Raw genomic sequence first — 53,423 nt, 5'->3', positions numbered from 1 at the left:
AGAAAAGAAGAAGAAGAAGGCCAAGAAACCAAAAATTGTTAAAGAGAAGAAGCCGAGAAAAAAAAAAGCAGAGGTAACAAAGTGGGAAAGCGAAATACATCGCTATAAATGCCTCGTATACATTTCCCGTTTCTGGTCAGTCACATGGTCGTCTATCGCTGTACCATGGGCTCTCCTGAGAACTTCATCTGACCAGGCACTGGCTCCTCAGGCACTGACACAAAAGTAAAAATGTGAAGGAAAATGTCATCTTTCCACAGATCTTCAAAGGAACACTCCAGCCGACTCATTGAATAACAGGGCCTGAGGGGGAGGAGCAGGACTCCAGGTTCTAGGGATACAATGAGTCCTGCTCCACCCCTCCTGCACCACGTATAGTGCTGACCTCCGTGTCCCTTTAACCCATTAATAACTGGACCCTTTTTGTTTTTGCATTTGTTATTTCGCTTCCCACCTTCAAAAATAGGTGCAATAGTACGGTGCACATTGGGAAGGGTTTAAAACAATGACCAATTTTGTTTTTGTTTTTTTTTGTAGGGTAAAAAAGGCAAAGACCCTGCTGCACCCAAACGCCCAATGTCTGCCTACATGTTGTGGTTGAATGCCAGCCGTGAAAAGATAAAGAGTGAGAATCCTGGCATCAGCATCACCGACCTGTCCAAAAAAGCCGGAGAGATCTGGAAAAGCATGAACAAGGAGAAAAAGGAGGTGAGAAAGGAAGATTTGGTGGTCTCCACGCGTGCTCTGGATGCACTGTGTCCTCTACAATGTGATTTGTGTTAACAGGAATGGGATCGTAAAGCAGAGGAAGCCAAGCGCGATTACGAGCGAGCCATGAAGGAGTATAACGAGAACGCTCCGGCTGATTCCTCCAAAAAGTGAGCGCGCGGGTCCGGCACTGGTCAGATGCCACCATCGTTCTCGTTTTCTATTGGTTTGTTTGTTTCGTTCAAGGGAGAAGAAGGGAAAACCGGAGAAGAAGAAGGCAGGAAAGTCTGAGAAGGGGAAACCGGGGAAATCCGCTTCTCCTGCAAGAACTCCAGTCAAAACCAACACCGTAAAGAGCAAGGAGTTTGTGACTAGCGATGAAAGTTCTTCCGACGAAAGCGCACGGAAGAAGGTAAGCGGGAAAGCAGCCTGATACTTGCCTCCATCCTCTGAACGTCCTTTACCATCCTTATTTTTTGTTTTCTATCTTTGTTTAGGGATCAGATGACGAGGAGATGGCCAGCACCCCTCCAAGCTCCAACGAGTCGGGTTCTGACTAACTGGATCCTGTATTTAACCTATTTGTATAGAATGACGATTCACTTGTCTGTACCAGTGTTATGTTAGAAGAGTCCTAGGGTTGTGTTAGGGGAAAAATAATTAAAGCCGCACTCAGATTATGTTCTTTTATTATGTGCCCATTCTCCATGTATATAATCCAGCTTGCAGTTATCTTATTCATGTTGTTTCTATGTTCTCCAGCTGTCATGTGATCACATTAAGACCCGCTGTAAATCTCCCTGCCCGTGTCTTGGGTTAGGGGTGATGCAATTACATGGACTGTAGACAGCCATCCACAGGGGGCAGCACATGGTCATAGTGATGTAGAAGATGACTGTCTAGCTGCATGAGTGAGGTCTCTTCACAATATTCCCCCAGCAGGCAGGGACAATACAGTTTCTAGCTGCCCGTGTGACGCTGTATTAAGGAATCGTAGACTACAGACAAGAAATGGAGAAATGTAACTGACGAGATAGAGAGGAGACGGCTCTACAGGGAATCATGTAAAGCCTGCAGGGATGAAATTAAATTTTGTTGGGAGTGGTTCTTAAAGGGAACCTCAAAGCTTCTTAATAAAATCTGTACCTGGTATCCTTGCTTGGCTCCAGTATGTTAATGCATCGTTCCAGAAATGACTTTTATCTCCTCCCTTTCCTTCCAGACATGGAGTCTAGGAGTGCTCTGCATTGTAAACCTGCCCCTCGCCTTCCATTGCACCTTGAAATTTCTCTGTGCATGCATGAGTGTTGTGCCCGGCTACAAGGCTGAGCTCATGCACGATACTCCCATAGGCAGCGGATGCTGAAATAACAGGCGCATCACACACTCAGATATTTCAAGGTGCATTGGCAGCCATGAGGAGGAGGCGGAGGAGCAGGACTCACACCTCCTGGATTTGGATAACTGAAAGAAAAATGGGGAATAAAAGTCACTTTTGGAGTGAGGCAGCAACATACTGGAGGAACACGAGAATCTTTGATGCACAGTTCCAGTGGTTTCTTAGGAAGCTTTGAGATGACTGGTTCCCTTTAAAGTTAGTGTATATTTTGAGAGTTTCCCCTCACAGCCTTAGGCGAGTGCTCAGAGTAAAATGACTTTTAAGTTTCTGATTTTGTGTGGGGATTTTTTTTTTTTTTTGTTGCTCATCGGTTTTGTAATAAAATATTGTCTTGGGTTTCTACCACCTTTCTTCGATGGACTATTTTGTGTGTATTTGAGAGCTAATGGCTAATTTCATTGCATCGCCCTCACATACCACCTTACCCTACAGCACTTAGGAGACGCCTCTCTCTTGGACGCTAAGTGTATGTAATCTAGTTAAGGAGCCTTAAGCAGAGTCTCTAGTGTGCATGGATCAATTTGAAAGCTCATGCATAAAAATAATCCTCCCTTCATCGCGCCCTTGACACGCCGCCTCTGTGCATTAACACGTATGGCGTTTGGAAGCTTATGGTGTGAAGTGGACGCCGCCGGCTTCCAGGAATGTGTACGGCGTGTGTTGCGCTTCCCCCCGACGTGGGAAGCAATTTGTCTCTCCTTTAAGAGCACTTGCAGTAAACAAATTTCCCAGAGAGTTCTGTTACTGGGAGATGAGGCGAGAAAAATGCTGATGTGTTAATAATTACGAGTGGATTAGACGGAGGCAAAGTATTGATGTGTTAATGATAGCGCCGGGGTTTCCTCCGGGCAGGAAACATTCTCGGCTAATTGAGTATTGAGAAGTAATGCAGGGAGTCGAGAGACGGCAAAGTGACTGTGAAAATGGATGTAGATCGCAGCTTTGTGTAGGACGCTACAATGAAAACTGTTACTACAACAGCATTTCTAGGGGTCTCCTGAAAACACAATCCTCTAACTGTTCTAGGTATACAAGCCCTGAGGGGTCATTAATCCTCTCCACAGAATGACTTACATTATAAGACAATGACAGGAACATAAAAGCTTAGATGCTTGTGTCATATTAAAACAGGTGATAACACTCCCTTACACCCAGGGTTACAAGCACTTGTAAAGGAGAAGAGGACAGTATCCGGCAGACATTTTTTATTTGGAATGCCTGTTGCAGATGCCGCACATCTAAACTTCTGTTTCCATTGCGTCCCCATGACAGCCCCACCTGGATGGTGCCCCTTGACCTCTGTAGGGACAGGAAGCAGAGAGGTTACATGTCCCCTCCCCCACATCCACACTCCAGTGTCGTCTTGTCCCTACACAGGACAGGGAGCAGTGAGATATACCCCGCTCCCTCCAGATAGGGCAGTATGGGGAGGCAAAATAAGTCGGTGCTGCAGGTCCTGTACCTAAAAGCCCACTGTTCTGGAGCCCTGCACGGTCTATTTATCTGTCTCCTTTGGTTCTAATTCTCATCTCTGTCTGGGAGCTCAACGACAGCCGACACTCCCTGTTACAGCACTTCCAGCCAGCTGACTCCCAGAGATTCTAGCGGCCGGATACCGGAGCTGCGCACACTGTTCGGGAATCAGGAACGATGGAGTGGTGAGTACAAATGTATGAGCTGGTCGGTCACGCTGCCTCTGAGGTTTCCATGCTCTTCTTAGGCCGCGACTCCCGCTAGCTTTCGAGATCATGCGCAGGTATTGATGTGCTGTGGAATGACTTTTTGGGAAAGTATGTTTTCAGAGTCTGTTATGTTAATATTTATAGGCTCTGCTGCTGCTCTGGCGATCTGTGCAAAAGATGCTGTCTCCATTCATGAAAATTCCCAATCTATAATCCCAGCCCTCTGCTTCCATAATTGGTTTAGGGGGTTCAAATTAAGGGGCTCTACACTGTGTAATCCCTTTTTAAGGCGGCCCTCTCTTTCTCTCTCATTGGCTTCTTTTAGGAACCTAAGCATAAAAATAAAGAGAAAGATAAGGATAAAGAGAGGGAAAAAGAGAAGGAACCTAAAAAGCAGTCCTCTAAGAGATGCAATATGTGCTTTAATATGCTGCCGTCCAGTCATCCCAAGCCAGTCGGTCAACCTTGCATTGATAACCTGCTGAGGGAAGAAAGGATTTCCTACCGTGATGAAACGAAAAGAGCCAGAGCTTCTATTGTCATTTCTGATGTTGAATATGAATCAGAGGACGTGTCATCGTCCATTCAAGATATTTTAGAAATGGACATACCTCACTCGGGGCAAACAAGATGCAATCAAAATATCTCTTCTCCTCAGAGCGCTTAGATCCCCTGCTAAAAGCCCTCCGGGACACTCTCCACATTCAGGAGGTAGTGGAAGAAAAAAACTATTCAGAATGAAATTTTTGGTGGATGAAGGAGCAAAAAAACAGAGTTTTCCCATCAATGATACTCTTAAAGAATGAATTCTGGATGAGTGGAAGGAACCAGAAAAATATATTGGGGCTAATCTTCAATGAGGAAGAAACAAAGTAACAAGTAACAAAGATTGCTAAGAGAACAGATCTCCCCTTTAAAGATGCGGTTCAGTTAAAAGACCCATTAGATAATCAGACGGCGTTCTCAAGAAAAACTGGGAGGTGCCAGAAATCATGAATCTGCGCTTCTCTGCACTGGTTCGACAGAATTCAACTTTTTTGTGGTGCACCTTTAACATAAGGTGTGCGACATGATTAGCATGCCAAATACGGTGCTCGGTCCGAATCAGTCAGACCGACCGCGGGCACAGCCCCTAATTTGTGTTGCAAGGAGGTCACCGCAGCTGTGCCACAAAAGGGTTGGGTGCAACACAATAGTGGCACAAACACTTTTTAAATACCGGTGAAAGCCGTTTTCCATTGCAAGAATGCAAAGTATAACAAAAGTGCGGTGCAAAGACCCTAGGAAAGCAGCCCTTTCCAACACCGCAAGACGCTACCTCTGGCGCAGACAGGAGATTTTCGATCTAAAGCTAATCTCTGTGGTGTTGCTTTCCAAGGTGAATTTGTTTTTCGGGCCTGAATTAGCGTTTTAGAAAAAGCAGGGGTCCAAAAAAAAACTATCCGGAAGCCAAGCAACATCGAAGAAAACGGTCCTTTCATGAATACACAGACAGAAGGTTCCCTTACAAAGGGAAAGGAAATCAAGGAAAGTGGATTCATCCAAAAGGGGCAGAGGCAGAGGATTCCTTCTCAGCTCCAACTCTACAAATTCTTCATAACAATGACGCCAGGGTAGGATGGAGACTGTTGAATTTCCAGTCCCAGTGGTGCAAAGTTACCCAGAACCCCTGAGTTTTGGATATCATTAAGAATGACTACAAGCTGGAATTAATCTCTCTCCCTCCAAAATGCTATTGTGTAACAAAGTCAACCATCAAGAGAATTATCCCTTCAGATGGGGGAATAGACATGAATGGGATTATGCCAGTTCCTCCACCGGAAGTAGGAAATTGCCACTATTTCGCTGCTCTTTCTAATAAAGAAACTAAACGGTCCTTTCAAACTTATTTTCAATCGAAAAGACTGAACAACCACATCGGCTGTCGGAGGTTCAAGATGGTGTCTATAAAAACTGCTACTCCATTAATCCACAAAGATGCATATTACCATGTACCCATTAATCCACCACCTCAAAAGTTCCTGAGGTTTGCCATACAAGATCCGGTAGGACAAATGCTATCTTTTCAGTTCAGCGTCCTCCCGTTTGGAATTTCCTCCGTTCCTAGAGTCTTCTCAGATAATGGTAGAAGTCATTGCATCCCTAAGATCCAAAAAAGACGACTATTGTACCTTAGGCTGCATTGACACACATGTATGGGAGACATGTATATACGGCCGATATACGTCCCCCATACACTTCTATGGGCTCACGGCGCCCTACGGGAGCGGTACGGTGCAGCACACGTGTCCTATCTTTTCCCATATTATGGCGCCGTGGCCATATATCGCTATGGAGAGGGGCGGGGGTGAGCGGTGCCCACTTCCTCTCCCCGCGCTGCCGTGTGCCCGCCGTGCTACGCTGCAGTGTGCATGTAGCCTTATTTGGACAATCTCTTGTTAGTTGCAAGTTCTTCAAGACCTGGATTGTGAATTGGGTAAAATCCAACCTCAATCCATCCTCCAAAATAATCTTCCTGGGGACCCTACTAGATTTTTGTCTTCAAGTCTCCTTCATGCCACCAAACAAAACAGACTTTTATTTTACAGGTGGAGAAATTTCACAGAAAACAGGTTTGCACCATCAAAGGCCAAGAGGTTACTGGGTCAGATAACTGCTTGTATTCAGATGGTACAGTGGTGCAAGAATCCTACTCGGATACTTCAAAATTTGGATTCATTCATATTGGGATCAAAATCCTCTTCATCTAGTGACAAAGTTGAAAATTCCTCTCACAGTTAAGATCTCTTTGGATAAGTGGAAGAAAACCGTCAATCGGAGAAAAGGAGTCCCGTGGCACCTCTGGCCAATCCTGTCTATCCAAATGGACGCAATCAGCACGGGACAACTACTTACAAGGAGTCTGGCCTCCATCAATAGCGATCAAATCCTCAAACTATTGTGAACAAAGAGCAATATGGGAAACCTTTAAAACAGTCCAATATCTCGGAGGCGTCAGAACATAAAGATTTACCCAGACAACACTACGGTTGTGTCTGGTAATGATGAAAAGGAAAATACGGTTTCCAGGATGGGAAAATGCAAACTGCTGCTAGTGATACATTTTAAGAAAGCAATTTTCTGAAGATCTATGCCTGATTTTCAAGAAGCCTTGTGACATGACTTGAGATAATAGCCAAACCAGAAAGGAAAACGCCCAACTAAAGACAGAGCTGTTTTGACTCTAAAATGCTGCCCAATAACCTGATAGCATGCACTTCGCTCTTCTATCCTAAACCACTTACCGACATGTGATGTAATAGTATATCACATGCCAGGTGCGGGTGCATGGAGAGGGCTCACGGGCTGAGCCCTCTCCATAGTCGGTAAGTCTTTGCAGCATATTGCAGCAAACACTTACCGGTAACACCCGCGGCCAGTGCTGGCAAAGCTGCCAGCGGCTTCAAAAAATGGCACGTCATCGGGGAGCTGCGATCCATTGCCATGACAGCCTCGGGTCTTCCGAAGACCCGAGGCTGTCTCGTTTTTAACCCTTTCATTACAATGTGCAATCAGTACAGTAATGAATGAGGAGGAAAATCCCCATATACTGCGATACTGTAGTATGGCAGTATATGTTAGTATCGATTAGACAACCTAGGGTTACAGTACCCTAGGGAGTCTGAAAAATAGCAATAATAAAAATAAAAAAAACTAAAAATTCAAATCGCCCCCCTTTCCCTAGAACTGATTTAAATATATACAGTAAAAATCATAAGCACATTAGGTATCGCCGCGTCCAAAAATGCCCGATCTATCAAAATATAATAACGGTTTTTCTCTGCGTTTAACCCTGTAATGGAAAATGGGGCCCAAATTCAAAAATGGTACTTTTTTGCCATTTTGAAAAATATAAAAAATTCAATAAAAAGTGATCAAAAGGTCGTACAGTCCTAAAAATGATAACACTCATCAAAAGTCACTCAAATGACACCACCCACAGCTCCGTACACCAAAGTATGAAAAAGTTATTAGCGCCAGAAGATGGCAAAATCTAAACAATTTTTTTTTTTTTTTTGTATGGGAGGTTTTAATTTTTGTAAATGTATGAAAACATTATAAAACCTATACAAATTTGTTATCTCCGTGATTGCTCCGACCCAAAGAATAAAGGAGATATGTAATTTGGGGCGCACAGTGAAAGCCGTATAATCCAAGCCCACAAGAAAACGGCGCAAATGCATTTTTCTCACCATTTTCACTGCATTTGGAATTTTTTTTCCCGCTTCCCAGTACACGGCCTGGAATATGCAATACAATCACTATGAAGTGCAATTTCTTACGCAAAAAATAAGCCTCAAAGCCACACAAAACCTTAACGTCAGTTTTCTCTCGTACAAGCTCTTAAATAGTTGCAATTCCTGGCAATTTTCCCCTTGCCCCACCTCTGCTCTATTTGGGCATGAAGGGGTCTGTGTCTGGCGGCTGGGTCAGGGCATGATTTCTCTGCCTACGCACTCCCTATAGCCTGTGCCAGAAAATACCCCACCACACGCTACCTGCCAAATATATCAGGAGGCCGGATCTGAGCAGTCAGGTGCTATGCTCGGCCATGATGATCTGCTGTACAACAGAAAATGTGCAGAACGTGCAGACCTGGATTACCTGGGAAGAGCAGTAAATGCCCTTTACTACCCCCAGCAATCAGAAGAATGGGATGAAAAGTCCCTGCGTGTCCTGTAACTCATACCGTGGTGCTTGTCTGACTATTGTTATATCCATTTATGTAGGGCTGCCGGAGATTGTGGTCTCCTAGTGATTGCCACTGATTAGGTTATGGATTGGGCACCAGTATAGGGTGTGATGTCCATTATCCCAATGACTACCCCTGTCTGGATGGTGTCACTTTGATTTTCAAGCCATAAATTACAAGAAAAAAAAAACTTCATTCGCAATCAAAATACTGACTGCTTATTGTTAGCACTGTCCATCGCCATCAATTTGGTGGTAGAGATGAGCGAAACTTCGACTAATTGTTTGGAAGATTCAACTTGGGTCCAATACTGTTCCAATTGTCCTGGAAATGTGTATATAACCCCCAGTAGTTCTCTAAAACGAAACGAAATGAACTTCTAAAGTTTCTAAACTAAAATTCCATTTTTGTTTTAGCCCATGTGAAACACTTAAAGGGTTAATAGACTTAATAGAAGTTTCTAAAGTGGGGTAATTTATGGGGTTTTACTATTATTTAGGCCTTTCAAAGTCACTTGAAAGTTGAGTTGTCCCTCAAAATGAGTTTTGGCGATTTTCATGAAAATTTTTAAAAAGTGGACCCAAAGTTCCGCACCTCATAACATCCTAGAGAAAGGAGAGGACATATAAAATATCATCTCAACATAAAGCAGACATTCCGGAAATGTTACTTCTCAAGATCTGACAATTATCTGCCTTGAAAGCAGAACATTTAAAACTTTGAAAATTTTTCCAAATTTATGCCTTTTTTTTTTTTTTTTACTGAAACGCAAAATTTATCACTTACATTTTACAACTGAGGCTACATTCACACTGCCTTATGGGGGACGTATATACGGCCAACATATATACCCCGTATATACATCTCCCATGCACGGCGCCCTACGTTGCGGCACCATACCGTTCCGTGGCCAGGAGAAAGATGAGGACATGTCCTCTCTTTACCTAGAATATGGCGCCGTGCGTCATATATCCCTATGGAGAGGCGCAGCGCTCACCCCCTCCTCCTCTCCCTGGCGCCGACGTGTGCCTGCCATGTTACACGTAGCCTAACATCAAGTACAATGTGAGAGAAAACATTCTCAAAATCACCAGCGTTCCAAAGTTATCACCAATTATTCTAACACATGTCATATTCGAAAAACCCTGTCTGGTCATTAAAGGAAATCAACCACCAGGATGAAGGATTGTAAACCAAGCACAATGACATACTGGTGTGTGCCCCCTCTGGCAGGAGCTGCTCTTCTTTTAGCTTCTTATTCCCTGGTTTTTAAAAAAAAAAAAAGCTTTTAAAATTATGCAAATGAATCTAAGGAGCTCCAGGCTCCATAGGTGTTAATGTAGCCTGGAGCCCCGAAGGCTCATTTGCATAATTTTGAAAGCCTTTTTTTCTTAAAAACCAGGGCATAAGAAAATAAAAGAAGAGCAGCTCCTTCCAGAGGGGGCACACACCCGTATGTCATTGTGCTTGGTTTACAATCCTTCATCCTGGTGGTAGATGTCCTTTAAACTAAAAATAAGCGTCGGTGATAAAGTGTTAAAATAGCTGAATAATGAAGGTGCCAATGTCTGGACCCTCAGAGTTTGCATTACAGAAACAGACGAAAAAAAGTTGAAATTTGTATATTTTTTTTGTATCATTACCAAGAAACATCGCATTCCATGAAATGATCAGGTTGTGTTAGAATTTTGCAGTAGAGTTTCGCTCATGCCCCTTGGCACCGTTACAACATGTAGTGTGGATGGGAGGTCTCTGATGTTACTTGCATTATTTTTGCCTTGTGTTGATGTTTCCTTCCCCTTCGTTAAGTGTATTTTCTTACCATAAGTATCTCGCTCACGGAGAGAGGTCCTTCTCCCGATGTTATTATATCCCGTCTGACTTCATCTGCAGTAATTGAGTTTTGCAAATTGAAACATTTTAACAGTCCGTTGAGAGTATCAGAAAGAAATCCTTTTACGTCGCTTCGAGATACGGAGAAATATCACTTACAGATCAGATAAGAGCCATATGGAGGAACATTTACTCCAAGCCAACACACTCCAGGACTGTCACTTAGGTAGGAGGTCTTAGAAGACGTGGAAGAAGAGACAAGACAATTCCGATCCTCGTGTTTGAGGTTGGGTTCAGTCATTACAGCTAAAAGGGTCTTCCTGAGTTAACGCTTTCATAATTTATGAGGGACTTCCCGGAGAGTAAAAGTGCTAAAGAACCCAACACTCTTAAGGTGCTTCCGAGATTAATACACCTTCACAGCTTCTACGGCGAAGGACTGGACAAAGAAGAACTATCGGAAGAAGCCTTCGCTCTCCATGATGATGGGTTGTGTCACTGACTTCTTCACCTACGAAACAACCAAGTCTGTGGTGGTAAAGAGCTGGACCATCGGAGTCATCAACCGGGCAGTGCAGCTCCTCATCATAACCTACTTTGTGTGGTGAGTAGATCTGGTGGCTCTTTGCCTTTGGACAATCTTGACATATTTCTGGTGTCTTCTGTAGACACGTCTCTGGGTTTCGTCCTGTAGGTATCCATAGGTTGTATATGTTCCTTCCTAGAAGTGTCTTTAGATGTTTGAGCTTCGAAGGTTTTTATAAAATGATGATGAAGATTTGTAGGTCAGATGTTTGAATACGATGCGTTGTGATCCAGGATTGTTACTATACTTAGAGTGGTGACAAGGACATTTCTATATGGTTTCATGTATCTATGGATTCTAAGGAGCTTTGTGTAATACTATAAGACGGTGATATTCCCTAAATATATGTAGATAATGGGAAATATAAAGGCAGAATGAAAATGAAGCCTCATTACAACTGATGGTTATGACCATGGCTACTTACCTGGTGCACCTCACATAGTATACTTACAGTGGTTATGACCATGGCTACTTACCTGGTGCACCTCACATAGTATACTTACAGAGGTTATGACCATGGCTACTTACCTGCTACACCTCACATAGTATACTTACAGTGTATATGACCATGGCTACTTACCTGACACACCACATATAGTATACTTACAGTGTATATGACCATGGCTACTTACCTGACACACCACATATAGTGTACTTACAGTGTATATGACCATGGCTACTAACCTGACACACCACATATAGTGTACTTACAGTGTATATGACCATGGCTACTTACCTGGTACACCTCACATAGTATACTTACAGTGGTCATGACCATGGCTACTTACCTGGTACACCTCACATAGTATACTTACAGTGGTCATGACCATGGCTACTTACCTGGTACACCTCACATAGTATACTTACAGTGGTTATGACCATGGCTACTTACCTGGTACATCTCACATAGTATACTTACAGTGGTCATGACCATGGCTACTTACCTGACACACCTCACATAGTATACTTACAGTGGTTATGACCATGGCTACTTACCTGCTACACCTCACATAGTATACTTACAGTGGTCATGACCATGGCTACTTACCTGCTACACCTCAAATAGTATACTTAGTGGTTATGACCATGGCTACTTACCTGGCACACCTCACATAGTATACTTACAGTGTATATGACCATGGCTACTTACCTGACACACCACATATAGTATACTTACAGTGGTCATGACCATGGCTACTTACCTGGTACACCTCACATAGTATACTTACAGTGGTTATGACCATGGCTACTTACCTGGTACATCTCACATAGTATACTTACAGTGGTCATGACCATGGCTACTTACCTGACACACCTCACATAGTATACTTACAGTGGTTATGACCATGGCTACTTACCTGCTACACCTCACATAGTATACTTACAGTGGTTATGACCATGGCTACTTACCTGACACACCTCACATAGTATACTTACAGTGGTCATGACCATGGCTACTTACCTGGTACATCTCACATAGTATACTTACAGTGGTTATGACCATGGCTACTTACCTGGTACATCTCACATAGTATACTTACAGTGGTCATGACCATGGCTACTTACCTGACACACCTCACATAGTATACTTACAGTGGTTATGACCATGGCTACTTACCTGGTACACCTCACATAGTATACTTACAGTGGTCATGACCATGGCTACTTACCTGACACACCTCACATAGTATACTTACAGTGGTTATGACCATGGCTACTTACCTGCTACACCTCAAATAGTATACTTAGTGGTTATGACCATGGCTACTTACCTGGTACACCTCACATAGTATACTTAGTGGTTATGACCATGGCTACTAACCTGACACTTCTCACATAGTTCCCTACAGTGGATGGTATAGAACAGTGGATCCTCATGTAGACTGACCCAATTTTATATAGAAATGTTGGTATTATCTTATAAATGATCTTAAAATGAACCCATCTTTATAGTTTATATTGTAAATCCTATGATAAGTCTGGGCCACTTATCGGAACGTTGCCTAAAGAATTTTGTCTTTGCTGCAATCAAATCATCAGGTATCGGTCTCTCAGAGTAGTCCCAGTCATGGCCACAGTGAGAGCATTCAGGAGCAGAGTCAAAGATATGAGCCACGATCAGGACAGACAAAGATCATGCACTGCCCATAATCCAGGTCAAGTATGGACATGTCCAAACCCGGGGAACCAACCAAGGTCCCACACAGCCAGAAGGTCCAGGAACATATCATACAGGTCCATGCATGGAAACCCTCAGCAGACAACATGAGTGACAGCAGAATATGAACCCAGAGAAGAGGGACAGAGAAACCCATAAGTTGTGACCACCAAGTGGAGCAAAATGGCCGACTTCCGTCCTGACTACAACGGACCCTACCAGATTTATAGCACTGGGGGGACATTGCCTTCTCTGATTCTATGAATACAATAGTTTAGTGACACAATAGTAACAATGTTTCTTAAGTTTGTAAAATGTGCTTTTAGGTTTATGTAGCCATTGTTCTACACTAGACACGATTGTTGGGTCCCTGCTCTTCCTTTATCCCTGTGGTTGACAACACAATGAGACAACATAAGAACCGATTTGATGGCTGTTCAATAAATGAATGCTATTCTTTGTATAATAAATAGTTATACAATTTCCCAATATACTTTCTGTATCAATTCCTCCTGGTTTTCTAGATCTCTGCTTGTTGTCATTCTATAGGAGCTTATATGTTTACTTCCAGTGGATAGAAATCTGACCATGGTCACACAGGTGCATGACTCGTTATATACATGGTCATGTGATGTCACACAGGTGCACGGCTTGTTATATCCCTGGTCATGTGATGTCACACAGGTGCACGGCTTGTTATATCCCTGGTCATGTGATGTTGCAGAGGTGCACGGCTCGTTATATCCCTGGTCATGTGATGTTGCACAGGTGCATGGTTTGTTACAGCCCTGGTCATGTGATGTCACACAGGTGCACAGCTCTTTATATCCCTGGTCATGTGATGTCATACAGGTACACTGCTCATATTATCCTTAGTCATGTGATGTCACACAGGTGCTTGGCTCATATTATCCCTGGTCATGTGAGGTTGCACAGGTGCACGGCTTGTTATATCCCTGGTCATGTGATGTCACACAGGTGCACGGCTCGTTATATCCCTGGTCATGTGATGTCACACAGGTGCACGGCTCGTTATATTCTCGCTCATGTGGTGTTGCAGAGCTGCATGGCTTGTGATGTCAAACAGGTGCATGGTCCATTATATATCCCTGGCTCCCAGCTTCGTATAGAATGACAGCAAGCAGAGATCTAGGAAAACAATGTGGAATTAATACATAAAGTATGTTGTAAAATTGTAGAACTTTTTATCAGAAAAAACATGAACATTAATTTGCTGAAATGAGAACACCCCTATATTTTATTAATATGTATCCACATTGTAGTAGTAGTTTCCATTTACAATGCGTTTCGAGGAGGAGCTGCCGTCTCTCCGAAATATTCATACTCCTCATATTTTCTTAGGACTGCCTTGTTCTGTTCCTCTGTTATTCCTCCTCCAAACATATTGCCAACTCTGCTGTGTCCATTGTGATAATGCCTAAGCGATATATACAATCGGTGTATAGATGTGTATGGCTTATCCTGTTGTGTAGTCTTCCCCTTGGGGCTATATTTTGGCTATGCCCTTGCAGTGGGGGCGGCTCTCCCCATATGACCTGTATTCCGCTCTACATGTAGATCTTATTCTGTGGACAGAAGCCTCCATATTGATCTCTCTTTTGCTTCTAGCTGGGTCTTTCTTCATGAAAAGGCTTACCAGATCCGGGACTCTTCCATTGAATCCTCCGTGATGACAAAAGTGAAGGGCGTCGGGCGCTACAGTAAGCGCGTGATGGATGTAGCAGACTATGTCATCCCCCCCCAGGTAAAGAGAAAACCGATACAAACTCCACCAATTGTGCAGCAAATAATGAACATTTTAATGATTCCTTGTGATTTTTTTGCCCACAACTCTCAGGAGGCGATGGACGCAGATTTCTCCCTGTGCCTATATTATTTGTTCTTTTTTTTTTCCTTTTAGTGGACCGGTACCCCTGCAGAGGTCACACAGCAGATCCTCACCACCTCTAGACATAAGAACCCCTTAAGTCCCGGGTACTAATAACTGTTGAGCGCCAGTTGTGTGTGATGGTTCTTAGATGATGGTTCTCTAGATGAGGGATATCTCTTTCCATGTGTGGAAGCTTCTCGCAGCCGGTGAGGGCTGGGAGTCCATCAATTGCTTATAAAAGGTGGATGTAGGTTTCCCAAGGTCTTTGTTTCTGGCAATGGTCTCCATGAGACTATGCTCAATCTTTAGTCCCTCCCTCCCAAACTGGACCCCCAGTGCATGGCGCGATTGCAGGTATCTATAGAAGGCCGTAGGAGCTAGATCGTGACTAAGGGATGCAGAGGTCTTAAAAACCTTGTTCTGGTACAACTGAACCAGGTATTTAATTCCCCTGCGTGCCCAGAACTCAAAGTCTGGCAGAGATTTCAACTTTGTTCCATATGTTACGGCTGCTACCATGTTAGATGTGTAATAAAGCCCATGAACCTTCGCTCCCCTGTAAACAAAGTTGGTCAACGCTTCATAAGTGCCGCCTCTAGGACTACAGTTGGACTGTTGGAGTCCGCCGTGATATTCCCACCCTCAATTGCTGTGCTACTATTAATTAGAGCAGACAGAGGCTCCAGCGCTAGAGCGAAGAGCAAGGGAGAGCGGGGGCAACCTTCCCTAGTCACCTTGCTTATACGCATTTTTTGTAATAATTGGGTATGTTAAAGCGGTGACCCGTAATAAATGATTGATCTCTGTGTGGATTAAAAAATACTAAATATTCTGCCAATCCACCACATGTAATGAACCAGCCGTCTATTTACACACATGGCCAAAAAAAGGCAGACATTGCTTTTCCTCCTGCTTCAGCAGAACTTAGAAAAATAAAACTCATGAAACGGCCTGGACATAAATGATGGATCCTTGAAAGAACTTTGAGTAAAGGGACATATTACATTGCGGCGTCCACTAATTGGCATCACAGGTGTCCACAATCTTGTAATCAAACTGTGCCTTCTGGTGACATGGTGTGTACCAAATTATAGACAAGCATGTTTAAGGTAAAGGTTATAACACCATCTCCAAGCAGCTTGATGTTCCTGTGACTACAGTTGCACATATTCAGAAATGTAAGATCTATGGGACTGTAACCTCCCTGGACGTGGCCGCAGGAGAGAAATTGATGACAAATCAAAGACATGAATAATAATACGAGTGGTGACAAAAGAGACCATTAAAACTTCTAAAGAGATTAAAGGTGAACTTCAAGCTCCAGAAACATGAGTCTCAGATTGCAAAATCTGTTGTTGTTTGAGTAGAAGTGGCCTTAATAGGAGACGACCAAGGAGGACACCATTGCTGAAAATGAATCACAAAGCTTCTGGGAGAATGTCCTATGGGCAGATCAGACTAAGGCGCATCGGCTCTATGTACAAAGACTGAAGAATGAAGCATTTCTAGAAAAGACACAGTCCATACTGTGACACATGGAGGAGGCTGTTATGTGCTGGGGCTCTGCTGCATCTGGCACAGGGGGTCTTGAATCTGTGCAGGGTACAATGACATCTGAAGGTATTATAGAGGTCATGGGTCCTGGAATAGGATAATCACCCAAAACGCCCAAGAATTAAAATACTGGACTATTGTGAAGTGGCTTCTATGACCTGGAACCTAAATCCTATTGAGCATCTTTGGAAGAACCTGAAACCCTTCACCCCCTGGACACCGGAGCAGCTCATGAGGAGCAGAAGTCTCACTGACAGTCACCGGAACCGTATGATCGCAGCCATTGCCCCAAAAGGTCCTGCAACTAAACATTAAGCCAAGGTCCAGGCCGGTCTCATAAGTTTTACTTTTTACAAAATCCTATTGAAGCAGAAGGAAATTTCTGGCTTTCATTTCTTCATTTTCATAGAAATATAATTTCTTATTAATTTTGTCAAATTCAAGTTATTTCGGTGACCATTGTGGGTTTTTCGATCATTCAACAAGCGGTGCGTGCGTATATGACATAACGGAATTGGAGATTGATGCTGATTTTGCTAATCTTGCTATGATGGGCGTTGTGGATCTTTTCAACTATTATTTTTGGCTTTCTCTTCACCTTCTAGGGCTCCTCTGTGTTTGTAGTCCTCACAAAACTTATAACAACTCCAGAGCAGGTGCAAGACCACTGTCCGGAGGTGAGTGAGACGCAAGATTTATGCTGGAACACTTTCAGGCAGCCGGGTAGTCTGAGGCTCCTGGTCCCACCTCTGGATGACTGGCTATGGATGGTCCATTTCTGTGTAGAGTGCCTTCAGTTAAAGCCTCTTAAGATATACCGTATTTTCCGGACTATAAGGCGCACTTAAAAGCCTTGGATTTCCTTGGAAATCCAAAGTGCGCCTTATAGTCCAGTGCGCCCTATATGAGGCAGCGGACCCTACTTACATAGGTCCCCGCTACCGGAGACAGCAGATCTCCAGCGGGAACTGCAGACCACGCGGCACGAACAACTTCTGCCGCGTGGTCTGCAGTTCCCGCTGGAGATCTGCTGTCTCCGGTAGCGGGGATCTATGTAAGTATTCTATTCTTTACCTCCCCCTCACCTTCCCCGCTCACCTTCCCCGCGTTCCGCGTCTCGTCTCGGTGTCGCGTCTCGTCCCATCGGGTCTCCGTTCCGCCCCCGGACCTCCGCCACGCCCCCGACCCTGCGCCTTATAGTCCAATGCGCCTTATATATGGAATTATTACATATATAAGGCGCATCGGACTAATGCGCCTTATATTCCGGTGCGCCTAATGGCCCGGAAAATACGGTAAATGGCGCGCCATAAAGTGACCCATGATCCTTCATACAACATAAACAGGCCATAAAACTCCATATCAGGAGTTGTGCACCACCATACTTTACCATCTTCACAATGTTCCGAGGTTTGAGTTCAATTCACACGACGTCTTCCCTTCTATCTCCGTCCACTAGACCCAGAAGAATAATTTTGCTTCCATCCATCTCCAACACGCTGCATCATTTGCCTTTGGGCCGTTCATAGTGTTTCCTGATACATTTAGGACATGAGGTTGTTGGTTTCTTCTTAATGGTAACTCCGTTACCCTCTGACTTGGGTCTGACAATCTCGCTTCGTAGTCTTGAAGGATTTGCTGGATGGAGCCTACAACTTCTGAAATGAACTCCGCAGGTTTATTCAGTTCATTTGTTGTTGGTCCAGTAAATTTCACAAGCCAATGAGCGAATTTGTCAGTAGTAGGCAACAAGCGTGTGTAAAGGACTGACTGGTGACTTGTGATCATTGGCTAAACCGGCTCCATATTGACCATAGACCTCCTCCGTTTGAACAGCAGTTTTCTGCTTTCTTCTGCATCTTTCAGCTCGTGGCTACCACTTTATCGCATTTGTGATCATTTCCGTAGAACTAACCCCAATCAAATTTTTAATTCTAATAAGTTTTTCATCAGATCAATGTCTGGAACAACCCATTTTACCGGTATTTTAGAAGGAAATGCATTACAACCACCACTTGTTACCCTCCATCTTAAAGGGAACCTGCCCCACATTTTTCACAAATTCAGCTAGATCAACTAAATGGCACCATTCTTTTAGCTAAAAATGGTTTCCTTCCTATCCCAATAAAATCAACTTTGTTCTCTTACCTGACGTACAGCAAAACCTAGCAGGAGTCAGAGGAGCGGCTCCTCCCCATTCCTCCTCACCATTCAGCACCGCATGTCATGTGACCAGGGTGAATGTCATCTAAGATCCTTTACCCACTAACATTTGCAAAATCTACCCCATGTATGTATCTGATCACATGAAATCACAACAGAATTCATGGAGGATGGGGAGGAGTAGAAGAAAATCATAGTGGTTAAAAGACCTTAGATGACATCACCATGATCACATGATATAAAGTGCTCAATGGTGAGAATGGTGCATGGGGTGGAGTAGAAGTGAGTGAAGACTGCAGGACACGCCCCCTCTGACTCACTCAGGATCTCCCGGTATGTCAGGTAAGATAACAGAGAGAAAATCATATGGGGATGTGAGGGAAACAATTTTTAGCTAAAAGAAGGATCAGTAAGTGACTAGGGCCGCATGGGAACCTTCCACTAGCTGTATATGTGAAAAATGGGGGGACAGGTTCCCTTTTAAATGAGGGCCCCTCACTGGCCCCCACTTCTTGCTGTTATTACCGTATTTTTCGGACTATAAGGCGCACTAATAATCCTTTGATTTTCAACAACAACAACTGCATTGAACTGTGCACAGGTCTGCCACCTGCTGGTCATTCATCCTTATAATCAGGTGCGCCTTATACTCCGGTGCGCCTTATAGTCCGAAAAATACTTCCAATTCCATTACAATTAGTGGTTTGTAAGAGTTAATGATTTGCTTAGTAGGAATATAACTTCTAGTTTTTCTGGGGGAATCCTTTTTAGCTGTTATTTTTGATCACTCTTATAATTTCTATACATATTCCTTTTTTTTTTTAGACTGATGACAAATATAAATGCAATAATGACAGCAACTGTACAAGAAACAAGCCCACGTCTAATGGTGAGGACATTCTGTCTTGATAAAATCATTTCATATTTCCTTTTTTTCAGCACATTTACGGTTCGAGTTGCATCAAGTCGATGTTATTTTGTCCACCGAGAGCCATAACTTTTTTTTTTTTTATTTCTCTCATCAATCTGGCTGCATGAGGACTTGTTTTTTGTTGGAACAGTTGAGTTTTTGTAATATCAAAATTCTAAATGTGTAGTTGCAAACCTTCAACAAATTATTATTACAGCCATTGCACAATAATTTAGTTTTTTTTGTGTATAAGTCATCTTTAAGTCTGTAAGTCAGTTTAATTACAGTAATATAAGTGTAGATTATATTAATTTGCGTCCTCTGGGCCATGTCGAGTGTTGTACACACCAGACAGCACAATAGAAACCCTTTAACATGTTGTTTTTTTTAATATTTCCCGAGAGCCATAACTTTTTATATGTTTTGTGTGAGGACTTGTATTTTGCAGAATGAGTTGCTGTTTTCATTGCTAGCCTATTGACACACTAGTGTACGGTAGATACACTTATGACTGGTATATAACCCTGCCCCTTGCACAGATGGTGAGGAAGTTGTACTTGTGTACTACAGGTTTTCTCACCGGCCGTTGCGTTCGATCATTCTGTCAGATTCAAGGTTGGTGCCCAACAGAGAATGACACTGTCCGTACGTAAGTAATACACTGTACAATACTAATAGGCTGTATTCACACGTCTTTGGATCTGTAGTATTGGTTGTAAAAAAAAATAATGTTCTATGTACTTGCCTCTTATGCAAACCTATGTGTTTCCGTGGTTACAGACTAAAAGCTTACCCTATGTAGTCTGATCTTGTTGTTATGTGTAATGCCTTTCTCTTTGCTTTTTATGGCTAAACTGTGGACCATAGTGGGAGCCTAAATGGAGTTTATTAGTTTTTTTTTTATTTTTTTTTAATCAGAAAATAGGAACAGACACAGGGAAAGAACCACAGGGAAAAAAGAACTGAAGTCAGGCCATTAGGCAAAATGTACCCCTGTGTACCCAGTCTGCTGCCCCAAAAGACTGCAAATATGTAACAAATTTTACCCCTCAGAAGAGGAGAGAGAGACAGAATGATACGTTGGAATGGAATAAAAATTATAGATCAAGCTTTATTAACATAAACGCCTATTCCACCTGTTACACATAGGGGGTCATTTACTGAGGGCCCGAATTGCGTTTTTCCGTCGGGTTACCTGAATTTTACAGTTTTGCGCCAATTTTCCCTGAATTGCCCCGGGTTTTTGGTGCACGCGATCGGATTGTGGCGCATCACGCGATGGAAGTGGGGGGGGGGGCGTGGCCGTAAGAAAACCCAACGAATTCGGAAAAACCGTGGTATTTAAAAAAAAAAAAAAAAAAAATATGTCGCTTGACATGCGCTTACCTGCACCCAGGATAGGACAGTGAACTCCAGTGAACTCCGACGGACTTCAGCGCAGCAGTGCAGCGGTGCGCTGGTGGACATCGGGAGCACTACCTTAGTGGATCGCCGGAAGACCCGAATCCTCGACGGAGACCACGCCGCTGGATCGCGACAGGACCGGGTAAGTAATTCTGCCCCATAGTGTTACAAAGATATAAAATTCAAATGACAGACAAGTGCAGTTCTGAAGTGTTAGAACACAGACAACAAGCAGTCATGCCCGGAGATATATTGGAGGCATAGGGTAATGATTCGTTGGAAAAAAAAAAGTGAAGGACTGGGAATATATAAAGTAACATGACCCACCAATTTGTACAATAATCTAGTGATTAGTATCATGCTGACTCAAACATGGAATAATGTAGTAGTGTAGTATAATGCACACTGACTGTCAGATACATTGATGGGCAAAAACTGCGCTCCTAAATATATAACTGTCACACAGTGTACCCCTGAGTATATGTGATGCACACTGACTGTCAGATACATTGATGGGCACACACTGCGCTCCTAAATATATAGCTGTCACACACTGAACCCCTGAGTATATGTGGTGCACACTGACTGTTAGATACATTGATGGGCACACACTGCGCTCCTAAATACATAACTGTCACAAACTGCGCCCCTGAGTATATGTGATGCACACTGACTGTCAGATACATTGATGGGCACACACTGTGCTCCTAAATATATAACTGTCACACACTGCGCCCCTGAGTATATGTGACCACACTGACTGTTAGATACATTGATGGGCATACACTGCGCTCCTAAATATATAACTGTCACACACTGCACCCCTGAGTACATGTGATGCACACTGACTGGCAGCTACATTGATGGGCACACACTGCGCTCCTAAATATAGAACTGTCACACACTGCGCCCCTGAGTATATGTGACGCACACTGACTGTTAGATACATTGATGGGCACACACTTTGGTCAGCTATTGTATGCACAGTATTGGTTCTGGTATTAGATTTCTGCAGCCATGGGCTATAGTCAGACGTAGCACAGAGATGACATTATCAGTGCTCCCTATTCTCCATTACCATGTAATGATCTTTTGTTTATTGTCATTGCGCCAAATATTAAAAGATTACTGAGATCTCTGGTAATGGATGACGGTGCTGAAAAGTTTCCTTCACAGTAATCAGTGTGCTGCGTGCCAGGTGGGCTTCAGAGTCCATGACTATTGATTCAGGTGGGATATTCCAATTAGGGCGTCTTTAAGACTGTGCTGTAGTCGGGTGCCAACACCTCCTCAACCTTACTTCCGTGTGCCGGGGTATAAATTGCTGAACAGTAAGAAGCACCATATGTTGGCACACAGAATGCCCGGGGCATCTTAGCATGGAGCCGCAGGTCACCGTGCACCCCCATATTCATGCTCTGTTACTAATTTGAAGGGAATGTCCAGAATGGTAGCACCACCCATGTCTATCAGTTGTTATAAAAGGTAATAATCACGAATTTGCATCTTTCTTAAGGCCCATCTTGATGGAAGCTGAAAACTTCACAATTTTTGTCAAGAACAGTGTGAGATTTCCAATTTTTGACTTTGAGAGGTAAGTAGCCTTGTAGACATTGTCCACATTGTTTGAATATTTCTCTCCCGCTCATTGCATATGTGACAGGACAGCCACTCTCCAGGAGCTACAATGGTTGGACAGTGACTTGTTCCCATCTCTATTGCCTCAGACCTATTATCAGATCCTCGTCCCCATGTAATTCTCTCTCTTTTATTTCTTTAGGGGAAATCTACCAGAAAGTCTGAACTGTCGCTTTCACCCCGACAAATCCCCGTTCTGCCCCATATTCAGACTCGGAGACATTGTCAAATTTGCCGGTCAGAACTTCACCAACCTGGCTGAAAAGGTTTGTACTCTACATTATTGGGATATTTTTAATACCCCACCTGGGAGTGAGACGCGCGCCTGACTCCTCATTGGTTCAGGTTGTTGCCCCACCCCCTGCAGTGCTGCTCCCTCTGCTGTATGTAAACACAACCAGTTGTAGCTGGACACAGCGAGACTCAGACGGTGGCTGTTGACTTACCCCTCCCTGATTTAAGGGTCATAAATGATGTAAAGGTCCATAAATGAAAGTGAGTTGTTGTTTCCTTGTCGTAGTCCTGTACTAAAAACATTCCTCATTGATAATTTACTATTCGCTTGTGACCACAAAGTAGCATTTTCTGCAGCAATTACTCCAGGATCCTGATGATAAATCCTCAATTATTTATCTACTAACTCTAATTGATATCTTTATTGAAATCTAATAGCTTTTTGATATTTAAAGGGCTTGAAGCACATGACCGCTCTCTTCCATAAAACGGCTCCGCAGGTTGTGTGTGAGATTGCTGCTCAGACCCATTCACTTCAATGTGGCTTTAAAGTGTGACCGTCATTTGAGATCATTTTCTTAGATCATGTGTAGGGGGATGTGGGAAACATTTTTCTAATATACTTCATTGGCAAATTCTGCTTAGTTTGTCAAAAGAATCAAGCTCCTCCCATAGAGATGTGTATTCCAGCCTGTACAGTGTGAGTCTATGGAGGCTGCATGAGCTCACAAATAATCTCCCTGTGTTTGGTTACACAGCTCTGAGAAGGGAGGATTCACTTTCAACTTGATAGGGCTTATATTGGGCTTATATTGTAGCATACTACAGCCAGGGAGAGAACAGAAAGGGTTAACACTCACAAATGTGTAACAAACAGGAGGGGAGAGAGAGAGCAGTCTTCAATCCTATAGACAGATTTCCCATAGCCATTTTTGTGACCATTAGCATAGTCTGTCATCTTTTGCTTTTACCTTAGAATTCCCATAACAACAGAGAAGTAACATTGTTACTAAGGTGCACATTGTAGTCTGTTTCTTTACAAACTAAGCAGAATTCCTAAATGAAGTCTATGAGAAAGATGTTCACAACATTCCCCTCCATAATATTGCATATCATCGGAAACAACAGTTTCTTCTTAGGGCAGAAGGATCAGGACATCTCGGCTGAACAGGGTAAGGCACAGGAGCAGATAGATATTGATTTTTCAATTCCCTCATAGACATTCGCACCGTGTTCGGCCAAACATGGAATAAGATTGTGATTGACTACTCTAGTGGGGATTTAGCTCCCTTGAGAGTATGAGAATTGGGCATGTACTAAGCCATTACCTTTAGTTTTATAGTATCTAGAAACATACTGGTGTCATATTAAAGACAAGAATTTCATCTTTCAGATCACATCAGGCTTGTGGTTCTATGAGCTACAGACAATAAAAGACACTGGGGCAGATTTACTTACCTGGTCCATTCGCGATCCTGCGGCGCGTTCTGTGCGGTGGATTCGGGTCCGGCCGGGATTTATTAAGGCAGTTCCTCCGCCATCCACCAGGTGGCGCTGCTGCGCTGAAAGTCCGCTGGAATGCCCTGAAATTCACCGGCCTATTCCTAGTGAAGGTAAGTGCAATTTTCGCGACACATTTTTTTTTTAAAATGCGGCGGTTTTTCCGAATAAGTCGGGTTTTCGTGCGGCCACGCCCCCCGATTTCCGTCGCCTGCATGCCAGCGCCGATGAGCCACAATCCGATCGCGTGCGCCAAAATCCAGGGGCAATTCAGGGAAAATCGGCGCAAATCGGAAATATTTGGGTAACGCGTCGGGAAGACGCGAATCGGGCCCTTAGTAAATGACCCCCACTGTTGGGAATGTGAGCTGCAGATAAATATCCAGTTCCTGCCTTTTTTTAACTGTCTGTATCTCTGGTTCTATAATTCACAGAACCAAAAGCCTGATGTGATCCAAAATGTTATATTTGTATCTTTAATACGGCACCATGTGTTTCTCAAGTGATTATCCCCCTTAAGCTTCTAACCTTGACCAAACTCTAGAAAGGACACTTGATACCTTACCTGAGGGGGTTGGGAGTTTAATGGAGAAACAAACTGATGACAGGTGTCATTTTAAAGAATAAAATAAAAATTGTAAAAAACAAAGTCCAAAAGAAATAGTGGGAAATTAATTTGCAAATAAGTTTTCCAGTAGGGGACAAGGAAAACCACGCCTCTTTTGTTACCTTATAACTTATTTGTATATATCCCAGAATCCCCCAGTGCAGCATCAATGGCTGTAAAACTTTACCCGCCTCTCAAGGCGGCCTAAATTGGCAAAGTCTCAGTAAGAAGAACAGTTACTTCCTGACCCTAGTCAAAAGCCTCAAACCTGTTACCTACACTGTACTAAAGAGATGCAACCACATGGAAACAGCACTGTCTACAGTTGGGAGTCTGTTCCTTCGGGAATAGATATACTGGTTTGGCTTTAATCCCATGTCATCATGTCATTAGGCTTCCTGAATGTCATGCTTGATGTCAAGGGGGCTGCCTCAAAAGGTAGCATAACAGGAGTAGGTTTCCTTATCCCATCCTGAAAAACTTATTTTCATATTTCCCAGAATCCCCTGGTGGAGCATCAATGGTTGTAAGTCTCCACACACCTACAAGGTGGCTTATAAGGAAAACTCTTACTCCTTGACCCCAAAGTAAATTGTTATTTCGAATGTAATATGGAATGGTGCCAATAGGAAGTTCAATTTATCCCACATAAAACAAGCCCTCTTATGGTTTTCAAACCCCTTTAAGATGTCCTCAGCACAACCTGTACATCTGCCTTATGTATTACACCTTGTCTTGCAGGGAGGGGTGCTGAGTATAAAGATTGGTTGGCTCTGTGACCTGGACCAGTCTTGGGATCTGTGCGTTCCCCGTTACAGCTTTACCAGACTGGACAGTGTTTCCGAGAAGAACAACGTTTCCCCTGGATATAACTTCAGGTATTTCTATGTTTCTTGGTTTGTAGAAGTGGACGTCCCGTCCCCAGTTGAGTACATGCTCATGGGTGGGGATCAGATGACACACTGTTATGCGCATTTCTATCTAGGAAATAAAATTTCGAAGGTTATTGTGCGTCTGAGGTCACAGGTATAATACCTGTATATACCTATATACAGACCCCATAGATAATATCAAAGAACAATAGACAACAATCACATATGTATAATCACCAAGACTTAAAAGCAACCCACAAAAACAGTCCATGGTTTTTATGGGTTTTTATGGGTTGTTTTTAAAGGGAACCTACCACCACAAATCTACCTATAAAGGTAGATTGGGTGGTAGGTGGATCAATGGGACGTGAGGATAGCCCTTTTTTGGGCTAATCCTCACGTCCCTGCACTTTTTTAATAACTTTTATTAGATATTTATTCAAATTTACTTATGCGGCTACTGGGGCGTGGAGTAGCCGCATATGAGATTACATGAGTCGGCTACTCCATGCCCCGGTACCCACTTTACCCCTCCTACTCACCCATCTTCGGTGCGCAGCTCCGCGTAGCTGCGCGCCCTCGTCCGGCGATCCTGCCGTCTGCGCATGTGCAGAAGAGCAGGCCCGCGCCTGCGCGGTCACTACTCCGAAACAGGCGCGGGCCTGCTCTTCTGCGCATGCGCAGACGGCAGGATCGCCGGACGAGGGGGCGCAGCTACGCGGAGCTGCGCGCCGAAGATGGGTGAGTAGGAGGGGTAAAGTGGCTACCGGGGCGTGGAGTAGCCGCCTCATGTAATCTCATATGCGGCTACTCCACGCCCCAGTAGCCGCATAAGTAATTTTGAATAAATATCTAATAAAAGTTATTAAAAAAGTGCGGGGACGTGAGGATTAGCCCTTAAAAGGGCTATCCTCACGTCCCATTGATCCACCTACCACCCAATCTACCTTTATAGGTAGATTTGTGGTGGTAGGTTCCCTTTAAGTCTTGGTGATTATACATATGTGATTGTTGTATATTGTTAATAAAATGTATCGATTGTGTACAAATTGTTGTCTATTGTTCTTTGATATTTACTATGGGGTCTGTATATAGGTATATATATCTTCTTTGTAGCAGGCCTTGTTTTTTATAATTTATCTGGATAATTGTTATTCTCAGTTATAATACCTGACCTGCTCCTGCCGAATCAGAGAACAGATCACAAATAAATATAAACAAAAAAAAATATAATACCAACCTATCATATACACTACAGGCGGTCCCCTACTAAAGGACACCCGACTTACAGACGACCCTTAGTTACAGACGGACCCCTCTGCCCCCTGTGACCTCTGGTGACCTCTCTGGATGTTACTATAGTCCCAGACTGCAATGATCAGCTGTAAGGTGTCTGTAATGAAGCTTTATTCATAATCCTTGGTCCCATTACAGCAAAAAATTTAAAACTCCAATTGTCACTGGGGCAAAAAAAAAATTGTCTGGATCTACAATTATAAAATATACAGTTTCGATTTACAAATAAATTCGACCTATGGACCTTATCTTGTACGTAACCCGGGGACTTCCTGTATAAGACATAAGAAAAAAACATGGTGGAATCAGGGCCAAGAGGTAAAACTTTGCAGAGTATCAGAAGTCCCTGGTACCTGAGGGGGTCATATATGAGAGAGCTGTGGAGGAGGGCGCCCTCTTACATTTTGCCTTGGGACCCACAACCTCCCAGTTACAATTTGGGCAGAATTGTTTTTCTTTTTGCTTGAATCTCTCTTCTACAATTTACATCAAGATTAAAATTTGACACTTTTTGACAATATTTTTGCCAAAAAAATGGAATTAAAGAAGACAAGTGCAATATATCCAAACTTTCGAGGCGCTCATCCGGTAAAAAAAACCCCATATATTTATTAAACTACCGTATATACTCGAGTATAAGCCGACCCAAGTATAAGCCGAGGCCCCTAATTTTACCACAAAAACCTGGTAAAACATATATTTTTTTACTCGAGTACAAGCCGAGTTTGGGGTTTCAGCACATCTTTTGTGCTGAAAAAATAGGCTTATACTCGAGTACTTAAAGATAGGTAGTCCGTGGCACATAGCACTACCAATCAATGACGTGTCCGCTTTCCATTCAAAGCGCGTCTCCCGACTAATTTTTTTTTATTGGAATTTTTCACAACAAATACAAAGCTTGGTATTAGATACAGATATATTACGTTACATTGGTACCTTGTTTACGTGTGATAATATATTTAAATCCGCATTGGAATAGATATCTTAAAGGTTTGTATATTGGATAAATACCAACAAGACAATTGAATAACGTAACTGTTAACGTAAATTCCCTACAGACCGCCCACTAACTTTAGACGTCTACGGGTGCAGGTCCCGAGTCTGCAGTAACACCTTTAGGGTGATGGCACATGTGTCGTTTTGAACGCGTTTTTGGGCCATTTTTAAGCAGTCCGTCAAAAAATGCATGCGTTTTTGAAAAATGCATGCGTTTTTTTTTAAAACGCATCCGTTTTTGACAGGTTTGATCAATTATCCTAATTGAAACTGGTCAAAAACGCACATGCGTTTTTTTATGGACTGCTTAAAAAGGGCCCAAAAACGCATTCAAAACGCCACGTGTGCCATCACCCTTAGATGTTGCTGCACTTTTCTACTTCTCCCGCGCCAGCTGTGGGAGTTGGACCGGGTCTCCGGATGTCAGAGATATCCGGAGACCCTAAGGAGAAGGGAGACGCAGTTCATTACCGATTCTCCCTTCTCCACTCCGCACAGCATCGCGCTGAAGTGTAATGCACGGAGGAGAAGAGCCTGCGCTGTCATGTGACCGCTGTGTCTAAAGGGGGTTAACCAGAGCTGCTGGGCCTAATTAGACCCAGTCCAGCCCTGATCAGAATCCCCGGTCACAGTTGTTGTTCCCACTGTAACTCAGGGTGCAGTCACACCCCCCCCCTTAAAAAAAAATCCCCAGTTACACTACAAAAAGCATCGCCATAGTTGCCTGGTTTGCCCGAGACTACACATATTGGGGCAGATTTACTTACCCGTCCATTCGCTATCCAGCGGCGCGTTCTCTGCGGAGGATTTGGGTCTTCCGGCGATTCAATAAGGTAGTACACCCGATGTCCACCAGTGTGCGCCAAAATCCCGGGGAAATATTCGGATAACCCGTCAGAAAAACGCGATTCGGGCCCTTAGTAAATGACCCCCATTATATTTCAAAATGACCAAAACAAAATAGGGAATTCATTAATACTGTTCATTTTGAGTTAATTTGAATATTAAAAAAAATGTACTGTAAATTATAAAAAAAAAAATCTTTAAACTTTTAATATGTTTTATGGCCCTGAAACCGCCACGTACGAAAATTTGCTAAAATACCCCGGTCACTAGAGCCTTTTCAGGCCGCGTCAGTATGGGGGGTTACTATTTGTATTATCTATAACTGGGTTAGGTTGTTCCTGACAATTTACTTTATGGGGGCCATTTACTAAGGGCCCGATTCGCGTTTTCCCGACGTTTTACCCGAATATTTCCGATTTGCGCCGATTGTACCTGAATTGCCCCGGGATTTTGGCGCACGCGATTGGATTGTGGCGCATCGGCGCCGGCATGCGCGCGACGGAAATCGGGGGGCGTGGCCGAACGAAAACCCGATGTATTCGGAAAAAACGCCGCTTTTAAGAACGGAAAATGTGTCGCTCGGGACGCGCTTACCTTCACTCAGCCCGAGCCGGTGAACTCCAGCGCGGTCAGATGCTTTTCAGCGCAGCAGCGCCACCTGGTGGACGGCGGAGGAACTACCTTATTAAATCCCTGCCGGACCCGGATCCAGCGCAGAGAACGCGCTGCTGGATCGCGAATGGACCGGGTAAGTAAATCTGCCCCTATATCTTAAGCCGAATCACCTACTGCTTCAAGGGGGAGGGAGGGAAACAATTCCATCCATGAGTCCCACATATAGCGGAAGGAAGATGAGGAGTTGGATTTATATTGTATAATCTTTCATATGTGCAGTGTTCTGCCAGTAGATCATTTCATGTCAGGAGTGTGGAGGGGTTTCTTTTTCCATCTTCTAGCTATGAGCAGTTTTTCAGAGAGCAGGATGTGGCCTACCAGTTTTCAGGAACGAGAAGGAATTTTGTCTATTCCTACTCCCAATATGGCCAATAATTTGTTTTTGGAGACCTTGGAGCAGAGGTCAAAGACCTTCTCCCAAAAGATATTGTCATGGGTGCTCACGTCGCTTCTCTCTGGCCTCCAGCTCCCTGCTATGCTGTCTTACCTCTCCACGTTCCTGCTCCGCTACTCGCAGCTCGGTGTGCGCGCCGGTGCTCGAGGATATAAAGAGCCAGCGCACCACTGATTGGTGCTGGCCATTTCCAGTAATTGAATAAAAGCCGGCCTCTCCCAGCATTCCCGGCCTGATCTTTCGTTGCCTAGTGCCTGTCTGCTGATTTCCCATTGTGAACCCGGTTCTGTTCCTGACTTTGACTCCGTGCTGCCTGCCCTGACCTTCTGCTTTGTCCCTGACGTTGATTCCGTGCTGCCTGTCTTGACCTCTTGCATGTCCCCGACCACGTTTCTGCCTCACGACTTTCTATCACGCCTTGGGCACTACCACGGGTAAAGTGCCTGTGGAGCGACCTGGTGGTACCCAGCCGCAGCAAGTCCATCCAGCTTTGCGACAGCCTCTGGTGAAAACCAGGTGCCACTTAGATTCCGCACTCAGGTGTCGGCTTACACCCTCACTCGCGGTGGAACAGAGTGGTACATCTCAGATCCTGACAGTAAGATTCGGCTATATATTCCGCTACCTGAACTGGCTTATCGTGGCACGACAGTCCCAGCAGATTGCCATACAAGGTCAGTAGCTCGAACAAGCCACCTGCATTCTACAGCAGCTATTGACCTCCCAGTAGCCACATCGAGTTCCTTCAGTTTGTCTACCTTCCACAGAACCTAGGCTGAGGCTCTCTATGCCTTCCAAATATTATGGGGATGCAAAGTTGTGCAGAGGCTTTATTACCCAGTGCTCCTTGCTTATTGAACTTATGCCTACACAATTCGCAACTGAACGGTCGAGAGTGGCTTTCATGTTCAGTCTTTTCTCTCTGGAAAAGCCCTGGCATGAGCCACTCTCCTCTGGGACAGGGGACATCCAGTTACAGCAGACATCACCAAATTCCGTGCTGAACTACAGACTGTCTCCGAGCAACCAGCCCGGGTGTCTTCGGCTTGGGCTGCCCTTCTGAACTTGTGCCAAGGGGACTCCTCTGTGGGTGACTATGCGGTACAATTCCATACACTGGCTTCTAAACTTTCCTGGAATGAAGCAGCCTTGGTCACCACCTTTAAAAAGGGACTGTCTAGTCAGATCAAAGACGCCCTGTCTGCATGGGACCTGCCGTAAAACCTGAGTGGTCTAATCTCCTTGGCCACTTGGATAGACATCTGCTTCTCTGAACATTTTTCCCGCCTGGCTCCAGTTTTCCAAAGATCACCTCTACCGTCTCTGCTACTGAAAAGCCCATGCAGGTGGGTAAGACCCGGCTAACACCCCAAGAAGCGCTCCAGACGTAGACAGGGAAATCTCTGCATCTACATCAATATATCTGAAGTAGAATCACTGGCAACACTTCTTCACCATCTTACATTCAGTAACCACCCAGGAAACAAGCCACTATCACAAACCGATGGAGGTGAGCTCTTCAGTCAGTAAGATCCAAACATCAAAAGGGAAGAAGAGTAAAGCAAGGCAGCCCTCACCAATGTTAATGTTCTCTTTATTCAAAACTTCAGCATGACAGACAGCGTGCAAGCCTCGGAAGGTCGACGTGCCGTTTCACGCTAAATGAGAGCCTCCTCTAGCCTTGGTGAGTGCTGCCTTGCTTTACTCTTCCTTTTTGATGTTTGAATCTCTGCAGTTACTGTGCCAGGCCGGAACACTTCCTCCAGTCGTGTCCAGTGCTTCCTCAGTGTCCAGGAAGTCATTCTCACCTAAGGTTCCTTGGAGGAGCATCCCTAGGCAAGAGTAAAGCTTCTGCATGCCTGCATCTTCCAATTCTGCTCAGCTTTGGATCCAGTGATCCTGTTCATGTCTCATGTCATTGTGGGTTTTTCGCTAAAACCTTCCCCGCTGCAAAGAGGAATTACTCCGTTGGAGATCATGAACTTCTGGCTATTAACCCCTTAAGGACGGAGGGTTTTCCGGCTCATTTCTCGCTCTCCAACTTCAAAAATCCATAACTTTTTCATTTTTACGTGTACAGACCTGTGTGAGGGCTTATTTTGTGCGTAACAAATTTTACTTTCCCGTAATGTTATTTATTTTAACATGCCGTGTACTGCGAAGCTGAAAAAAAATTCCAAATGTGGAAAAATTGAAAAAAAACCGCACGTGCGTCACGTTCTTGTGGGCTCAGTTTTTACGACTTTCACTCTTCGCTCCAAATAACACGCCTACTTTATTCTTTGGTTCGGTGCGATCGCGGTGATACCAAATTTATATAGGTTTTATTGTGTTTTAATACATTTTCAAAAATTAAACGAATGTGTACAAAAAAGAAAAAAATTTTTTTGCCATCTTCTGACGCTAATAACTTTTTCATACTTTGGCGCACGGAAATGTGTGAGGGGTCATTTTTTGCGAAATGAGGCGACGTTTTCATTGCTACCATATGAGGTCTGTGCGACATTTTGATCATTTTTTATTTCATTTTTTATGTTATGTAAAAAGGTGTAAAAGTCGCATTTCGGACATTTGGGCGCCATTTCCCGCCTCGGAGGTCACCGCCGGCCGTAACCGTTTTTATATTTTGATAGATCGGGCATTTTGGGACGCGGCGATACCTAATATGTCTGTGATTTTTACTGTTTGTTATGTTTTATATCCGTTCTAGGGAAAGGGGGGTGATTTGAACTTTTAATATTTTATTAATTTTTTTTATTTTTTAAACTTTTTTTTTTCTTTTTTTTTTTACTATTTTTTAGACCATCTAGGGTACAATAACCCTAGATGATCAGATCGCTCCTACCATATACTGCAATACTACAGTATTGCAATATATGGCGTTTTTGCAGGTCTTACATTACAATGAGCCACTGGCTCATTGTAACGAACCTGCATAAACCATGTAGCCTCGTGTCAAGAGAAGACCCGAGGCTACCATGGTAACCGATCGCCGCCCCCCGATGACGTTCGGGGGCGTGGCGATCGAAAAAAAGATGGCGGCGCCCGCGCGCCGCCGTCTTTTAAACGCCGCCCGCGACTTTGCGGGCGGCGTTTAGAGGGTTAATAGCCGCGATCGGTGCAAGCACCGACCGCGGTTATTAGCGGTGGGGGTTTTGTGCAAAATGCAAAAACCCCCACCTCTGTATGAAGAGGACTCAGCCCGTGAGCCCTCTTCATACTTCCCTTATACCTCTGCGCCGTAGAGCTACGGCGCAGAGCGTTAAGGGGTTAAACTTGCCTTGGAAGAAGGGCGCTATCTTTTGGAAGGAGTTCGTCATCCGGTCTGTATATATACGGACCACAATAATCTCCCGTACCTCCAAAATGCTCAGCGCCTCAACCCACGACAGGTTCGCTGGTGCCTTTTCTTTTCACACTTATTGACACGATATTGACTTGGGAATACTGCTCTCGAGTGGCTGGGCATCTTAGGGTGCAGCGCTTAGTAGCCCTCATTTCTCGTTACTATTGGTGGTCAGACCTGGTCAAAGATGTGCTGGATTTTGTGGGTTCCTGAACTTCCTGTGCTCGTAACAAGCCATCTCGCCTAAAACTTGCTGGCCTCCTGTGGATGCTACCCAGCTGCCCGTGGACTCACGTGGCCACGGACTTTGTTACGGATCTGTCATCTGGGTGGTAACTGACCGTTTCTCCAAGATGTCCCATTTTGTTCTGCTGCCAGGTCTGCCGTCAGCTTTTCGTCTGGCCATTCTGTTCTTCCTCCATATTATCCAGCTACATGGACTCCCTCGGCACATTATCTTGGAATGTGGGGTCCAGATTCTGGCGTTCCCTCTGTAATCAACTGCAGGTAAAGCTGGACTTCTCTGCATACCATCCTCAGACTAACGGCAGAGAGAGTCAACCAAACTCTGGTATATAAACCTGTACCCTTATAATCTAAGCACATTGTCAGCACACAACATCTCACAGCACAGAGGGATCATGAAGTGTCTGCTCACACTCTGGAATTTTACACTGACCATCACTGAGTGATAGGAGCTAAAACAGCAATAACACTGAGTAACAATGTAAAGTAAGGGGTTAAAAATTATCTTTATAGTGTAAATATTACCACTGGATTAAAATGTAAGAATTTTCTTTCATGGAAAAAACCCTTTTAGTAGTTTTTAAATAAACATATGCATTTATTTTTCCTAGATGAGTGCCTTGAAAGGGTTTTTTGGACTTACAAGTATCTCACAGATCTAACAATAAAGGGTTTTCAAAATAGAGATACACTTTGGCATTAACTTACCATAATGATTCACAATTCTGGGGAAATTTTCTTTTTTGCCTCTACAGTTGCTGAGATGTCATCCCCATTATCTTACTATTCAAATCCTCTATGTTGTCACAGAGGAGGTGCTGGAGAGAATGAGGGTGTGTGTGTTATGATAATCTTCTCTGACAGTGTCCTTTCAGCAGCAGGCAGTGTCAGAGAAGCTGCTGTGAAGTGCAATGTGTGATCTCTGTATGCTTATTTAGAGGCTGTGATCACACATTGCATTTACATTCTTTAAAACTTTATTTAAACCGTGTTTACATAGACATTGGGGGTCATTTACTAAGGGCCCGAATCGCGTTTTCCCGACGTGTTACCCGAATATTTCCGATTTGCGCCGATTGTACCTGAATTGCCCCGGGATTGTGTCGCATGCGATCGGATTGTGGCGCATCGGCACCGGCATGCGCGCGACGGAAATCGGGGGGCGTGGCCGAACGAAAACCCGACGTATTCGGAAAAACTGCCGCATTTAAAAACCGAAAAAGTGTCGCTTGGGGAGCGCTTACCTTCACCTGGTCCGAGGTGGTGCATTCCGGCGCGTGGAAATGATTTTCAGCGCAGCAGCGCCACCTGGTGGACGGCGGAGGAACTGCCTTCATGAATCCCGTCCGGACCCGAATCCAGAGCAGAGAACGCGCCGCTGGATCGCGAATGGGCCGGGTAAGTAAATTTGCCCCATTATGTTACTGAAATGTTAACTGAATGGTAATGCGATGTTAATATGGTGTTAATGTCAACACATTTACTAAAGGTTGCGTGGTGCACTTTTGTCGGACCGTGCACGTTTTTTAAGGCTAAAACGGCTTGCATAGGTATTTAACCCCTTAAGGACGCAGCCATTTTGTAGCTTAAGGCTCAGCCCGATTTTTTGGATTCTGACTTGCGTTTCTTTATACGGTTATAACTTTTGAACACTGTTACTTATCAAAGCGATTCTGAGATTGTTTTTTCCCCACATGTTGTACTTCATTTTAGTGGTAAATTTTGGCAGATAAGTTTTGCGTTTATTTACAAAAAAAAAGAAAATATGATACATTTTTGGAAAAATTTGCCATTTTCGAAATTCAAAATCATTGCGTTTTCAGGCAGATCGATTTACCACCTAAATACCTTGCTGAATAACATTTCCCATTTGTCTACTTTACATTTTCATAATTTCTGAAATGTTTGGATAATTTATTTTGATGTCACGCGGCTTACAAATAGAATATCGCTTTTCCGGATTTTCAGAATTGACTATTTTGGGGATAAATACAGTTTTGAATGAAATTTTACATATTTAGCATCAAAAACCCCCTATATAACCAACCCATTTTCAAATCTGCACCCCTCAAACTATCAGAAACAGCATTTACAAAGATTGTTAACCCCTTGAGATCTTCATAGTAATTGAATCAAAATGGAGGTGAAATTTAGAATGGTCAAATTGTGCCGGTTATACGTTCATTTAGCCCTAAAATTTACACATTTCCAAAAGATAAAAAGAGAAAACGCACCATAAAATTTGTTCTGCAATTTCTCCTGAGTACAGAGACCCCCCACATGTGGCAGTGACTTGTGTTATGGGCGCACAGCGAGGTGCAGAAGGGAAGGAGGGCCCTGCAGCTGCCAGGATTTTAGTTTCCTCATTGGCCCCTTTTGAAGGCTATAAAATTTTAGCTTTTTCGTTATCGGGGCCATGTGATGCCATTTTTTTTGCGGGATGAGATGCTTTTTCCAGTGTTACCATTTTTGGGTTTGTATCACCTATTGTTGCAAATTTAGGAACTTTTTTTGAGGACATGAGTAGAAAAGCATCAATTCTGTACTGGATTTTTTACTTCTTTTTTTTTTGGTGTTCACCGTATAGACTAATAATCATGTTATCTTTATTCTATGGGTCGATACGATTCCGGGGATACCAGACATGAATATATTTTCTTACGTTTTACTAAATTTGTCAAACAAAACCCTAATGTGGGGAAAAATCTATCATTTATGTATTGCCGTCTTCCAAGTGGCATAACATTGTTACTTTTTTGGCTACGGAGCTGGTTGATGGCTTGTTTTTTGCGGGACATGTTGTACTTTGCACCAGTATCATGTCGGAGTACATATGGTTTTTTGATCACATTTTATAGCATTTTTTGTGGGATTGAAAAGGTAAAAATCATAATTTTTGGAGGGTTTATAACAGTTTTTTTTTACGGCGTTTATCGTGGGGGTTCAATAATGATTTACTTTTATTCTACGGGTTGTTATGGACGCGGTGATACTATATATGTGGGGTTTGTGTTATGATTTAGACTTTTTTTTGAGTTATATGTCTCTTTATATCTTTTATACCATGGGACATGAACAAGTAATCATCTGATTGCTTGTTCATGATAATATTCTGCAATACTCATGTATTGCAGAGTATTATCAGTGTCAGCCTATACACTTGCATAGGCTGGCACTGTGCCAGTAAGATGACGTCACCGACGCCATCTTACCGGCAATTCTTGCAGGTAACTCTGGGGTCCAGATCGTTACTATAGCAACGATCGGCGCCCCCCGAAAACGGTTCGGGGGGGGGGGGGGCGATCGTGGGGGAAAGAACCCCCAGCTGACCGCGGCATTTAACGGGTTAAGCACCCGCGATCGGAGACAACTCCGATCGCGGGTGTTACACTGGGGTGCCGGCTATCAGTCACAGCCGGCACCCCGTGTTTCCCGATGCCGGTTCAGCTCAGATCTTGAGCCGAACCGGCATCAGCTCAGCGTCCGATATATCGGACGCTGAGCGTTAAGAGTTTAAGAATTGTTTGCGCTGAGAAAGTGTTGCCTGCGACCCATATTCCATGCAATACAAATTAAGGGGCGTGCCGTTGGATGGTCCGATTGATTTGGACTGTGCGCCGTATTTAATTTTTAAATTAAGCTGCACCACAAAAAAGATGGAGAACTCTCAACATTCATGATTTCTGGCGCACGGTCTAAATGAATCGCTGCATGCACAGACAGTGCACTTTTAGTGAACTGTCTGAATTTGTAAGTAAATGGGACAGATTTACTTACCCGGTCCATTCGCGATCCAGCGGCGCCTTCTCTGCCGTGGATTCGGGTCTTTCGGCGATTCACTAAGGCAGTTCCTCCGACGTCTATCAGGTGTCGCTGCTGCGCTGAAGTTCATCGGAATGTACTGATCTTCACCAAGCCTGGCCGAGTGCAGGTAAGCGCGAGTCCAGCAACACTTTTTTTTTTTAAAATGCAGTGTTTTTTCGAATCCATTGGGTTTTCGTAGGCCAATACAGGGAAAATCGGCGCAAATCGGAAATATTCGGTTAACCCATCGCAAAAACTTGAATCGGGCCCTTAGTAAATGACCCCCAATGTGTCCAATTTGTGAACCCAGCCAGAGAGATCACACTGTGTGCCGACAGGAGGCAAAGGACCCAAGAGTTTGCAGCAGACAGTGTAATCTTTCTTTTTTTCATGCACTGCATTTACATTGTGTTCACCTTGTGTTTTACAGTATGCTAACGAAATGTTAAAAATGTATTTACATTATTTTTACATTTAGTTAACATTCCATTTACGTAAATGATGTGTAACACTGAAGATAAATAATAATAATAATTCTTTATTCATATAGCGCACACAGATTAAGCAGCGCTGCACAAAGCATGTCAAATTGGTCCCTGTCCCCATGGGGCTCACAACCTAACAGTATGTTTTGGAGTGTGGGAGGAAACCAGAGTACCCGGAGGAAACCCACACAAACACGGAGAGAACATACAAACTCTTTGCAGATGTTGACCTGGGTGGGACATGAACCCAGGACCCCAGCGCTGCAAGGCAGAAGTGCTACCCATTCAGCCACCGTGCCGCCCATGCAAAGTTTTAACACAGTGTCAAGATGAGCATAGACATAGACAGGAGTATATCTTCTCTGACACTGTCTGCTGCTGATTGGACAACGTCAGAATAGATTATCATAAAAAAAACAGCCCCTTCTCTGCTCCAGCACCTCCTCTCTGTCAGTGGAGAGGATTATAATGGTCAGATACTGGGATTGATATCTCGGCAACAGGGGGGGCTATGGAGAAAACTGCCTCAGAATCTGTAAAGCAAACCCCACAGAATTCTATGGTAATACCATGTGTGAGGTGCTGAAACATCCTCTTTCATTTAAGTTTAAGTGTTAATTTATACATAACTGGGTAAGAAGATACATACTGTATGTAGACATCCTTTATCATGTCTTCTCTTGGTTTCAGGTATGCCCGATACTACATGCGTCCTGATGGCTCAGAGTTTCGGACTTTGATCAAGGCATTTGGCATAAGAATTGATGTCCTCGTTTATGGCAATGTAAGCTTAAAGCAATAAACAACACGTGCGAAAGGAGATGATCATATATAGTCCTCATATCCAATTATGTTCGGCCAATGATGACTAATCTGAGACAACTAATAATTGACTATAGTCAAGCATATGAAGGTGTTCAGTCTGTGTAGCCATATCTTAAAAAAACTGATCGTAATTTGAAAGTAATTCTAAAGACAGAAAAATCTGTTCTGCAGCTACAGGTCATAAATCTTTTTCAGTAGCAGTAAAGTGGGAGGAGACTAACCCCTTCCTGTTTCTGTTCTTAAGCTGAGTCAAATTTAGGCTGCCCATAGCTCCCATAATGCCTTTTGTTTTTCGCATTAAGTAATTTAGCAGTAAATCAAGTGAGATATCTACCAGTAAGTTGACACAATGCATAGTGTACATACAGGATGCATATGGGGACTAGCCTGGCAGTTTCCATCACATGGAGGAGTATGATATAAGTAGTAGAAACCAGCAGTGAAACAGTAATCTGAGTGTTTAGTCTGTGCTGAGGAAAACAGACATCGATTCCTTAGTTTATCTACTCCACGGGAAGACCCATTGAAAAGTCCTCACACACGCTGCTGCCATTGAGTTTTACCCATACAAACGCTTAGAACTGACAATTTTTTTTTTTTACTAAAACCAATATCATACTATTGCGGTGACATGCCTTTTCTTCTCTCCCCCAGTACATCCACATCATAAGGTAAAAAGAGAGACAGATAAAGTTCTATAGAATCATAGACTGGGATGGAGGGACTGATAGGGAACAGGGGAGATCTTGTATCTCACTATTCTGTGTAGGAGACACATTCAGGTCTGCTACATACACTGAGACCACTGTCACATGACCTCCTCCTCCTTCCTCCTCTGTGAGCAGGGAGCTGCAGCCCCTCCACACTGTGAAACAGTGTCTGTAAACATCTCTAAAGAATCACAGGAGAAATCGGCACAGCCAGGAGACACAGCTATTGCAGAGCCAGGCTAAACTGAGGAAGATAGCAAAGAAACTGCTGTACATAGCTAATCAATATAATAAGCAAAGTTGATCTACATTACAAGAGCTATTAATATGTGAGAAAAAAAATTGCATTTGTAATTTGTCAAATCCCACAAGTCACTAAAGTTGCCAAATTCCCAAAAAGTTGTATAAATACAATAAACTCAGTATAATCCACGTAAAACCATTTAATACTGTTAAAAAACTGTTCAGACTTACACAATACTAGGTTATACCACACTCATAATTTGATCCTATCCAATAAAACTTCATGAAAAAGTTCTGACTCACAATATACAAAAATATTCTTATGCTCTTTAGGATCCAAATCAACTTCATGGTTAGAGATTTAAAGGGATCTTTGATGAGACAACCCCTTTAATTATAAACCAGTATATTCTTGTTGTATTGGACTAATCTTGAATTCTGCTTTAGACTATTTGACTTCTGATGCCTCGTTTCTCTTCCAGGCTGGGAAATTCAATATTATTCCAACCCTTATCAACATTGTGGCGGCCTTTACGTCGGTCGGTGTGGTGAGTGGCTGTTTTTGGTCTATGAATGAGCATCTACAACCAAGTACGCCCCAAGGAAAATTTCTTTTTGGACAAATGTTGAAAATTAAATTTATTTTTTTTCATGTCTTATGGTAAAAATTTTATATTCAACATTTTTCAGCTACATTTTTTCCCTTTTTGGGATATTGGTTTGGTAGAGGTAGAAGCTTTTACCTTGTAAAAAGAGGGACAAAATGTTGTGATCTAATCAGTTGTTTGTGGGCGGGGTAATAAGGACTCTCCCTGTCAATCACTGTGTGTGGGTGGGGTAATCAGGACTCTCCCTGTCAATCCCTGTGTGTGGGCGGGGTAATCAGGACTCTCCCTGTCAATCCCTGTGTGTGGGTGGGGTAATCAGGACTCTCAATATCAATCCCTGTGTGTGGGAGGGGTAATCAGGACTCTCACTGTCAATCCCTGTGTGTGGGCGGGGTAATCAGGACTCTCAATATCAATCACTGTGCGTGTGGGGTAATCAGGACTCTCACTGTCAATCCCTGTGTGTGGGTGGGGTAATCAGGACTCTCAATATCAATCACTGTGTGTGGGCGGGATAATCAGGACTCTCACTGTCAATCACTGTGTGTGGGTGGGGTAATCAGGACTCTCAATATCAATCACTGTGTGTGGGCGGGATAATCAGGACTCTCACTGTCAATCACTGTGTGTGGGCGGGATAATCAGGACTCTCACTGTCAATCACTGTGTGTGGGTGGGGTAATCAGGATTCTCGCTGTCAATCCCTGTGTGTGGGTGGGGTAATCAGGACTCTCAATATCAATCACTGTGTGTGGGCGGGGTAATCAGGACTCTCACTGTCAATCCCTGTGTGTGGGTGGGGTAATCAGGACTCTCACTGTCAATCACTGTATGTGGGTGGGTAATCAGGACTCTCAATATCAATCACTGTGTGTGGGCAGGGTAATCAGGGCTCTCACTGTCAATCACTGTGTGTGGGCGGGGTAATCAGGACTCTCACTGTCAATCCCTGTGTGTGGGCGGGGTAATCAGGACTCTCAATATCAATCACTGTGTGTGGGCGGGGTAATCAGGACTCTCACTGTCAATCCCTGTGTTTGGGCGGGGTAGTTGGGAATCTCACTGTCAATCCCTCTGTGTGGGCAGAGTAATTAGGACTCTTTTGGTCTCTCGATAGATTCCAGTCAGGATTTACTTTTGCTGCAAACCATAAATACCAATATATCACAGGGTGCAGCTATTCTGCCTCTATCATCTATCTATCTCTCAGACTAACAAGCAGAGGTCTTAGGCTCATTTAACGGCAAAGAAAATTTCTACCATAACAAACTCCAAACTATCTTTTTATGCATTTGATAACATTCTGTCATTATTTGGTGAGAAGTCATTTGTCATTAAGAATCCTCCTACCTGACCCAGTACCCAACGTCTGGTCCCTCAGATTGATCTCCTGGCCAAGCCACCATGATGTTGTCCTAGCCTCTACGCCCCCTGCTGTAATGTGACCCCATTGCATTGCGTACTCCTGATCCTCCGTGTTGCGGTTCTGTTCCTCTTACAGGGCACTGTCCTATGTGATATCATCTTACTAAACTTCCTGAAAGGCGCAGATCAATACAAAGCTAAGAAGTTTGAGGAGGTACGCTGGTTGGTCCTGCTCTTCTTGACTTGTTTCCAGACATTGAGGCAGCTGAGTTACATTTTCTTCTTCTCTTTATACTTTTATTGCTTTTCTTGTAGATTTCTGATGCCACCCCTGCATTCGGCAGCAATGTGTTCAAAAGTGACCAGACTCTCACCGGTCGCGGGGATGAGAAAAGATCTACAGACTCCGGAGCTTTCTCCATAGGTTTATAGGTCTCCAACCATCAGAGCTTTATCTCCCGGGCTTCCTCTCTTTTACTATTTCTCTCAGTATTTTATGTATAGTTTTGCCTCTTTCCTGATTATCTCCTTCTATTCTATATTATGTTTACTTAAAGGGGTTTAGAAAACCCCTTATAAATACCCCATATGTTAAAGGGAGTCTTCCAGGTTCATAACAGCTCCTAAATCAGTAATAGCGCCATTATTAGTAGTAGGGAACTTTAGTAAGAGCCGAAAAATACATTTATGGCCACAAACTGATAAAGTAATGCAGAGATAAATATCTTTTTATGGATATCTTAGGGGATGTCCTGATTCTCCATATTTTCTTATGGAGAGATGAAAGTGCCCTGATCCTCCTATGGAAGGGTCACCCCTGTGGATGAGATTGGGATTTTCAGACATCAGTCTGTAGCTCATTTGCGCCCCCGCCCCTCCTGCACTTGCAGAATTGCGCCCGCCCCTCCTGCACTTGCAGAATTGCGCCCGCCCCTCCTGCACTTGCAGAATTGCGCCAGCCCCTCCTGCACTTGCAGAATTGCGCCAGCCCCTCCTGCACTTGCAGAATTGCTCCTGCCCCTCTTGCACTTGCAGAATTGCTCCTGCCCCTCCTGCACTTGCAGAATTGCTCCTGCCCCTCCTGCACTTGGATAATTGCTCCCACCCCTCCTCCACTTGCAGAATTGTACCCACCCCCACAGCACTTGTAGATTGATTTGCAAATCCATAAGAGAATAATTACCTCTACATTTCTCTGCATGTTTCTGCACCAATGAACGTCTTCTACACGGATCTGTTATCTATTTGGGGGGCATTGTTCTCCTGAAATGCTCCCTAGAGAGAAGTCTCCTATGTGTGACCTTCATGAATGAGCTGTAAAGAGCTGCTTCTTCTGTTCCAGCCTGTCCGTGGTCTACTGCTGTCTGGTGGCAGGAGCCTTCTAACAAGAGTGGACTACTCAAAGTTTCTTCCCTCCTTATCCATCTTAGTGTTGCTCCCCTGGCCCTTCCTCTGACATTTTTGTCCATGTATATAGGAGAACATACTGAACACGTACTGTAATCTTCAGTATTTCCAAGCAGAGTTTGGGTGTATTAGCTCCACGTACAACCCTTCATTCTACCTCCATGTCTACATGTAAATATTACTGTGTGTAACACTTCTTTGTAACGTTAAGTATCCACTCCCTTTAAGGGAACCTGTCACCAGGGACCTCATTTTCACTCAAGACAGGTTACAGAAGCCTATTACATATACAGTGCACATCTGCCTGTCTGCTTTCTCTAAGCATTTGCATTGCAATATAATTGTGTGATATAAATTACCTTGCACCCTGACAGAATCCTCTGTGTAGTCCCAGGGGTTTGGTTTTGGTTTGGCTGCATTTCACAAAATAAAATGTGACTTGTCTGTGCTGCGGACTCTTCAGCTCTCAGCCCCCACCTTTGTGCTCCTGCACAGTTCCTCCCTCCTGCTCCTCCACAGAGGTCACAGCCTGGTGAGATGACATCAGTGGGAGGAGGGAGGAGCTGTTCAGGAGCACAAAGGTGGGAGCCAAGAGCTGAGCTGTCTGCAGCACAGACAAGTCACATGTTGTTTTTTGCAATGCATCCAAAGCAAAGCCCAACCCCAAGGACTAAACAGAGGATTCTATCAGGGTGCAAAGTAAGTTATAACACACAATTATTTTGTAATGCAAATGCTTAGAAAAGGCACAAATACATACTTGCACTGCAGGTGTGATGGGCTTCTGTAAGCTGCCTTTAGAGAAAATGAGGTCCCTGGTGACAGGTTCCTTTTGAAGGAGTTTTACCATAGGCACAGGGGGCAATTGCTTGCAGAGGCCAACAATGTCTGATCATGTGGGACAGGGTCTTATATGACTGCTGTATGTCCAATGGATTGATAGATACCTTGGATTAGACCAATAGGTGGTAGCGGTAGCGCGCCTATGGGGACCCCTGTTCATGTATATAAAGTATATAGAGTGTCCTTTTACTTCCACAGCCTGGCTTCTGCATGTAGGGGTAGTTGCATCTCCAACCCTACCCCATGGCAGTAGAAGACAAGACAAGGGACTCACCATACAATGTATCCATAGGGGCACTTCGTTTTACTGGACTCATTTTTAGTCCTGGCTACACTGTTCCAGAGACACGCCCCTTTATATAAGACCACGCCCCCTTAGTCAGACAAGTCAGAAAATTGGAAAAATGGTGTAAAAGTCTTTATAAATGGGTTGGAAGGCATTTTGGTGCAAATTACTTCAGGATCTGGCCAAGGTGGCTTCATACATTCCCCCCCATAGATTACTAGAACAAAACTGAGGTAGAACTGTACATTTCATCTCTTACCTCCTCCACAAGATCCGGGCGGCGCCTACCTAGTACCATTGTCACGTGGCTCTAGTAATCTGTGGTGGACCCAGTAGACAGAACCTCTGAGTACATTCTGGTGGCCTCTCCTAGCAGTAGACCTCTTGTGTCTGGTATGGACAACCCCTACTTCCTTATATTCTGTGGCATCTCTACCACGCCTTGTGGCTGCAGACAAGAAGTCTTGGCTACGGTTTGTCTACTGCACGTGCCTATACTGTAGGTTCTCAGGTGCATGTCTGTCTTATCTGTGTCCATGGATACGCTGCAGCCTTCATTAATAGAGATTTGGCGCTCTGTGCTCGATGAAATAAATGGAGTCTGGACACAAGATACGAAAAGGAAAAATTCTTCTCAAGTTTTTTGGACTCCAGGAGAAGTCATGAAGAAAAGATCATGTCAACATGACTTTCATATAAGTGTATAACATCCATTCTTAGAAGTGACATTAAAGGAAAACGTGTCGTAAGAAAATGGGATTTGTATTTTTAATTGAAATATATTCTGAAATTCTGTTTTGTCTCCAGCCGCTAAGAACGACGCCGGCATCACTGCCTCTATAAGTGCTGGGGAGGGCCCGTACCTATCTCGGGTAGATGCGTGCCCTTCCCAGCATCGGGCCCGGTCGCGGTCACACACCCTGCGACCTCGATCGTTACGCCCCTGCTCTGATTTTTCTTGCCCACAATTCACAGCGTTACTATCAAAGTGGGAGACTCTGTGATGGCAGCAGCACAGAGCAGCAGGGCCGCCACAACGATTCCTGCTGCACCCAGCGGCCGGCCACTATCCCTGCACACCAGCGGCGCCTTGCACTCCATCTAGTGGCCATGTTAGGACGTACTATGGAGGAGAAAGAGGGGGCAGGTAAGCTTCTCTCACCACGAAGGGCCGATAAATGGCCTCAGGGGGCTGCAGTTTTGGGACCCCTGGTCTGTTTCTTCCCTATGTGTGAATAGTCACACACTAGGAACCAGGTGTGTTTACCTGACCACCAAGCCTGACCACCAAGGCTGTTTCTCAACCAGAATATGAGAATACTGAAAATCTTATTTTTTATGTGAAAGAGTGAAATCTGGCTACCATTGGCGGATTAAGGACACAATGGGCCCCTGGCAGTATAAAGGTTGAGGGCCCCAGCCAGTCTTTAAAGACATAGATACAGTGTTGCACATTTACTTACCCGACCCGTTGACACCGCCGATCTGGAATGTCTGACGAGGATACGGAGCTCCCACGATTCACTAAGATCGTGCGTCCGAGTTCCTGCATGTGTCGCTTCCCTGCTGAGGTCCGCCGGAGTTCACCTTCTTCTTCCCGGTGCATGTGAGTGCTGATCTTGCGACACAATTTGGTTTTCAAATTCCGCAGTTTGTCCGAATCAGTCGAGTTGTCCGACGTCCACTCCCCCCGAATCGTGTCGCATGCAAGCCGACGGCGATGCGCTACAATCCGATCGCGTGCGCCAAAAAACCGGGGCAATTCAGGGCAAATCTGAAAAAAATTGCGAAACCCGACGAAAATGTGGTCCGCGGACCCTTAGTAAATGTGCACCACATTGTGTTACCCCTGATCCCCCGCTATATATGGTTTCAATTTAAATTACAGGAACGTTTTTAACAATCCCCCACACTGTGATCCAAAAAAAATCTGACATCATTGCCAACAATTGTCAACAACGTGTGATTTGTGTTTTTGTTACATTGGTAATAATGACTAACAATGTAACACACGTCGCTACTTACAAGTCACATGTGCGCTTAGTGATGCGTTTGTGTCCTCTAATTATTATGGCACCACACTTATTTTTTACCTCCTAATTTATATTTAGCGCCCCCTTATGATTGCATTTACAGTACCACCCTGCCTAATGAATATAGCCCCCCAATAAATTTATATGTATCCCGTTTATATTATTTATATGCAGATCCTTTTAGTTATAAAAAGGTCCATCATATAAAGCCCTCACATACACTGCTCTCATAATTTCATTATATACCATTCCCCCAAGCCTCCTTATATTCAGCCCCAATACACAATGGGGGTCATTTACTAAGGGCCCGATTCGCGGTTTCCCGACGTGTTACCTGAATATTTCCGATTTGCGGCGATTTCCCCTGAATTGCCCCGGGATTTTGGTGCATGCGATCGGATTTTGGCGCATCGGCACCGGCATGCACGCGACGGAAATCGGGGGGTGTGGCCGAACGAAAACCTGACGGATTCGGAAAAACCACCGCATTTTAAAAAAATCTGTCGCGGAGCTTGCACTTACCTTCACTTGGTCCAGCTCGGTGAACTACAGTGCGTTCCGATGCTTTTCAGCGCAGCAGCGCCACCTGGTGGACGACGGAGGAACTACCTTAATGAATCCCGGCCGGACCCGATTCCAGCGCAGAGAACGCGCCGCTGGATCGCGAATGGACCGGGTAAGTAAATCTGCCCCAATATATCCTCATTTCCTTATATACTGTTTCCTCCATATCACTATATACAGCTCCCCCAGTTTCATTGTGTACACCCCCTCATACACAGCTCGGCCCACCCCGAATGTGATTCAGCCCCACTCACATATATAAAGGAGGCTCGGCCGCCAGACACATTTTCACTCTGGCGGTTCCTGCAGTAATGGGCCCCTCGGGAGCCGAAGGCCCCAAGCGTCCCCCGTACCGCATATACGAGGATCCACCATTGATGACTACTACGAATCCCTCGAAGACTTAGAAACACTGGACATCTTATATGAGGCTGACCATCAGGGTGGTAACACTGGTCCTTCTGTCAGGAGACCGGACCCATTTTCTGATGCTGTGAACAATGTTATCGGATCAATTACAAGTTTCTTGCATGTAACAAAAATCCAGCATTTCACAGACTTAAGTCCATCTGTGGGTGACAGATGCTGCACCCTTCCCCGCTGATCAGAGCACCGCCCTAGTATAGTGGAATAATTCTGTTTTGGAGGAGGATTTGCTCAGTAGATGGCAGCATCACACAGATATGGAATATGCTTGTTCAGCTGTTATCACTGTACACACAGGACTGGTTATCACAATGTACATGTCTGTTAAGGGTGATGATTTTCCAGTGGACCTTTGGGTCAGAGCCTTGGTCTTTGCTAATACATACATAGATTAGTGCCGGTCAGACCTGCTGATTATGTCAGGGATTGTTCACTACCTTCTGTAGCGGCATCCTGACCACGTTGCCCTGCTGCTGCCAGCTGGTGGCACCTTAGTCTCTAGGATCAGTGTGGCCATTGTATATGCGTCCGTGACCGTTCTGCACACCCTTTGGGTAATAAAATCTCCCCCTATGAATTAACCATCAGTTAAAAAAATTATATGTTGTACGGCAGGCAATTTTAAGCTCTTCTGAAATTAAGCTTGCTTCTTTCACTGCCATTCAGCAGCCTTCTCCCTGCTATCAGCCTCTGTCAGTGATACCTCAGATGGCTGTTGCTAGGCCCCTCCCCTTCCACACTGGGCTGAATATGCAGGGAGAATGTACATGTGAGACAAACCCCCTCTCTACCTGCTCTCAGCGGACTCTGACATAGCTGCCATGTGCTGCCAGGAGCCCTAACTAATCTAACTGATAGATAGATATAAGATGGATAGATGACTTGAGAAAGGCTCATACCGAGCCGAAACGTTGCCACATCACTATGAAATAAAGACATCACATTTTCACCTTATATCTATCTGCGTTGGCGTGCTGCTGCTTTTTTTCTTGTACATATTTTGGAAGATCTATTTCCTGACCCTGGGAGCTTGCACCCGCCAATTTACAATTTTACAATTGTGCTGCTGAGAACTTTCCTAAAGTAGATAAATATGAGATGGATAGATAGATAGGAGATAGATAGATAGATAGATAGATAGATAGGGGATAGATAGCCTGGCTGTGTAGTCTGGAGTCCCTATGTTATAGAAGCCTGGCTGTGTAGTCTGAACCTATGTTATAGCAGCCTGGCTGTGTAGTTTGGAGTCCCTATGTTATAGCAGCCTGGCTGTGTAGTCTGGAGTCCCTATGTTATAGCAGTCTGGCTGTGTAGTCTGGGGTCCCTATGTTATAGCAGCCTGGCTGTGTAGTCTGGGGTCCCTATGTTATAGCAGCCTGGCTGTGTTGTCTGTGGTCCCTATGTTATAGCAGCGTGGCTGTGTAGTCTGGAGTACCTATGTTATAGCAGCCTGGCTGTGTATTCTGGAGTACCTATGTTATAGCAGCCTGGATGTGTAGTCTGGATTCCCTATGTTATAGCAGTCTGGCTGTGTAGTCTGGAGTCCCTATGTTATAGCAGCCTGGCTGTGTAGTCTGGGGTCCCTATGTTATAGCAGCCTGGCTGTATAGTCTGGAGTCCCTATGTTATAGCAGCCTGGCTGTGTAGTCTGGAGTCCCTATGTTATAGCAGCCTGGCTGTGTAGTCTGGGGTCCCTATGTTATAGCAGCCTGGCTGTGTAGTCTGGAGTCCCTATGTTATAGCAGCCTGGCTGTGTAGTCTGGAGTCCCTATGTTATAGCAGCCTGGCTGTATAGTTCGGAGTCCCTATGTTATAGCAGCCTGGCTGTGTAGTCTGGAGTCCCTATGTTATAGCAGCCTGGGTGTGTAGTCTGGAGTCCCTATGTTATAGCAGCCCGACTGTGTAGTCTGGAGTCCCTATGTTATAGCAGCCTGGCTGTGTAGTCTGGAGTCCCTATGTTTTAGCAGTCTGGCTGTGTAGTCTGGAGTCCCTATGTTATAGCAGCCTGGCTGTGTAGTCTGGAGTCCCTATGTTATAGCAGTCTGGCTGTGTAGTCTGGAGTCCCTATGTTATAGCAGCGTGGCTGTGTAGTCTGGGGTTCCTATGTTATAGCAGCCTGGCTGTGTAGTCTGGAGTCCCTATGTTATAGCAGCGTGGCTGTGTAGTCTGGGGTTCCTATGTTATAGCAGCCTGGCTGTGTAGTCCGGTGTTCCTATGTTATAGCAGCCTGGCTGTGTAGTCTGGGGTTCCTATGTTATAGCAGCCTGGCTATGTAGTCTGGAGTACCTATGTTATAGCAGCCTGGCTGTGTAGTCTGGGGTCCCTATGTTATAGCAGTCAGGCTGTGTAGTCTGGATTCCCTATGTTATAGCAGCCTGGCTGTGTAGTCTGGGGTTCCTATGTTATAGCAGCCTGGCTGTGTAGTCTGGAGTCCCTATGTTATAGCAGCCTGGCTGTGTAGTCTGGAGTCCCTATGTTATAGCAGGCTGGGTGTGTAGTCTGGAGACCCTATGTTATAGCAGTCTGGCTGTGTAGTCTGGGGTCCCTATGTTATAGCAGCCTGGCTGTGTAGTCTGGAGTCCCTATGTTATAGCAGTCTGGCTGTGTAGTCTGGAGTCCCTATGTTATAGCAGCCTGGCTGTGTAGTCTGGAGTCCCTATGTTATAGCAGCCTGGCTGTGTAGTCTGGAGTCCCTATGTTATAGCAGCCCGACTGTGTAGTCTGGAGTCCCTATGTTATAGCAGCCTAGCTGTGTAGTCTGGAGTCCCTATGTTATAGCAGTCTGGCATTGTAGTCTGGAGTCCCTATGTTATAGCAGTCTGGCATTGTAGTCTGGAGTCCCTATGTTATAGCAGCCTGGCTGTGTAGTCTGGAGTCCCTATGTTATAGCAGTCTGGCTGTGTAGTCTGGAGTCCCTATGTTATAGCAGCCTGGCTGTGTAGTCTGGGGTTCCTATGTTATAGGAGCCTGGCTGTGTAGTCTGGAGTCCCTATGTTATAGCAGCGTGGCTGTGTAGTCTGGGGTTCCTATGTTATAGCAGCCTGGCTGTGTAGTCCGGTGTTCCTATGTTATAGCAGCCTGGCTGTGTAGTCTGGGGTTCCTATGTTATAGCAGCCTGGCTATGTAGTCTGGAGTACCTATGTTATAGCAGCCTGGCTGTGTAGTCTGGGGTCCCTATGTTATAGCAGTCTGGCTGTGTAGTCTGGATTCCCTATGTTATAGCAGCCTGGCTGTGTAGTCTGGGGTTCCTATGTTATAGCAGCCTGGCTGTGTAGTCTGGGGTCCCTATGTTATAGCAGCCTGGCTATGTAGTCTGGGGTTCCTATGTTATAGCAGCCTGGCTGTGTAGTCTGGCGTTCCTATGTTATAGCAGCCTGGCTGTGTAGTCTGGAGTCCCTATGTTATAGCAGCCTGGCTGTGTAGTCTGGAGTCCCTATGTTATAGCAGGCTGGCTGTGTAGTCTGGGGTCCCTATGTTATAGCAGCCTGGCTGTGTAGTCTGGGGTCCCTATGTTATAGCAGCCTGGCTGTGTAGTCTGGAGTCCCTATGTTATAGCAGCCTGGCTGTGTAGTCTGGAGTACCTATGTTATAGCAGTCTGGCTGTGTAGTCTGGGGTCCCTACGTTATAGCAGTCTGGCTGTGTAGTCTGGGGTCCCTATGTTAAAGCAGCCTGGCTGTGTAGTCTGGAGTCCCTATGTTATAGCAGCGTGGCTGTGTAGTCTGGGGTCCCTATGTTATAGCAGCCTGGCTGTGTAGTCTGGAGTCCCTATGTTATAGCAGTCTGGCTGTGTAGTCTGGATTCCCTATGTTATAGCAGCGTGGCTGTGTAGTCTGGAGTCCCTATGTTATAGCTTCCTGGCTGTGTAGTCTGGGGTCCCTATGTTATAGCAGCCTGGCTGTGTAATCTGGGGTCCCTATGTTATAGCAGCCTGGCTGTGTAGTCTGGATTCCCTATGTTATAGCAGCCTGGCTGTGTAGTCTGAAGTCCCTATGTTATAGCAGCCTGGCTGTGTAGTCTGGGGTCCCTATGTTATAGCAGCCTGGCTGTGTAGTCTGGAGTCCCTATGTTATAGCAGTCAGGCTGTGTAGTCTGGGGTCCCTATGTTATAGCAGTCTGGCTGTGTAGTCTGGGGTCCTTATGTTATAGCAGTCTGGCTGTGTAGTCTGGAGTCCCTATGTTATAGCAGTCTGGCTGTGTAGTCTGGGGTCCCTATATTATAGCAGTCTGGCTGTGTAGTCTGGGGTCCCTATGTTATAGCAGTCTGGCTGTGTAGTCTGGGGTCCCTATGTTATAGCAGCCTGGCTGTGTAGTCTGGAGTAACTATGTTATAGCTTCCTGGCTGTGTAGTCTGGGGTCCCTATGTTATAGCAGCCTGGCTGTGTAGTCTGGGGTCCCTATGTTATAGCAGCCTGGCTGTGTAGTCTGGATTCCCTATGTTATAGCAGTCATGCTGTGTAGTCTGGGGTCCCTATGTTATAGCAGTCTGGCTGTGTAGTCTGGGGTCCCTATGTTATAGCAGCCTGGCTGTGTAGTCTGGAGTCCCTATGTTATAGCAGTCTGGCTGTGTAGTCTGGATTCCCTATGTTATAGCAGCCTGGCTGTGTAGTCTGGGGTTCCTATGTTATAGCAGCGTGGCTGTGTATTCTGGGGTCCCTATGTTATAGCAGCCTGGCTGTATAGTGTGGATTCCCTATGTTATAGCTTACTGGCTGTATAGTCTGGAGTCCCTATGTTATAGCAGCGTGGCTGTGTAGTCTGGATTCCCTATGTTTTAGCAGCATGACTGTGTAGTCTGGGGTCCCTATGTTATAGCAGCCTGGCTGTATAGTGTGGATTCCCTATGTTATAGCAGCCTGGCTGTATAGTGTGGATTCCCTATGTTATAGCTGACTGGCTGTATAGTCTGGAGTCCCTATGTTATAGCAGCCTGGCTGTGTAGTCTGGATTCCCTATGTTATAGCAGCCTGGCTGTGTAGTCTGGATTCCCTATGTTATAGCAGCGTGGATGTGTAGTCTGGAGTCCCTATGTTATAGTTTCCTGGCTGTGTAGTCTGGGGTCCCTATGTTATAGCAGCCTGGCTGTGTAGTCTGCGGTCCCTATGTTATAGCAGCCTGGCTATGTAGTCTGGAGTCCCTATGTTATAGCAGCCTGGCTGTGTAGTCTGGAGTCCCTATGTTATAGCAGCCTGGCTGTGTAGTCTGGGCTCCCTATGTTATAGCAGCCTGGCTGTGTAGTCTGGAGTCCCTATGTTATAGCAGTCAGGCTGTGTAGTCTGGGGTCCCTATGTTATAGCAGCCTTGCTGTGTAGTCTGGAGTCCCTATGTTATAGCAGCCTGGCTGTGTAGTCTGGAGTCCCTATGTTATAGCAGTCTGGCTGTGTAGTCTGGGGTCCCTATGTTATAGCAGCCTGGCTGTGTAGTCTGGGGTCCCTATGTTATAGCAGTCTGGCTGTGTAGTCTGGGGTCCCTATGTTATAGCAGTCTGGCTGTGTAGTCTGGGGTCCCTATGTTATAGCAGCCTGGCTGTGTAGTCTGGAGTCACTATGTTATAGCTTCCTGGCTGTGTAGTCTGGGGTCCCTATGTTATAGCAGCCTGGCTGTGTAGTCTGGGGTCCCTATGTTATAGCAGCCTGGTTGTGTAGTCTGGATTCCCTATGTTATAGCAGCCTGGCGGTGTAGTCTGGGGTTCCTATGTTATAGCAGCCTGGCTGTGTATTCTGGGGTCCCTATGTTATAGCAGCCTGGCTGTATAGTGTGGATTCCCTATGTTATAGCAGCCTGGCTGTATAGTGTGGATTCCTTATGTTATAGCTGACTGGCTGTGTAGTCTGGAGTCCCTATGTTATAGCAGCCTGGCTGTGTAGTCTGGATTCCATATGTTTTAGCAGCCTGGCTGTGTAGTCTGGGGTCCCTATGTTATAGCAGCCTGGCTGTATAGTGTGGATTCCCTATGTTATAGCAGCCTGGCTGTATAGTGTGGATTCCCTATGTTATAGCAGCCTGGCTGTGTAGTCTGGGGTCCCTATGTTATAGCAGCCTGGCTGTGTAGTCTGGAGTCCCTATGTTTTAGCAGCGTGGCTGTGTAGTCTGGGGTCCCTATGTTATAGCAGCCTGGCTGTGTAGTCTGGAGTACCTATGTTATAGCAGCGTGGC

At 44.6% G+C, this 53,423-nt stretch overlaps 2 protein-coding genes across 2 annotated transcripts in view; both read left to right on the top strand.

Moving 5' to 3' along the window:
* Window positions 1–2,456, top strand: part of SSRP1 (structure specific recognition protein 1) — a 16,458-nt gene extending 14,002 nt beyond the window's left edge. Inside the window, exons 12-16 of the mRNA XM_072130224.1 lie at window positions 1–73; window positions 538–708; window positions 787–878; window positions 955–1,120; window positions 1,206–2,456. The exon at window positions 1–73 is cut by the window's left edge and continues 57 nt beyond it. Of these exons, the coding sequence (XP_071986325.1) occupies window positions 1–73; window positions 538–708; window positions 787–878; window positions 955–1,120; window positions 1,206–1,268 (565 nt within the window). The 3' untranslated portion in view covers window positions 1,269–2,456. The remainder of the gene's footprint in view (window positions 74–537; window positions 709–786; window positions 879–954; window positions 1,121–1,205) is intronic.
* A 7,802-nt stretch (window positions 2,457–10,258) lies between these two features.
* P2RX3 (purinergic receptor P2X 3) lies at window positions 10,259–43,378 on the top strand. The gene is made up of 12 exons (XM_072130376.1): window positions 10,259–10,958; window positions 14,728–14,863; window positions 17,149–17,220; window positions 19,532–19,595; window positions 20,187–20,265; window positions 22,537–22,614; window positions 22,801–22,924; window positions 25,741–25,877; window positions 38,650–38,743; window positions 40,220–40,285; window positions 41,847–41,924; window positions 42,026–43,378. The coding sequence occupies exons 1-12, from the start codon at window positions 10,834–10,836 to the stop codon at window positions 42,140–42,142; spliced, it is 1,170 nt and encodes a 389-aa protein (XP_071986477.1). The 5' UTR covers window positions 10,259–10,833; the 3' UTR covers window positions 42,143–43,378.
* The last annotated feature ends 10,045 nt before the right edge of the window (window positions 43,379–53,423 follow it).

Source organism: Engystomops pustulosus, chromosome 11 (assembly GCF_040894005.1).
Source record: "Engystomops pustulosus chromosome 11, aEngPut4.maternal, whole genome shotgun sequence".
NCBI classification, from domain to species: Eukaryota; Metazoa; Chordata; class Amphibia; order Anura; family Leptodactylidae; genus Engystomops; species Engystomops pustulosus.
Note: the sequence above shows the minus strand (reverse complement) of the source record. Positions and strands in the feature narration are given on the sequence as shown.

Excerpts from the sequence above, each read along its gene's own strand:
- P2RX3 (XM_072130376.1), top strand. The coding sequence starts at position 10,834 with ATGATGATGGGTTGTGTCACTGACTTCTTCACCTACGAAACAACCAAG. Across the intron at positions 22,615-22,800 it reads CCAATTTTTGACTTTGAGAG|GGGAAATCTACCAGAAAGTC; the intron begins GTAAGTAGCCTT and ends TTATTTCTTTAG. Across the intron at positions 41,925-42,025 it reads AAGCTAAGAAGTTTGAGGAG|ATTTCTGATGCCACCCCTGC; the intron begins GTACGCTGGTTG and ends CTTTTCTTGTAG.